The sequence below is a fragment of the Neoarius graeffei genome, chromosome 23 (assembly GCF_027579695.1).
Source record: "Neoarius graeffei isolate fNeoGra1 chromosome 23, fNeoGra1.pri, whole genome shotgun sequence".
In the NCBI taxonomy this organism is placed as follows: domain Eukaryota; kingdom Metazoa; phylum Chordata; class Actinopteri; order Siluriformes; family Ariidae; genus Neoarius; species Neoarius graeffei.
In genome coordinates, this window is record NC_083591.1 from 2,165,724 (window position 1) to 2,237,812 (window position 72,089).

The window sequence follows — 72,089 nt, forward strand, 5'->3', positions numbered from 1 at the left end:
CACCATACCGTTTTATCCATTTATAGTTTTATTTAATGTTTTGTGAAAGTACGTTCCTGTTCTCACTTGCATTATAGTAGCTATAAACAGCCGTTCCCTCACTAACCTCTTTTTAACTCACGCTCTCGAAATAAATAAAGCCCATGACATGATACTACGGAACCGCAGAGCGTAAACTCCTGTCCTGCAGATGTCGGAAGACTTGGGTACAGCTTTAACTTCTTACTGTTATAAAATGCTAACAAACACTGGAGCCTTCTTCCATAAATTTTAAACATCTGTTACAGAAAACTTCACCGTATCAATGGTGATACACTTTTAAGTTTATTATTAGTACAGCATCTGCTCTATACAGATCGTCCCAGTGAATGACGCTGTTACTATAGAAACCTTAATATGGACCCATCAGATGTCAGGAACTTTAACAGCATTGTTTAATCCTTCAAACTTTAAGAAATCCCTGAAATCATATACATATTTTAGGGATTTACATACGTAGCTGTGTTCTAGCACTTGCCTCATTTGAGTCATTTCTGATGTTTGAAAACTAAGGAAATTTGGCACAAGCATCAGACCTGCGCAAAAATCAACAAGTTATGCAGTGCTTGGGCGTGGTCGAGGAGCTCCATAGTGTCTCCAAACGCAGGCAGTAGTCGGGATGAAGTTGCTTGGGTATGCAGAAGATTTGGTATGGTCACTGTTGTCACATCAGAGTTCACTTGGCTATATCTGACTCCGGCCAACTTCCTGTTGGGCGGAGTCAGATATAACCATGTCGAGTGGAATGTTGGATTTTCAAATTTGTTCAGAACAATTTAATTCGCATCCTTAATGAGTTCTGATACTTTAGTTCAACAAAGTCATTAAATAAATCACAAATACACATTTCTAGTTAGAAGCCATAACGTAATTTTAATGCATTATACCTAATTTATTCATCTCATTATCTGTAGCCGCTTTATCCTGTTCTACAGGGTCGCAGGCAAGCTGGAGCCTATCCCAGCTGACTACGGGCGAAAGGCGGGGTTCACCCTGGACAAGTCGCCAGGTCATCACAGGGCTGACACATAGACACAGACAACCCTTCACACTCACATTCACACCTACGCTCAATTTAGAGTCACCAGTTAACCTAACCTGCATGTCTTTGGACTGTGGGGGAAACCGGAGCACCCGGAGGAAACCCACGCGGACACGGGGAGAACATGCAAACTCCACACAGAAAGGCCCTCGCCGGCCACGGGGCTCGAACCCAGGGCCTTCTTGCTGTGAGGCGACAGCGCTAACCACTACACCACCGTGCCGCCGCCTAATTTATTACTTTTTAAAATAAGAAGGGACTCTGCTTTAGGGAATTGTGCTCAATGTGGCTGAACTGTGGTTGTTAGATTAGTGAGTGAGTGCTGCTCTCTGCTGACGGGTTTGGGGAACTACAACTATTCACAGCTCGCAGACAGTGGATTTAGATTCAAAGTTTATATATTAAAAAAAAATTTGTCTGGAATTTACATTTGAGTTCCAAAGTGAAAGTAAAGGAGTTATTCTAAATACAGCATGTAGTTAAAATATATATTTTACTCATAGTGTTAAAGAATGATCTCCTGCATGCAGAGCAGCTGTGTTCTGAGGTTTCTGATTGAAGTATTTTAGTGTTCTTAGTGCAAAAATAACAAACCTATTTTAAGGAAAACCTCAGTAAACTGGTTTAGATTAATATGAAAAATTAAAGGAATAAATATAAAATGTAGAATAACTTCCCGATGTTACATGCAGAACAACAGTCTTGTGTGTGCGCGCGCACGTATGCATCCTCTGGGCAGCAGATCCTTTAAGTTGTGAGGTGGGGTTTCTATGGATTGGACTTGTTTGTCCCACAGATTCACAATCAGATTGAGATCTGGGGAATTTGGAGACCAAGCCAATACCTTGCACTCTTAATGTTCAGGAATGTTCTGAGGAACAGTGTGTGTTTGCATTTTGGCAGGGCGTGTTATCCTGCTGAAAGAGGCTACTGTCATTAGGGAATACGGCTGCACGCAGTGATGCACTGTGTGTTCTGACACACTTCTATCATAGCCAGCATTAACTTTTTCAGCAATCTGTACTATAGTAGCTCTCGTGTGGGATTGGGCCAGACGGGCTAGCCTTGTTCCTGTAGCCATGTCATCAGTTTTGTTCAGCACTAACCACTGTATACTGAGAACACCTCACAAAACCTGGTGTTTTTCGAGATGCTCAGACCAAGTCATCTAGCCATCACTATTTGGCATTTTTCAACCACTCAGATCTTTACACTTGCCCATTTTTCCTGCTTCCACCATGTCAATTTCAAGAATTGACGTTTCACTTGCTGCCTCGTGTATCCCACCCCTTGCCATGTGCCACTGTAACAGGATAATGTTATTCACGTCACCCGTTTTACATTTTTAGGCTGTGTGTGTTAACTTGAACTAAACTTTGTAATGCTTCTCAAGTATTTTGCTTAGTTGAGGACCATTATGGAAAGTGATGAACTTTAGAATTGTTCCCTTTTTTTTGCAATGGCTTTTCTTCCAAGTTTTAAAGAAATGTTCTAAACCTTCTTAAGCAGCAGTGACCTTGTGCATGTTCCTCTGAGGAATTTAATCACCGTGCTCCATTTCTTTGAGCAAAATCGTGAAATGAACACAAACAGCAGTGCTAAGCGGCAGTCCTTTATTGCATAGACACCTTTTATACGAGCGTTCCTCCACACAGCCTTTGTACATGTTTTACAAAACCCAAGAACATATTTACAGCATTATTTGTGCAGACATGACACTTTATGCTGAAATACCTAGAAGGCATGCATAGCAGAGAACTTTGGCCAGGTAAATGAAAGTTTTCTTTTATTGTTTAACACAATTAGTGGCACAAATTTATATAAACTCCTAAGGATATTTTAGTAATATGATATTTAAACATCTCACACGCACATTTTCTCTAGCAGTGGGTTCTAACAGGCTGCAAGTCTTAGTGAACGTCACTTTGGCGTTGTAGGTGAAATACTTAATCTGGCAGTACGCTGAACCAAATTCAAAACACTGATTAAACATGGGTCAGACTTTCTCAGTTTTCTACAATAAAGAAAAAAATTGTACACATGCGTTTATATTCCAACCATATAATTCACACCTCTACAAAATAGAACTCCAGTAGTCAGTCTAATCTAATCCCTCAAATAGAAAACCTATGCAAAAGCACCAGCACTAGTGCATTAAAAACACTGAGCAGAAGACAACAATCCCAAACAGCCCCTCTAAACCCCCCTACACTCTTCCCCTCCTCCCAGCTTATGACTTGTGAAAGAAAAAAAAAAAAGTGTTTAAATTTTGGAGAGATTAAAAACAGTATGTCCTCCTTTGATGATGGTGGTTGCTAGTGGGTACGTCCTACATTAAATTTACTGACAGATGCCTTGGTTTCACTGCTAAGGCCCTTAGAGCATGGTAATTTGTAATGAGTTAGCTATAGGACATGCATCTTCCTACTTGCGTACAGAAAGGCAACGACTCGAGTACAGGAACTGTGTGAAGGAACAAGTTGAACCAATTAGCAAGGGTCAAAATTCACACATGGGGCAAAGAACGAACCAGTCCTTGCTCAAATCACTTTGCTGCTCATTTGCATAAACCGTATTAGATCACTCACCATGTCAACTTCAACATTTGCTGAAAATTGTAAACTCGTTGAAATTAAACACCTTCTGACTTGGTGTAAGCGCAGGGTTTGATTCAACCCAGAGACGAAGAAGAATGGTAGCCAGATCAGCTGCTGCGTTTGAGTATTGAGGGTGACTGGACGTGACGTTTGACCCACTACCAAGCACCACGGATATCAGGAGATGTCCTGGCTAAGGCTTGATGGAGGACTTCTTGGATGATTCACAGGGTTGGGTTCAAATGCAAAGATGATAGTACAAAAAAGGCTGGGTTTTAGAAGCAGGTTAAGCATCTATATGTTCTGTAAGCTGAGATGGTGCTCCTGTTGCCACCTGTGAATAAAAACGCTGCAATGTCGATTAACAAAAGTGTAAATGTGTATAAATACCTAGTTGTAACATGTTAACAAAAAATGTGTGAGTACTGCTGGTTAGATATGTACGGTAGAAACTGCATTCTCTAAAAAGAAAAACAGCAAAAGGAAATTTGGCACTTCACAGGAGTAGAAAGTAAGTTAGCATTTCTCCTAATCAATCATTTGGCACGAGACTAATTCCTCTTCTCTCTATACACATTGATATTAGGTTTGATGCTCTTTGCATGTTAAGCTGTGAGACTGAGATTGTGTAATGCAATTATACACTTTATATGAGCTTTTTTAAAAAAAAAACATTTATTTATTTAGCTGATGCCTTTATCCGAAGCTTGCTTACACTCTAACGGAGCCATCTTGCTCAAAGACCCAACATCTTGGCAGTGCTAGTCTTTGAACCATCAACCTTCTGATGAGTAGCTCAAACCTTAACCACCACTCACAGATTCACATCAGGAATTTGCATCTTTAGCCCACGCAAGTGGACGTCCTGCATACATACAGGTAGCTCTACAGTAAAACTACCTGTCGGAATTGGCTCTGGGAGTCCTGGAGCTTTGGTGGTTTTGGAGGTTTTTCCACACTTTCTGCTTGTTGTCGCGATCTGGGTGAGGCAACTTGAGTTGTAGAAGAGGAACCACTGGTGTTCTGGAAAAAAAAATTGCAAGGGAAACAAATCAGGGATGAGCTGAAGGAGAATGGAAAGAGTTAGAGCTTCAGCTTGAGAGATTTCAGAGACCCAGGAAAGGACAGCCAGCATGCTGAAGTGAACCAACCTCACATCATGCACAATCAAGTGATCAATCACAAAGATCAAAGGAAATCAGCTGGATAGGGAATACCATCACCATGTCAAAAAGTGAAGTGGTAAAGACAAGAAGAGCAACCCATCAAGACTCCACAAATCATAAAATCACACAGGACTGAACAAAGAGGGTTCCCCATTGTGAATCCACCCCACAGGCACCTAGGAAACACATTCACATTGATTAAAAGTCAGTGGTTAGAACGGCAGAACCTCAGTGGCAAACCCAAAGCACCGAGAGGCAGGCGAGAGGAGCTGAATGGAGAGACCTGTTTAGTGCTGCTGGAGCAAAGTAAGTTGGAGGAAGACGGCCGAGGAACACATTGCACTTTGGACTTCTTCCGCAGAGGAGGTTTCTGAGGCTTTGGCCCTAGAGGGGCTGGTTTTTTTGAAGGCCCACTTTCTGCCCGTGCCATTTGATTCTCTGCATTTCTTTTGCCTTTCTGATCTTTACAGTTGGCGTCAGGGGACAGTCCAGGGTCCATGTTTGAGATTGTACTTTCTAGTTGTTTAATGGTCTCCTCCAGGCTGTCCAAGGTTTTGTATGCAGTTTTACAGATCTCATTAGTCCTTCCTGCAGAGGGTTGCTGGTTGATGGTCTGGGATTCAGATGGCTCACTGGCTGAAACAGCAGGACTGGAAGAGTCTATACTGGATTTAATCTCAAATCGCTTGGCTTCTCTTGCTTCCTTCAGCGTGCCGTCTGGTTGCTCCTCATCCTCATAAACCACCACTTGCAACGTCTTCTTGCCCGTTTTTGTACCAGTACGAAGAGCCTGGCCGATAGCTGCCAGTTGCTTCTTGGGGAACTTGAACTTAAACTTCTTTTTGGCTTCTTGCTTGGCATCACTAGGAAGGTCTATTTGGGATGCAGCCTCTGACACCATAGAACACTCGGTGAGGTTCTGCTGTTGACCAGGCACTTGGAGATGATTACCAGTGCTCTCTGATTTACTGCCGGACTTGATCTGATCATCAACCTTGTCCTTGGCTGCCTCTTCTTCATTGAGCTCCTCAGTATCCTCAATGATGCGCTCCTTTGAGAGTGTCCTGTCCAGCTCTTCCTCACACTCGAAAATCGTGGAAAGACGCTTGTAGGCCTGTCGGATATCCATGGGCTCATCAAAGACGATGATGACTGGTTTCCTGCTGAACTCGCCATCCTCTGGGGCAGACACAGTCTCATCCATTCCCAGTTTAACAGTTTCAACGTCTTGTTCCTTGGAGCTCACCAGCTGATGGTATTCCCCAGTGGACAGAGCCTGCACTCTGTTTTCAGTGATCATGAAGGCGATGTTGTCAGATTTAGGAGAAGCCTCCTCTGCAGGAAGGTCAGGGTTCAAGCTGGTCTCCTCAGTGTACTCGGTTCGACCCCGAGATCTCATTACCACCTGCTGCTTGCCTTCCTGATACGTGGTTTCTTCTGGTAGTGCCAAAGTTTCTGGTCGCACCAGTGATTTAGCCACCTGAACCACGGCTCCATTGCTGGATGGTTTCTCAGAGGCATGAACGAGAGTTTCAGAAGAAACCAACACCTGATTCTCTGGGTTATTGGTGACGTTCTCTTTTGGAATCTTTGCTTCATCTCCATCACTGCTGATGTCCTGTGATTCAGAAAGTCTTCCATACATCTTTTGAGTGTCAGCTGACACTTCTAGGGTTTCTGCTACTGATTCAGGGGAATCTAAAGTCAAGTCAGATGGAGTTAGTACGTTTGGCTGTTGGGTAAAATCAGTAGAATTCGGATGTGCCACCTTAGACGAGGAAACGACTTCTTCGCTGGGCTTGTTTTGGACTTCAGCTCCTCCATGCGGATTGTCGTTGGGTGTTTTTCCCATGCCAGTGATGTAATATATGACCTGATGATAAACAGGGGGAGACTTTTAATGCAGTGAACTCAACTTAAAAAACATTGGAAGAAATAAATCACAAATATTTTACCCCAGATCCAGGTGAAGCAGGAGCAGTGTTTTTTCCATCTTCGCAATGGAGAGCTGCATTCTAATATTTTTTAAAGACAGAATGAAATGGGCAAAATCTTACAGATTTTAAAGTTACAGGTTGATAAAACAATGATCAGGAGCTTTATCCACATATTCTGGGTAGAAATCATGCAATAGCCTGAAAATGAAGCGAGTTTGAAGAGGAAGTGAGAGATTAATATATTCAACGAATTTAAAAGTGAAATGTTTTATCACTTCATCAGATCGTGCAGAAGGCCCTCATGGGAAAGAAATGTATGTTAGCATATTTATTTAGCATTCCAGGAAGACCTAAAAAATCCCAAATGTTTAGATTTACTTGTAGATGCCATTCCTATGTAATTTTGTACACAATATCCTCAGAATTCTTCAGATTAAATGTGAAACTGATGTTTTTCAAGTAGCATTTAACATAAGGTGGTGGAAGGTGGGATTGCCAAGGGGTGTCTTCACACTGAAAACATCAGATGAAGTTCACATAAACCATCTAAATAATGCTTAAGGAACTATTTAAAGGCACTAAAATTGTATCTTAAGTTTTATCAGCTCCTGAAAAAGTTCCTGTGGGGGAAACCTGGGAAATTCAGGACTTGGTCATGTAAAGTAAAACTTATACCAGAGTGGGGATTTAAGAGACAAGAGACACAGAGTTAGACAGCACAGAATAGATGCATCTTTGAAGACACTTTAATCCAGCAAACGTTTAATGGCGTTAAATCATTGGTTCATCGAGCAACAGCTGTGTAAATGTGAGTGTGGGGTTAGAGATGCTGCAGCACATGAACATGTCTTTAAGAACTAAGCATGGTTAAAGCCATATCAAGGCTAAGTGTTAGTACCGTTGGTTAAAAGGGTGTTAAGGAGTGTTGATTTGGGGCGTCAGCATTATGGCAGCAAATCGCTAGGGGGCGCTAGTCTGAATCGGTTACCTTTGGGTCATACGAAGAGAACGAGAAGGCCGGATCCAGCTCTCGGCCTGGGAGCACATGGGTGGTCAGGTCAACAATGTATCTGGGCTCTAAGTCTTTAACTGGGCACTTCTCAAACACCTGGAGTGGAGTGTGTGTCAACATTACACACTGTTAGAGCTTTCAGAACTGAACGGTGTTGATTTTTGTATTTAATTTCATATATTTACCCACACACTGTCCAATCAGAAGGCAGCTACATAAGTAGGCAACATGTGTAGCGATTCAGAAGCCAACAGCCCTCTGAGAGCTTCCTGATACTGGCCAAGGAAAACTCTGTGTGTTTGAGCAGCATGGCTCCGATACAAAATGTGTAAAGTTGGCAGGTCTGAGAAACCCCATCTCAACTCTGAGGGAAATTGTGAGAAAGTCAGGCCACCACTAGAGGTCACTAAACACCAAAATATGGCACCTGGTGGAGCTGAATAGTTAAAGATGATGCCTGAGGACAGAGTGGTGGTGTCAGCATGGGCGCGTCGCAAACCAAAAGTGTTTGTTCTAAAGCACCTCCACCTCCCTAGTTGGACAGGGTGTTGTTTTTCACCTTTGCCAATGCTGACTTCAGACCTTCACTCAGGCTGAGGGTTTACCTGCCTGCGTGGGTGCGATTGTGTGTGCAGATTATACAACTACTCACCTGCAGCTCTGCTATGATCTTCTCTTCATCGTGTTCCTCCTCATCCTCATGTGCATTGATCGGAGGAAGTGTGCATGGTTTGGGTTTCAACTCTGGACGAACTCGCTGGGGTTTGGACTGGAGAGCCTCCTCTTCTCGCTCCTGCTGAAGAAACAAACACCACAGTAGTGTTTATACTTGCATGCTCTTATGCTAATTTCACATTTCAAAGCAGAAAGCCGTAGTGGAAATACCAGGAGAGGTGTTTTTTTTTTTTTTTAAATTTTGAGATTACTGCTGTACTAAATGGAGTCAAGCCCTGTGATAGGTTGCCCACCTGCCCAGAATGAACCCCGCCCCTCACCCAGAGTCAGCTGGGATTGGCTCCAGTTTCCCCCATGACCCTGACAGATAGTGACGTGCCAAAGTCACATGATTGAGTCCCAACCGAAGTTTTGTTGTGTGCACACCCACATGACTGTCATCAGTGGTTCAGAAGCAATTAAAACTGGTTTAAACCAACATGTGGCGTTTCCATGAGCATGGTATCGTGTGCTTTAGTTTTACAAAAGTTTTAGATACAAATGAGGGGGGGGACCCCAAAAACCAACAACCACCTCGCCGCCTCTGTTCCATGTAAACATATTTTTCAAAGGCAGGGGAGGTTGTTAATGAGAAAAGGACAGATTGATGGTTGAACAAATACTTTTCTTAAATAGAAATCTTTAAACTACCAATGACCTACTGTCACACAAACATGTTTATCCATGAGTCATAGATATGATGTGAACAGTCACAAAAACAAAAGTGTTGGCCTCTGCTGTAATTTTTTTACCATTAGAGGCCGCTATTGTGCACCGTGTTAAAGCTTTGAACCTTTTTCTGACTCATTTGTGTTCAAAGCCTCATTGGTTCAGAAAGCTTCATTGACTCCTCACTAGTACACAATGCGTAGTGAATATTCTACTAAACACTTTGCTATAACCAGTAAAACTTACAATTAAATGATTAATGAATAAATGACCTTTAAATTTCACTTTTTTTTTTATGAGTTTGTGTAGTGTCCATATCCCCATGAATGAGCTGTTATTATAGTAACGATAACGTATTGGAACATGCTCATTAACATAACCCTGCACTACAGAAAATTAACCAACACCTTCTGACCAATCACAGTCCAGAATTCAACAGCGCTGTGGGATACAATGCTTTAACTGATAGACTCATGGTGTCAGACTTCAACACAGACGGTTTTACTTGTGAGGAAATCCTGCATTAACTACCTTCTTTGCTCTGGTTATGTCCCAGATGGCAAACAGTGAAAGTATATACACAGCATGTGGTTTGAGACGTAGCCTATGAGGGTGTGTGATGTATTTTTAGACAATAGTTTGTTTGTGAAACACTTGTAGGAAACAAATATCCAGGACAAATTTCAGCCTGAGGGACAGCATAAACTTCTTAAACAATGTTCATGCTTGGGTTAATCTGAGAAATGTGTCTGGGAATGTGGCTAAACAAGGTCTCACACACACACACCTACCTGAGGGGGGACGGGGTCCTTGCGAGTGGTGTAGATGACCTCCCCGGAGCGCCCGGTCGTCAGTCCTGTTGCTGCGAGGTGGAGTTTACGAGGAGGTGCAGGAGGTGGAGATTTGTTTGCTGCATCCTGATTGGGTGGTGCTTGGTCCACGCTGGCTCTGTGAGGTTTCTCTATAGGAGGTTTATGAACATACTCTGAACTGGTTTGGACTGGTTTATCTGCTACTGGTTCAGCTGGAGTGGTGGCCTCTGGAAACGCACAAACAGGGGGGAAGCATGTTGAAAACATGGTGTTGGGTGCACATAGGATGTAGGTGCTAATGGCCGAGCTGGTAGTGGAATATTTCATCTGGGAAGGTGCGAGGACTTAAAGCTCATAGGCAACGGTTTTAATTTTATGCACATTTGAAACTTTATATGTTAAAAAACCCTCTGTAATTTTCTTCTGGTCCCAAGAAGTATTGTTAATAAGTAATAATTAAAATAAGTTGGCGCGGATCGTGGCGAATTTCTGTCGACTATTTCCGTGACCACTCGGCGCGTGACGTCATTTAAGCCAAACAAACCGCTTGAGTTGAGTCCACTTCCATTTACTTACATTGCCGTTCAGCTTGAGTGCAGATGTGCGTTCAGGAATTTCCAAAGAAAAACCCCCATGCCTTATCGCTGTGCAGTGAACTGTAACAACGGGACCGGTTCAGGAAGAAGTTTTTACTGTTTTCCAAAAGAGGCGGAGAGGGTGGATTGTGCGTGTGAAGCGAGAGGGTTGGCAGCCGGGTAAATACGCCGCTCTGGGCTCCGATCACTTCGAGGAGGTTCATTTTTGAAGAATCCCCATCTGTTGGAGAGTTTAGGTGTCAGTGTTGGACAGAGAAGCTCAAACCTGACGTTGTTCCAACAAAATTTGAGCACAAAAGCAAGCAGTCAAAGAAGAAACGGATCAGGAATGCTCAAGCAAAAAGGAGAAGATTGGAGGTAAACATTTTTACCTTTGCTTGCAATTTTTCAAGTAAAGAATCCTGAGGGATCCTGTACAATCACTGTGGAAATGAGACAAAAGGGATAGTTTGTCACGGCTACCTGCCAGCATGCTAACATGCTATTGACTAACATGATAAATGTCTGCGTGTGTGTTTAGAGTAGGCTATAAATAGTAGAATGCTTGTGTTAATATTAGCAATAAATTATATTAGCAATATAAACGAATCCACGTTCTATTACAGGGAGTGAGTGTGTGTGTGTGTGTGCGCGTGCCCCTGTGCGCATCAGTGGGGAACCCCATTAAATGTCCTGCTATATGTTATTATTGAGTTGTTGAAAATTAGCCCTGTATGTTTCTCTCCAGCAAAAAAAAAAAAAAGTATATTTAGAAAGTGGTTAAATAAATGAACCTCCTAAACGTGCGCTCGGTTCGCAGGTAAACACAGAGCTGCTCCCGGTCTGTTTGGCTTAAATGACGTCACGACGACGGGCCCCTGGCGGTCAAAGTGCGCAGAAGTGTGATGTAAACAAACCTTCGGAAATTGGGCAAAACAATATATTTTAAGCATTTTATTCAATTTTAGGGTGCAAATTAGACACCAGGAAGACTGAATTCGCTTTTTGGGTCGTTCTTCTAGACAGTAAAGTTGATATTCTCCATTTCACCTCCGACCCTTGCCTATGACCTTTAAATTCACTCAGCGACACATTTTGTTAGAAATTAGAGAAGCAATGTGCATCGAGAAGTGTGATTTTTGACCCGATGTACAACATACTTTTAAAATAGTCAACAATTCCAAATGATGTTTAGATATGATGCAGTGCAACAAAAGCTGGATATTAAAAATACTGCAAGAAATGTTGAAGCAAAGTAACATAAGTCCTATATCTTTGCAATTTTTCACATCAAAGAATCTGTTCTTTTGTCATGGCTTAAACATTTAACCAAAACATACAAATATTTTTATCAAAAGCAGGAATTAATTAATTTCTAAGAAAGTGGACAAGACACACCAACTCTAACGTAAGCTAAAGTAAGCTCCGCCTCCTCTATAATTATGACACTCTGGTTGAGTCCAGAAACCAATCATTTATCCTCCTGTGGCCACGCCTCCTTCAATTAAAACCAGCCGTGGGGCAGAACAGACCTGGACGTAGAGACTGAGGCGTGTCCACTCTGTCAGGCTGGATGTCGGTTGGATCTGAGGCTTTGCTCTTCTCCTGATTGGTCAGCTCCAGGTCAGGGATATTCTTCATCAGGTTGGCTTGAGCCTGCTGTAAAATACGCTCCATGTCTGCTTCCTCCTCGACACGTCTCCTGTCCACCACCTGCAAGGACACACCCACATCCTCAAACCTCAGAATCTCTCATCTGTGGATTACGGAACAGCCCGAAAGAAAGGAGACAAAAACAAAATATAGAAAAGCAAGAAAGGGAGGAAATAAAAGGAAAAAGATAGATCATGAAAAATGATGGAACAATACAAAAAGAAAAGTCAGAAAGCACAAAGAAATGCATAGAATGAAAGAAAGAAAAAATTAAAAGAATTTAGAAAAAAGAAAGACGTCCAAAAGGAAGAACAAAGAATTAAAGATTCAAATATAAACCAGGGCTTCAGGTGAGTGTCAGTAACTCGCTGCTCCTCACCTGGTCTCTCTCAGCGGTCTCACTGAAGCTCAGCAGCTCGTGATGGGCGTCGCCGGACTCCTCGCGGCTCCTGGGGGTCACCGTGACCACGGCGGGGGCGTCTTGGCCGTGACTTGAGATCAGCGCTGAGCTGCAGGATCTCGTCGCCATGATGGGAGAAGAGGAGGAGACGGAGATGAGCTCACAGTGGGTGGGGTTAGAAGAAGAGGTGATAGTAAAGTGGGCGGGGCTTGAGGATAAATGCTGCTGAGGCGTGGCTGGGTCTCGGGTCAGTCTGGAGGAGTCAGGTGACTCGGGCTTCATGGGGGTCACATCAGTGCAGAGGGAGCCTTCTGTAGCACATCTGCTCAAAACACAGGGCATCAGCTTTGGTTACACACACACACAGCGTGCCAGAACATCCTCTCAATCTCAATGGATAAAATAAATAAAAATAACTAGAAATGGTAGAGCAAGCATCACTTTAACACGCTACCACGTGATCATGAAATGTGCTGCGGGTTTTTGCTGTGTGTGTGTGTGTCCTACATTCTGAGGCAGTTAAGAGTCTCAGTCAGAGCTTGGACCCTCTTCAGCATGTTGTCCATCTTCTGAGGTTCCTCCTTCAGGAAGCGCACAGCCTCCACCTCCATCCTCAACACCGTGTGCATCCTCGACTGCAGAGCTGGGAACTCTCCTGATCTCACACACACACACACACGGGCATGACCATTCAAGCCAACTGAACAAACTTGTTCATGCTCTCTGCTCCAGGTCGTGTTGTGAAATCAAACCTGGCAGAAGTGTGAACTGTTGCGTGAAGTGTGTAGTCACAGTAAAGCCGTTACTCACAAACGGAGGTCTTTACACTGTGGGATTACGACAGTCTTTAAGATTATTACTTAGCCTCTTAATTTTTCCCCCCCCAGTCTTTTTTCTCTTTCTGTTGGAAGCTGAACAGAAAATGGTTTCTGACCATTTTCCACCAAAGAACCTTCATACTGCATGTTTGAGTGATGATTCGTGTCAGCAGCTGATGTTAAAATATGGAGCTCATGCACAAAATAATAAAAGTTGGCAGATCTGTCCAGTGGTTCTCTGCTATCTCTGGGATTTAAACTCATATCCTGCTGGTCACTAGGCTCAAACAGTAACCAACACGCCAGCACTGTCCACTTTATTATAAATCACATTTTAATATCTATGTTGTTAATTTTAAGTGCAGACACCTTGCTGCAGCTCCTTTCCTTCATGTTAATCACAACATCAAACCGATCACTTTCTAGATCGCTGGCTGTATCACGTGACGCGGCTCACCTTTCAGCGTGGCGAGCGTCTTTCCGACCTTCCTCAGGTTAACTGCTCCGTCCTCGACATCCTGCAGAGTGACGGGTCTCTGAGCCGAGCTGGACTTCCTCTTCATCTGCTCCACGTGTTTCTCCAGATCCCTGTGAGGATGATGCAGAAGATTTTAGTAACATCTCACAGCATCTACGCTCCTGTCTCAGATTCCTGGTGTACGCTTTATATCATGTGGAGCAAGAGGCAGGAAGTCTGGATTAAATACAGGCGCATAACAGAGCTGCGCACTTTCTGCAGGAAATAAAGCAACAGACTGGGTCTCAATTTGCTTTTTTTGTCATTAAACAGACACTGCAGCATGAAATGATTAGGTTACTGCAGTTTTTACCTCGCCTGGAACGGAGTCCACCAGGGGGCGGGGTATTGTTTTTGGTGGGGTTTCTTAGTTTGTTTGGTTTTTTTTTTGTTGTTCGCAACATTACGGGAAAACGGCTGGACTAATTTTCATGAAACTTTCAGGATAGATGGTCATTGGTCGCAAATAGACCCTCCAACATTTTGAGGGTCATCCGGTCAAGGTCAAAATTGTAGTCATTACAGATTTACTACATAATTATATGTAAGGAAATCTTAACTCCTCTGAAGAGCTCTTTAGTTCCACTTAAAAACAATAAAAAAAAAAAAAAAGTGCTACCGGGTGAAGTTTGTTTTGCCTGGCAACATTTTTTTAGGCCATATGAGCAAACAGCAGGTTTTCTAAAGCTGGTAAACATGTTTTACACTCATTATTCTGCAACCGGAGTTTCACACGTCACGTGATGGCTGTAAAGTGGATGAACATCATCCAAAGAGACATAATTGACCATTATTTACAGGTTCTCCTGCTTTAGAACACAGTTACATCATATTAAGCTAATAATAATAATCACATTACATCACTCATTCTTGTTCTGGTATTTTGATTAAATATTTCTGTTGTGTTTCTTAATCTGGTAGATTTTCCATTCTGGTCCACTAGGTGTCAGTGTTACCAATTTAATAACTTTTTTAGAGACTAAAGCTACATTAATACGTAAAACTACTGCAAAAGTGCTTTATTTAATTTGTGTGATCAATTCTTAAAAGAATTCAAACAAACCTTTAATGATAAACCGTGCGTTAATACTGCACACGACTTCCAGATCAACAAGCCAGACGTCGCCCCCTAGCGGCAGCAGTATTGCATTTACACCAACATTAATTAAAAACTTTACCCTACATAAAAAGATGGGTTTAAAACATGAAACCTTTGCTAATTAAATTCCTGTAGATATTTTTGTCATATACGGTATAAATATATCTGATCTACTGCACTGTATATATGTTTTATTGAATTGATAAAACAGCTAACGCTATCTAGCAAACCACAAATGAATACATTACAATACTAGAAAAGCACTCGGAGAGCGCAGACCTCCATCAAGAATCCTTTAAAAAAATTCGGGATCCAGAAGGTGATCCGGATCACCGCCAAAATTTAATGGATTGTTACTTGTGCCTAGTCACACCGCTGGAAAAAATTTCAGAGCAATCCGTTCATAACTTTTTCCGTAATGTTGCTAACAGACAAACCAACAAACAAACAAACCAACACTACCGAAAACATAACCTCCTTGGCGGAGGTAATAAACAAACTGCATGGTGGTGCGAAAGCTTGCTGAGGCAGGGAGCATGGGTGTGCGTGAGAAAGAAAGAGGAATTGAGGGGTAAGTAAAAAAAAACAAAACAAAAAACTAATAAACTAGCTACATCCCATACCATTCGGCTAATTACACACAATGCCAACATGGTGTTGATAAATATGCTAGCTAGCTAAATTTTCGCAAATTTCGATAGCTTACAAATCTATACATATCTTAATATTTGAATATTAAAAAAAAAAAAAAAAGGAGTCCTTTTTTTTTTAAACGTATACAGCTCCATTTAATAAACTTTATTAGCCACTTTGCTAGCTAGTGCCTCATTAAAACGCTCTGCATTTTGTTTACGCCACCGGCTGCTATTAGCCTGGCAAGCCAGACTAAATGTGAATATTTAGTCTGGCCTCGAGCCGTAGACATTTCTGAAGGGTGTAGGAGGAACAACCCGCTGTCTTTCAAACTGTCTCTGTGCGTATTGAGGTATTTCACTCACGTGACCAAGTCATGTGATGCTGCCATTTTGGACGGCACGGCTCGAATCAGTTTGAATGCGAGGAAGGCGACAAACGAAAAACATAAAAGAAAAAGGAGCGAGATGCAGAAAACACCTTCACTATCCAGCGACGTAGGGCATTTACAGGGCGAGCAGAGGGAGAGGGATTTGCAAAAATTGAGGTTAGCAGGCTTAGAGAACGACATTTACCTGCTTCCACCAGGATTGTTCACTGACGTACGGAAGTACACGAAGCCCTCGTCTTTACCTGACTTCGGCCCACATGATCTGTATACCTATGTCGTTAAAAGCCCATCGCCATACACAGGTATTGATCTGAAAGCGTATAAGAGTTTGGATGCCTACAAATATTTTGTGTCAGGCTGGGTAACATGCCTACATCAGCGGGTCGTCCCTGGAGCCGGTGGTCGCCATCTTATTACAGCTAAGGTTTGTTCACATTTTCATTTACTTTCGGTCCTCAGGATAAACAAAATGTTATTAAATGTCATTGAAATAACTTCTTAGTCTGTTGAGACATGGCCCGTTATAAATTTGCTGTTACCAGGCAATGACCAAGAACTGTATTATTAGGGTCGGTGTAGTTGTAGCAGTGTATTAGCAACTAGCTGTTAGCACTAGCTAACGTCAACAACATCGTAGCTGGTATGTTACTGTAGCAATATTTACGTTCAGTCGTTTGGATGACTGTTAAAACCTTTCAGTCTCAAGTTTTTCCTTTACTGGATTTACTAGTTTACTGAGCTAGCGCGCTCGGGCAAGCCGGGAGCCATCGCGCGCTAGCTCAGTAAACTAGTAAATCCAGTAAAGGAAAAATTTGAGACTGAAAGGTTTTAACAGTCATCCAAATGACTGAACGTAAATATTGCTACAGTAACGTACTAGCTACTGTTGTTGACATTAGCTAGCTTGCCGTCCAAAATGGTGGACACCGGGGTGTCTCGTGACCCTGTGACGTCAGGTGAAATACCTCAATAGGCCAACGCTCTGACCAATCAGCGCAACAGTGACTGTGACGTAGTCAGAGCGACAGAAAGCAGTGGGGGAGGCCTTGAAATAAATAATTTTTCAAAATGCGTATTAATTAATAAACAGGTTCTAGATATTAAGAAGTTTGGAGATAATGACCACAAGTTTGGAGTCTGTACCACATACTTAACATACACTCTTATTTTTTTCCAAGTGTTTTTCAAGGGTTTGCTTAAACTGTTTTTGAGAGTTTTTATTTAGTGGTGTTTGGTGAAATAATTTCCCTTAAATTTAAAATAACGGGAAAATAAGAAACAATCAAAAAGTAATGTTTCAAAGCTGTTTATTAATTCTTCGTACTGCACAAACTAGCCCCATCCTTTTGGCTACGAGCGGAGCCAGCTGGTAGATCAGACTTTTGCCATAGCCGGTCGGCAAAACAGCGAAAACGTCCTTCTTGAAAAGGAATGAGCGGAGAGCCTCTTCCTGCTCATGTTTCAACCAAAACTCCAAGTCTAATTCTTCTAAAACTGATTCCAAAGCGGAGTCAAACGCGCGCTGTTCACTAGCCGTAGCCATCTTTCCTGTTGTGCTTTCTCCAGCGTCGCGCAGCTTTGTCGTCACTCCTGCAAAAGCCCGCCCAAAGAATCCAAATAAAAACCTTGCGTTGTGATTGGCGGGCACGATTTGATGCCCGGGGTGTTTTGTTTATATGGTGCGAGGCTAGACCCACTCGCTAGGCAAAAATATTTTTGGCTGCTAGGCGGGTGGGTCTAGTTTACTAGGCTAGGCTGCTATAGCTGTGGCTGTGATTTCATTTCATCCAGAACTCCATCCCAAACCGGCCACTACTACACTAACCAGCCTGCCTAAATAGCGCACTTCATTGTGTTCCAACACACTACCTAGTGTGCTAGTTTGCGATTTGAGACGTTGTCAGCACAGCAGACTGTTCTATACAATTAGCGCCCCTGCTGGCTGGAATGAATAGTAGGAATATCACTGCGCATGCGCTGTACTGAATCAACCCAAAAAAATGACACACTGCCAAGAATCCTTTAAAAAATTCCAGGATCCAGAAGGTGATCCGGATCACCGCCAATATTTAATGGATTGTAACTTGTGCCCAGTCACACTCATCTCATCTCATTATCTGTAGCCGCTTTATCCTGTTCTACAGGGTCGCAGGCGAGCTGGATCCTATCCCAGCTGACTACGGGTGAAAGGCGGGGTTCACCCTGGACAAGTCGCCAGGTCATCACAGGGCTGACACATAGACACAGACAACCATTCACACTCACATTCACACCTACGCTCAATTTAGAGTCACCAGTTAACCTAACCTGCATGTCTTTGGACTGTGGGGGAAACCGGAGCACCCGGAGGAAACCCACGCGGACACGGGGAGAACATGCAAACTCCACACAGTCACACCTCTGGAAAAAATTTCAGAGCAATCCGTTCATAACTTTTTCCGTAATATTGCTAACAGACAAACAAACAAACGCTACCGAAAACATAACCTCCTTGGCGGAGGTAAAAAAACAACAATTTATGACGAAAATATGAGCGATTTGAAGTAAATGTTGGATTTAAAATGTAGAAATAATAACTCATGCTCTGTATTTCTGACAAAATATATGATTTCCGGTTGCGTTCACACGATTCTCCACTGAACACGAACGACTCGAGTGCGAATAGCTGTGAAAAGGTTTACAAATTCAAACAATGTGCGCATCTGAGTAATGATGATCTGGGACACGTGTTTTTAGTCAGTTGGTGATTTACACGATTATATCTTGGTCTGGGTGGCACGGTGGTGTAGTGGTTAGCGCTGTCGCCTCACAGCAAGAAGGTCCTGGGTTCGAGCCCCGTGGCCGGCGAGGGCCTTTCTGTGTGGAGTTTGCATGTTCTCCCCGTGTCCGCGTGGGTTTCCTCCGGGTGCTCCGGTTTCCCCCACAGTCCAAAGACATGCAGGTTAGGTTAACTGGTGACTCTAAATTGAGCGTAGGTGTGAATGTGAGTGTGAATGGTTGTCTGTGTCTATGTGTCAGCCCTGTGATGACCTGGCGACTTGTCCAGGGTGAACCCCGCCTTTCACCCGTAGTCAGCTGGGATAGGCTCCAGCTCGCCTGCGACCCTGTAGAACAGGATAAAGCAGCTACAGATAATGAGATGAGATGAGATGAGATATCTTGGTCTGAATTGGCCTTATAATCACACACCACAAACATTTCTCTGATTCTGCACATCAGAATGAAATAAAGCTCTTGGGATTCAGTTAAATCCTGATTTCTGCTGAGCTGCAACCCATATTTTTGGACAGTGAACTCCAAACACGGAGGTTTTTTCCACGTCCCCTCCAGTAGCTAAGGGGAGATTTATTACAGTAAGACAGAAAGAGTTGGAACCTGTTCGACACGCTTGTAAAGTGTTTACTGTGGGTGAGAGAGAGGGAGGTTTGGGTGTGTAAGACTGAAGGGTTCACTTCAGGTACAAACAACTGCCAAATATCTTCAACCAAACAGCAGCATGGATCAAATCATCTGAAACCTTTGTTAACCATTTCCTGATGAAGTCACACATCAATGAAGAGAAAATCTCTCAGTCCTACATGTGTGCAAGGCCATATGACTGGCAACGCAATAACCAGCTCGTCCACACACACACACACACACACACACACACACGAGTTTCTCATAGCGTGATGTGAGACAATAGCATGTGTGAGAAAACGCTGCCTGTTTGCCTTCAGCTCAGGATCCTGAGGCTGCGGGGGGAATCTGAGCTCCAGGCCCGAGTGACGGATCCCATTTATTTGATTGATCAAACACACACGCAGCTTATGGTTGCACAAGCATACCGTATGGGGTGTGTGTAGCACATGTACGTGCATGAGTGTGTGTATATGCATGAGTATTGGAAACACAACAAGTGGAGCTCTGAACGCTCCTGAAAAACAGACTAAAAAATTTAATATGGTGAAGTTTTCTGGAAGGAGACGTTCATTTAACATTTATTTTGCGGAAGGAGTCTCCAGTGTCAGTATGTCAGCGGTAAAGCTGTAAGTTTTCAGACGTCTTCAGGACAGACAGACAGGTGCTGATGCTTTTTTTAATTTTTTTTTTTTTACAGGTTTGTTGGTAACATGTTGTGCTTTTTGGGATGTGAACTCACACCCCTCTGGCCATGTTAAAACAGCTGCAAGTTATTTGAGGGGTGATGTTCATGCGAGCTTCTCACCCCAGCTGGAGCAGCACGCTCTCCTCCATGACCTCATATCTGTGTCTCTCCTCGTCCACCTCCGTCCTCTGCTTCTTCAGCGGGTCGTCCAGCAGCTGCAACTTCTCACACATTCTCACGGTCAGTTCCTCCTCCGCCTGCTTCAGCATCGTCCTCATCGCCACCTGGTTCTGCAGCTGGATACGAGACACCGGAGCAGTCACACACACACAGATTCTCAACCAGAATAAACAGAACCGTTTAAACTTTAGTGACGGAGACGCTCTTGCCTGCGTCTGTCGGATCTGATGGAGCTGCTGGCGGAGGCTGGAGATGTTTCTGCGGAAGGTGGACAGGAGGACGCCAAGAGACGGGTCTCTGAATGCAGGAGACACAGGAGGCTCGGACTGAAGATTGGGGCTCTTACACACAGCCACAGGGGAGACTCCTGCACCATACACATACACACATTCAAACGCCTTTATCTCCACCGGCCACATTAGAAAGCGCAAAAACAGTCTACTGAGCAGTGGGTGTGGCCTTGTACACATTCATTAACTTAAAGACACGCCCCATAAATGTTTAAAACAAATATAAACATCACCCTATGCTTCATTTTAGCTAGCTGGCTAAAAGAAACCTGAAAATACACACATGAATGAATGACTGTGTTCCCGTCTTACTACTTGTGGATAACCATATATGGACTCAAATATACATATTCATTTACATATGGCCTGCAGTGCACGCCCACATTCTCATACATGGTCCTCAATCCATGCAGGACACACCTTCATTTCCATTTACAAACTCAAGGACACGCCTATGGTCTTTTTTTTTTTTTACTTCAGAGACACACCCACTCAGGGCACACCTCGATTTCCATGTCTATATTCTCATCTGTCCTTCAAGCCACACCCCTCAGAAAGAATGGTCAAAATTTCCTTTTTTTATTTTAAATCCAAAGTCCGAATGTTGATTTGTGCCATGCGAAAGTTCATTAGAAATGTTTAAAAAAAAAAAATGCTTCTAATTGATTAATAAATATATAGTTGCACATGAAGAGGATTGATACCAACCGCCACTGTTTGTGTCTTGATCGTGAGACTCGGAGATCAATTTCTCACTGAAATCGGAGACGTTTTGTTGGTCAGTTTTACAATAAAACCATTTGTATATATTTTAAGAGCAGTTTACTGTAAAGTCGACGCTAGTATTTTCTTGTCATGATGTTCTTGTGTACCTTGGTGTCTCTTTTCCTCCGCTGGAGTTGGTCCCTTTGAGAAGCGCGTGTTGAACGAGTCCAGTCAGACTGGCTAACTGCTGCTCCATCACCTTCATGCGCTTGCTGAAGAAAAAGTAAACTTCAGCTAAAAATTTAACAACATTTTCCAAAACAAATCCGATGCAATCCTAAAAATCCTACAACATTCAGTAATTTAATAAATCTCATCTCATTATCTGTAGCCGCTTTATCCTGTTCTACAGGGTCGCAGGCGAGCTGGATCCTATCCCAGCTGACTACGGGCGAAAGGCGGGGTTCACCCTGGACAAGTCGCCAGGTCATCACAGGGCTAATTCAATAAATATTTGGGGAAAACTGATTCGTGAACTGTTACATTCCAATACAAAACTGATAAAAACACCAATATAACACACTCCTCATACATGAGAAAATATAATTAAAAAAAACCCCCTAAAACTAAAATTACACATTAGTAGATTTAGCTACAGCTGCTAATGGACTTTTCTTCCACATCGCGCTGTAACTCGTCATTTTGACGTCGACGTTACAAGTTGGACCCGTTCACAGCACGTTTATGTAAATAATATGGTGTTTTTGACAAATATGTTTAAATATACACTTACATTTCAGTTACTTACAATATCTCGGATTTGAATGCATTTGAATATTAATTAGGTATTAAAGATTCTGCCATCAAACAAGATTCATGCTGACGATCCACATTTATTATTTAAATTTATTAGCTGTATGTTTAGGGATTTTTCGTTATTTAGTGGTGCCCACGCTAGCAAATTGCTTGATTGTTGATACTGCCCCCTAGTGACAGGACTTTTTTCATAAATCAAGCTACAACTGGGATTTGACCAAAACATTTGGGGAACATTTGTTTCTTTGGACTTGTTTTAAAACAAATAAAAGTAAACCATAGAATCTTAAATATTCAACTGTAGAAATTCTCCTGTGAATATGGAAATATTATCGAAATTAAACTAGTATTTGAATAGCTAAATTATGTCTGATTATAAATGATCGTCCAAATCGCTTTTGAGGTACAGGTCCTGAGTCTTTAAGCCACGCCCCCTATCCGAGTCAGATGATTGATTGGCATAAAACCATAAACCCGTTTAAACTAAATTCGGGTTAATTCTCGGCTGAACTTTTCTGAAAAACAGCACAGTTGTATTTTCACTGTTGTGTTTTGGTTTGATTTGCGTAAAGAAACTTTTAGCTTTCATTACAAGCCTTGAGAAAACAAACGCAAACCTTCTATCACGACTGCGTGTTCACGTGGATCATCTCCAAACTTACAAAACACCCAAAACCGTGACACAAATAAAAAAAAAATCTTACACAGCACCATCTCTTCCTACAAGGTCTCGAAGGCGTGAAACATGACATGAGCCTCACCTCTGAGGATCTGCTGAAGGTACGAGCCCCTGGAACACTCTCTCTTCGTGCAGATCTGCATACACAGCGGACGCCACGTTCCCTCTGGCCCTCGCCGCAGCCTCCAGCGTCCCGTTGCTCTCCTTCTTGAAAGATCTCCGCAGGGACGATGTCCTCTCCACCATCATGTGCGCGTTCTGTCCTGGATGGATGTCGATCATCCTGACCTCATTACCCCTGTGAGGCGAAGGGGGTGGAGTTTTCTGATTTTTCGGGCTCAGCGGACTGTGTTCGCTGTACTTGCGAGATTTTTGCCTGTAAAGTGAGTGATGGTGGAACATGGCACCGTCAGGGACGTCGGATACGCTCGGGCGTGCCTCAGGAAATCCGTACGGGTCCACATCCTCGTCCGGTTTGACGTCCCGTCGCTCCAGGATGGCACTGGAACATGGCGTGCTGGACAAACGCTCTCGGGGAAGTGTGGCGCCGGCTGGCAAGGTGCGAGAGTTGTAGGAGAACCGCACTGGTGACGAGGGAATGGACCGATTCAGCGGTGGAGACAGAGAACCCTGGGGACCCTGGATGGGACTTTGGGGTGCAGGAAGAGTGCGACACATCAACTGTCCTCCAGCCTGCTGCTGTGTCATGCCGTGCAGCCGATCACGAGGAATCTGAGATGATGAATGAAATGTGTTTAATTTTAGCTCCAGATTGCGAGTATAGATTTTACACCAGCATTTTATTATAAAAAAAATCTGTTTGCATTAAATCCAGATTAGAAACAAAATCAGATGTTCAACTCGGCCTTTTATCTTCATAAGTATATTATTTCATGATTTGTAGAAATGATCACGGATTCATCGTCAGTTCATTATAAATGTTTTAACTTTTAACCCTTTAACGATCTCACAAACAAATAAGTAACACCTTACTCGTACAATTTTACAGTGGTGCTTGAAAGTTTGTGAACCCTTTAGAATTTTCTATCTTTCTGCATAAATATGACCTAAAACATCATCAGATTTTCACACAAGTCCTAAAAGTAGATAAAGAGAACCCAGTTAAACAAATGAGACAAAAATATTATACTTGGTCATTTATTTATAGAGGAAAATGATCCAATATTACATATCTGTGAGTGGCAAAAGTATGTGAACCTTTGCTTTCAGTATCTGGTGTGACCCCCTTGTGCAGCAATAACTGCAACTAAACGTTTGCGGTAACTGTTGATCAGTCCTGCACACCGGCTTGGAGGAATTTTAGCCCGTTCCTCCGTACAGAACAGCTTCAACTCTGGGATGTTGGTGGGTTTCCTCACATGAACTGCTCGCTTCAGGTCCTTCCACAACATTTCCATTGGATTAAGGTCAGGACTTTGACTTGGCCATTCCAAAACATTAACTTTATTCTTCTTTAACCATTCTTTGGTAGAACGACTTGTGTGCTTAGGGTCGTTGTCTTGCTGCATGACCCACCTTCTCTTGAGATTCACTTCATGGACAGATGTCATGACATTTTCCTTTAGAATTCGCTGGTATAATTCAGAATTCATTGTTCCATCAATGATGGCAAGCCGTCCTGGCCCAGATGCAGCAAAACAGGCCCAAACCATGATACTACCACCACCATGTTTCACAGATGGGATAAGGTTCTTATTGCAGTGTTTTCCTTTCTCCAAACATAACGCTTCTCATTGAAACCGAAAAGTTCTATTTTGGTCTCATCCGTCCACAAAACATTTTTCCAATAGCCTTCTGGCTTGTCCACGTGATCTTTAGCAAACTGCAGACGAGCAGCGACTTTCTCCTTGCAACCCTGCCATGCACACAATTGTTGTTCAGTGTTCTCCTGATGGTGGACTCATGAACATTAGCCAATGTGAGAGAGGCCTTCAGTTGCTTAGAAGTTACCCTGGGGTCCTTTGTGACCTCGCCGACTATTACATGCCTTGCTCTTGGAGTGATCTTTGTTGGTCGACCACTCCTGGGGAGGGTAACACTGGTCTTGAATTTCCTCCATTTGTACACAATGTCTGACTGTGGATTGTTGGAGTCCAAACTCTTTAGGAGATGGTTTTGTAACCTTTTCCAGCCTGATGAGCATCAACAACGCTTTTTCTGAGGTCCTCAGAAATCTCCTTTGTTCGTGCCATGATACACTTCCACAAACATGTGTTGTGAAGATCAGACTTTGATAGATCCCTGTTCTTTAAATAAAACAGGGTGCCCACTCACACCTGATTGTCATCCCATTGATTGAAAACACCTGACTCTAATTTCACCTTCAAATTAACTGCTAATCCTAGAGGTTCACATACTTTTGCCACTCACAGATATGTAATATTGGATCATTTTCCTCAATAAATAAATGACCAAGTATCATATTGTTGTCTCATTTGTTTAACTGGGTTCTCTTTATCTACTTTTAGGACTTGTGTGAAAATCTGATGATGTTTTAGGTCATATTTATGCAGAAAGATAGAAAATCCTAAAGGGTTCACAAACTTTCAAGCACCACTGTAAGTGAAAAGAAAAAAAACCTTTTGATTCAAGTCTACAAATACCTACATTTATATTGTAATCAAGAAACTCAAGCTACATGAATATGCAAATGTGAATGCATCCATCACAGAATGTCCCACCCCTTTTTATAGTATATCTGCATTCCAGGGCCCGATATTTGCATACTGAAACATGATTGGCTCTCCCTTGTTATGATGCAATAACACCAGCCTGTTAAACACTAACTCTGTTTTCCCCGATATTTCTTAAAAGAAAAACACCAAACCACTGCTGGGACAGCTTCGACACTTTAAACATCTGTTCACGTGAACTAATTTAATCAAAAAATAAATTTACACACGCCTATTTCATGTTGCTCATTTCAGAGTAAAAGATCCTTGCAGCCATTTCCATCCTGTAAATAAATCTTCATAAAAGTTTCAAGTGCATCACGATGAACTAAATGGAGCATAAAGATTTAAACGTACTTCATTTTTATCATCATTTCCTTTCCAGCCTTAGAGAGGCACCACATCATGACGTTACAGGACTGAAAGGGCATTTACGTTCATTTGCATTTGTTTACCAGAGAGAAATTTACACGAAACAGAAAACACACGCGTGCAGCAGACGATACACACCTCCATACCGGAGGATTAACTTGTCTGTGGGAAACAACAAGCATCAATGAGCCAAGTTTTGTCAGAATTAGAGGAATTTAGTCTGAAAAGCTGCTAGTCCTCATGTCTCATTCGAATGAGGATGAAAAGAATGAAACTGCGTCCTGTCTGAATGACTCCCTATTCATATTAATAACCAGGTTTAGAAACGGAACAGAATCCAGCTCCTGTGTTGTTGTGATTACGGTTGAAAATGGAGATGGAAACAAAGGGCTGAGCGCGGCACAACAGCGGCTCTGCCCAAACCTGTCTGAGCTGAACGAAATGCACAGCGCCTGCAGGACAATCCGAGCTTGGCGTAAGCCCACTCGTCACCTTCACCATTACACAGATCACAATGTGTCTGTTCATGCACACCACCTCAGTCAACCTCACACCAGTCAGCCAGCCGTGTCGGCGAACACGTGGGAAACGTTACAGCGGTTAGTGACGCAGCACAAACGCTGCGTTTAGGACCTCGGGGTCTCCTCAGGTTAATCTCCCCGACGGCAATAACCGAGCTGAGAGACATCATGGAGCACAAACCCTGCAAATAAAAACCCCGGTACTGAGGAGACGTCATCCAAAACTTTACAAACAGCTTCACAATAAATTTAAGTACATTTTTCCCCTCAACTCCAACTTTTATCCATCTTATTACCATTTTATCCTGACCACTTGGTCTTAAATTTTTTTTATTCACTTTATTATTAGATTCAGAATTATTTTACATTTTCTTTCTGTCTGCATCTTTTCTTACGTCATTTTTTTCCTTAAACTTGTTAAACATTTAGAGCTGCATATTAATGTATAAAAATATACCATTATTGTTGTTAACAATAATAACCACCACCACAGTGGTTTTACTGATTTGACATGCACCTAAAACAAACAAACAAACAAACAAACAAACAAACAAACAAACAAACAAACAAACAAACAAACAAACAAACAAACAAACAAACAAACAAACAAACAAACAAACAAACAAACCCCTATCTCATTAGAAAAAAATTTTCTTCATGGTTTATTTAGTTTTATTTCAAGGTATAAAATAAATAAATGGAGATCCATTCCATAATGATACAACAATACAACAGAAAATCTGATAAGAATGGCACAATACACCAAACCCCACTCCCACCTATCCACCCCCACCCCATTCTATCACCCTACTCTACCCGCCCACCCACCACCCATTAACCCACCCTGTCCAGGCTGTATGAAAATCAGAAGGGAAAGAACAAAAACCGAAAAATAAAATCAAAAACAAAAAGGGAGCCAAGGTAAATAGTAGGCCATCAACACATCCAGACATATTGGACATTCGTGGCAAATGCTGTCAGGGCAGCTCATGGCGAATCTGGAGGCTGCAGGACAAGGGAATCCACATACAGGAGGAAAGGCTGCCAGAGTTTATCAAATTTAGAGACAGCACCTCGCACTAGGTGCCTAATCTTTTCTAGTTTTGAAAACATCTCTTATCCAGAGCGTGTGAGGGTGGGTGCTGGACTTTCCAGTGTATTAATTTTAAACGCCTGGCAAAAAGTAAAAGAAATGCAACAAAATCAGATTTAGAGCTGGATAGTTTAATTGTATCTGGTAGGACTCCAAATAGGGCTGCAACTGGGCATGGTTCGAGCTGTGCTCATTAGAAAATTAGCTAGAATTTTTTATTGCTATAAATAAAAATTAAAAAATAAAAAAAAAGTGGAAATCCATTTTTAAAAAGCCATTCCTGTGGCTTTAACAGCATTTTATCACCATGAATCTACTTCTGCTAATTAAATTTTTTTTTTAAAGATTCCAGATGTTCCAGACGGAAGCTCATCAGGACTGTCGCTTGTTAGCTGTATGCAAATTCATTTACGCTTCACCGGATGTCCCAAACAGCATTTCTTCTTTAATAAGCTGTATGCGAGACACATAAAACAAAAGCAGGGGCAAGTTAGTGCAGCACTTCTAATGCCAAAGAATTACCCATAATCCTCAGGGGAAGGCGTGTTGCGACAGGTGCTTAAACTCTGCTGCATGTAAAGCACTCGACTAACGGTTCAAGTTTCTCATGAACAGTAAACACATAAAACACGCTTATAAAACAGTGAGATCATGAACACATCAGCGTGCAGGAGAAGCAGAAACGCCCTGATTCGGTGTTGCAGTTCATATCGGACACCCACTCGGAACCTGACTTTGTGCCTTAAATGCCTTATTCAAGCCCCTGAAGAGATTTAATCCACAGCTGAACTGCTGAAAGACGCCCATGAAATGCTAGAACAAGACAATGAGTTGTTTAATCGCCTTGACGAACAGGTGTGTGTGTGTGTGTGTGTGTGTGAGAGAGAGAGAGAGAGATGTTAACAAGTGTACTGAAGCACGTACACGTTTGTCTTTTCACACTGAAAACGTAGTGCGGTCTTGTTCTGTGGTGGTGATGGGCATGGCAGGAATGACACAAGGATAAGTGATGACAACAAGCTGTTTATTCTTCTGTAACGCCTTTAACACGGAGGAGAAATTCGGCTCTTTTCAGAGAATCAGATCATTTGACTCGGCCCCAACAAAGAGTCGAATCTTTTGACTCCCAAATGACTCACTGCCATTTTGTTTTTGTTAAACAAGACATATTGTCATGATCATCATCATCCTGGTTAAAGACAAAGCTGATGTTCTGCTTAAGGAAGAATTCAGTCCTATATACACAGTACGTACATATAAACCACGGCTAATCACGATAAAGTAAAGCTGTTACATGAGACTAATCACAATCTCTGCATGTCTGCTGAAAGACAACATTTCAAACAAACCTACGAGTTTGTCTTTTTTTTATTTTAAGTATTAAAATTGAGCAAAGCTTTGTTTGTCCAATGCTAATCATAATGCTGCTAGCATGACTAAGCACGTTTTCAGACGCAGCACACTCTAGGAGAATTATTCTAAATCACAAATTAACGACCAGCATGCTAACTCATTATAAATGTATTTGGGTTGAATTATGTTAGTTTTAGGCTAGTTAACATTATTTATTAGCTAGCTAGCTTGTTCTCATCTCATCATCTGTAGCCGCTTTATCCTGTTCTACAGGGTCGCAGGCGAGCTGGAGCCTATCCCAGCTGACTACGGGCGAAAGGCGGGGTTCACCCTGGACAAGTCGCCAGGTCATCACAGGGCTGACACATAGACACAGACAACCATTCACACTCACATTCACACCTACGCTCAATTTAGAGTCACCAGTTAACCTAACCTGCATGTCTTTGGACTGTGGGGGAAACCGGAGCACCCGGAGGAAACCCACACGGACACGGGGAGAATATGCAAACTCCACACAGAAAGGCCCTCGCCGGCCACGGGGCTCGAACCCGGACCTTCTTGCTGTGAGGCGACAGCGCTAACCATGACACCACCGTGCCGCCAGCTAGCTTGTTATAATAATATTTTCCTTGCTAGCTTGCAAAACATCCTTTCTCAGGACATCACCTGGTTTTTTTCTTAGTACAGGACGGTACATATTAAAAAAAAAAGCGCTTAATGACGGTCATGTCTTTATTACCCTCGAGGATGCAGCAGCTTGCTAGCCAACATAACGTTCACTTCTTTTCTTTGCTAGCTTAAAAGATCTACTGTATGCTGAAGGAAAATATGATTTTTTTTTAAAGAACAGAATGTAAAAACTGCTAAATACTGCTGTCTTGTCTTCAATATTTGAACATGACATTAATTTTCACACGACTAAAATTTCGAGTTCATAAATCATGATTTTTTTTTTTTTGTCCGTGTTGTAAGATCTTTAATGCTAAGTTCACACCTAAATAAAGTTAAAGTCTAGCTGTAACACTCCAGATGTAAACATGATAAACAGCCAAATTACTATAAATCGAATGCAGCATTTATGACATACAGCACGAGTTGGGTTCTAAAAGTTTGCTCGTCTGTAAGACACAGAGACGCTGCATTAAGAGCATTTCCTGTTGTTCCTGATGAAAGACTGCTTTAAGAGCAGGTTTAATAACATCAGAATGCAGCAAGCGTGAGTCACACATCACACTCATTAGTCAGAGGTCAGAGGGCGTGACCTCAGGGTGAATCTGACTCTCAGACACACTTTTGCAGGAATTCCAGTTAAGACTTGGGAATAATGGAAGGGGGGAAAAAAGTCTGATGTGGAACATCATCCCTGTGATATAAAAACATTTTCAGAGACATGATGGAAAATTTTCTTCGCCCTTTTGGTTAATGATTTAAAACTGGTCATTACAGAGTGTTTTTGGCGAATCAGCGTCTGGCGTTGCGTCATTGCTCTGTGTGTGTGTTGGTTTCAGATGGAGAGCCAGACACACGCTCACTGTTATTAACTACAATTTGTGGTGACGCTGCGTCCCTAATCGACATCACTGGCGTCTTTTAACTGCCCGAGTATCAGACATGAGAAAAACAGCAGGGGGGGAAAAAAAAACCCTGCTTTCATTTCATCACGACTTCACCATTTCATCTTTTATCTCACACTGTTAATGAATGCTGGATTCTGATTGGTCAGGTTTCGATTCTAATTGTTTCTATAGTAACAGCTCATTCACAGGGACTCGTATGACATGACAGATGCTGCATTTGTTGTGATCAAATGACAAGCTGTTTTTTTTTTAAAATTTTGACTTCAAGAAAGAGAATGAAGAGACGCTGGTGAGGGAGCGACTGTTTACAGCTGCAAGTGACAACAGGAGCTAATTTGTTTCCTGATGTTCTACAGCATTAAATATAACTATAAATGGATAAAAGTACGACTTGTCGTTCATGACGACGTGCTGTTGTATGAAAATAATCAGCTTCATGGTAGGAACAGTCACTCCGCTTCACCAAATCACCCCCCGCCCCCAGTCAGTGCGTTTACATGCACATCCAAATCGAGCTGCTGTCGGTAATCGAGCTAAGGGTCCCAGCAGGGGTGCCAGAGAAATCCAATCCTACATGCACACAAGGAAATCGAGCTATTGTGTGAGGTACACTGTGCACCCGAGCCACAGGTGGCGCTACACGCCCCATCGTGTTGGTACACTTCCGGTTGTCATGAAGAAGAGGAGTGATTTCCACTTTACATTCACACCACATGTCATTGCCACCTGTTGGCTACAAACTGTCCTGCGCAGACCACTGTTTTGTAAGACAACTTATTTTGCACAATTGTATATTTTTCTAAAGTCCATTTTTTGCTTACAGTTTAACTTATGTCTTAATAAACACACAAAAAGTTCAATTGTTTTTTTGTCTCCTTGTTCCTCCTGACCTCTTCTGCTGCTCGCTACTACTACTGTTGTCATGCCGACCGAGGCTGTTGCATTTCCTGCTTGTGGTCTCGTCACTTCCGGAAGGGGCAGTGCTGAAGTAAGTAGCTCGACTACGTAGCTCGATAGGGTTTACATGCACTAAGTAGCTCTGCTACAATCGCATAATCTAGGTCGCGTAGCTCGATTACGAGAAATCCAGTTCGTTTCGATTTCAGCCGAGCTAAGGTGTTTCCATGGCATTTAGAACTTCGATTTCAGTCGAGCTACGGCAGAAATTCGATTTTCTCTATGTGCATGTAAACGCACTGAGTGAAACAGACTCCAAAATGGCTGAACCTTTCTTAAAAGGGTAAACAAGTCATTTGAATATAAGGGCAGAGCCGACGGAGGATGATTTCCAGAGGTTTCTTGTGGACGGATCTTAAAACCTGAATGATTAGTGACCTTCCAAAAGGTGTAGGTTTAATGGGCGGGGCTAGAATTGGACGAAATTATCATAAGCTTCAGCCTTATAAATCACAACCTTCATCGGATTAAACCATATTCCCTGGTACTTTACGCGACGACATTAATGCATTACCATTCGAGTAAAAAACAAACAAACAATCTATGCTAACGCCACTCATTTTTCATAAATGACAAAACACTACTCAGAAAAGGACAAAAAAAAAAAGTTACGAATTTATGGGCAGTTGTGCCGAGTGATACAATGATACGAGACGATAAAACGCTCCTGTAAAGACTTTACACATGGCTTTCATTAGACCACAAATCACAGCAGGTCTGGTTCCAATTACAGCAGCTAATCCGCTCCACATGCTAACAGGAATGCTAATGCCACTGTCTGGACTCCTGTGTCGCATTTACTGCGCTTAAAGGAAAGGAACAGTGCAGCAAGAAATAAGATCAAGATTTATACGTGCTTCCTTTGTACGTTTTTAAAAACGCAGCTTGAGGACATTATAAAAAAACTCCACAATACGATCGTGATTCTGGTCCCATCGCCCACCTCGTGTAGAGAGATCACTAGCGCGCTGATATAAACACACCAGTCCATTAGAATTTGTCCAGGTTTATGATTGTGTGAGTGGGGTGTGAACAGGTCACTCACTCGGGCGTCTCCGTTGTTGTTTCTCAAGTTGTGATTAAAGACCTGATTGGGGTCTTTGTGATAAACCTTCAGGTAGGAGTGTGGCGTGATGTTCCTGCAAACACAAAAACACAGAAGGCGGTCAGCGCCCGTGATTGGATTCGGAATCAGGATCGTTTTCAGCACTGAACGAATCCAACAACAAACTCACTGATTCAAATCGGTATTTTCGATGGTGTGTGATCTAATGTAATATCATCTGATCTCAGGTATGTACAGCGTCATCGCATCAGGCCACGCCCACAGGATACACCATCATCAAAACATTCAAATAAAGAAATCAAAACCAGTGGATGACTCAGCTGCATCATGAACAGTCAGAGATTTGCAGCAGCAACTTTTAAGCTCAGGTCAAAGCTCGGTGTAGTTCAAGATGACGGGTGAGAATTATCGAACGAGTCTCTTTGGTGTTCATTTGTGGGAAAAAAAAACGCCGTTACGGATTTCTGTATAGCAGTTTGTGTGCTTTAGCTGAACACGATACTAAACTCAACACTTTTGTTGTTTGAGAGAAAAATCAGAGAGACCGGTGACGGAGCAACTGTTTTTAAAGTGATAACAGGAACGTTCCACATTAAATGTAACTATAAATGGATAAAGTGGTGTGTGTGTGTGTGTGTGTGTGTGTGTGGCTGCGTGCAGACAGTTGGGTGGCTCTCAGGTTCACACCCTCTTCTACACCGTCCCCTGCGGCTCACACACCAGTCGAACAGGAAAGAGAGGGTGATCCAGAGCGCGCGCGTGTTTGTGCGCTGATTATTATTATATGGAAAGCTGGGCGTGGCCGTTTATAACGTTTGAAAGTCATGGGTGCAAACGTGTCAACGCACATACCTTAGCTGTCTGTCAAAACATGTCGCTGTTATTTTAAACACGCACAACACAAACATGGGCAAATTGGCAATTTAAAAAATTATTACGCTGAGATCTGTAGGAACGTTTATGCTTAATAATCTCCAGATAATCAGCTGTAGAAATCATTTATCATTATATTCTCTACAATGTGTGATAAATGATATTGATTCCAGCGTCACAAACAGCTCAATTATAGCAGCTATAAATAGTTGTTCCCTCGCCTGCCTCTTTATTCTCTTCAAGTTAATAAGACAAAACAAAACAAAAAAAAAAAAAACGCTTGATCCCCAAAATCCCCTCCCTGTGCTCAGGGTGTCCTCCTGACAGTGTGTGTGTGTGTGTGTATAACCGTTTATACAATATATAACCTAGACAACATTGTTAAACGAGGACGTTATTAAAGTGAGGTGTAAACACCCACCTGACATCAGTGAGCTCGTAGTAGACGTTTCTCACGTGGTCCTTCATGCAGATGGCCATGTTGGGCGACTCGAGCATCGCGAGCGTGAGCTGCTGGGGGAAAGCGCTGACGAACAGAGCGCGCACCGTGTCAGCACTCGACACCTCGTTAGGCATGAGGATCTGCTTCATCTCCTCACCGTACTGCAGGTACAGAACACCTGGAGAACACCGAGAGAACCCACAGCTGTCTCACTCATCCATGTGTTACTGTACAGCGTCCTTATTAACGGTACGCACAGCTGTAGAGTTCAGAGACGCCGGTGTCAACTCTGCTAACGTCGCTAAAAATACAATCTGAGCATTAATCACATTTTATCAGATGGGCAGCTCGATGCTGATGGATTTACCGAAAAAACCCCAACAGAAAAGCTTATCCATCAATCAGGTGGCTCTTATATCATCATAGCAACAGGTCAAAAATGTTAACCGCTATGGCGAAACTAAATATTGGCACCTTTGTGTTAAACAATAAATTTCTCATCATTTATACACATCACTGTTTTTGATTTCCGAGTAGAAATGAGTCCCCCGCCAGTAAATGTAAACTTCATTTCCAGGTCATTAGGGTCAGTAATATTTACAGTATTCTGGCAGCTATACTGCATTTTATTGAGTGCAATTTTATAGTTTTTTTTTAACATTACTGGAAAAATACCTGCTGTAATTTTACAGACATATTAAATATATTCTGTATATCTTAAATAAAAAAATACTGTTGAAAATTATCAAAACGGTCCCAATAAAGGAAAGTAAATATTCAAATATTCAGACCAGATGGTTAATCTCAGTGTTCTTATTTCACTCAAAGCTAAATCCAGCCTCTAATCATCCAATTAAAGCCACGTTTTATTTACTGAAGCGTAAAGAGTATAAACTTGAGTGTGTGTGAGAGAGAGCGCGAATGAGAGATGGAAATCTTAAACCCCTGCTATTTTAAATCAAAATAAATCCCAGCAGTGCCTCTGTGGCTCCGATTCAGCTCAACACCACTGGAACAAACACCCCACACACACGGCACGATCCAGAACATCAGCTTCTCTTAAACACCAGTTTATTTGTTGGTGCACGTTCAGCCCAACCCTCGAGGGCGTCTCCTCACCTCACGTTGCGTTTAAAGAGAGACCTAATGGGATACAACTCCAAACAGAGGAATCGAACCAAGCTAAACTGTTTCAACAAGCAGTGGCAGATTTTTAACGGGGGGGAGAAGAACCCACACACTGCCGCAAAACCCCCCGTACACAGAAGTCAGAAAGCAGTTTGGAGAAAATTCAGTGATACTAAAGTGTACTCAATGAATTTATATCTTGGATGAATAAAGATTTTCTGCCTGATGAGAACGATCAGATTAACAGAAGCGTTTCTGTCTAACGTAAACAAGCAATCTGAGAATGAACACAGTGGGAGGAAAAGAGAAAGTGGAAAGGAAAAGGTAAGCCACAAGTGCTTGGTGATGCATGGATGTGATCCAGACACACAGTACTGTGTAAAAGTCTTCATCACCCTGTTTATTTTCTTCATACAAACTTTATCGATTTCTATTTTATGATTTCTATATTATCGAATCAAAACATTACAAAAACATTTTAGAGTCCAAACGTTCATTTTGTTTTTTCAGCACAAAATTAAATGTTACAGGAAAAAAAAAAGTTTGTATCTGAGCAGCGTATTCCATCAGAGAGCACTTTTCAGATGAAAAAAGAAAGCGTAATGAAGGCTGCTGGGTTTTGGTGTAAAATGAAGAAGTGAGTGTGAAAGTCAAAGTGTCCAGAAGAACTGGGGCTGGTTCTGGAAGATGCTCAGGAAAACCTACAGATCATTTCCACATCAAACTGACCTCACTGGACCTCAGACGGAGATTGTTTTTTTAAAACAAAGGAAATTTCGTCTCACACCAAATATTAGTTATTATGGCTCACTGATTACTGTTTATAGTTTTTGGTTTTTTTTAATGTTGGAACATTTCATTTCATCAAGTTGTTTTTGGTCGACAACATTTCTTTACATGTGTCTGAGACTTTTGCACAGAACTGTATTTCGAGACGCTCGCAAAGAAAGTGAAAGTGAGATTCGGGCTGGGTGAGATCACAGAATGACCACATGACCAAATGATCAGAATATTTGAAGAATTTTCAATTACACTTTTTTAAAAATTGAAAACAGTCTCATTCATTCTCATTATCTGTAGCCGCTTTATCCTTCTACAGGGTCGCAGGCGAGCTGGAGCCTATCCCAGCTGACTACGGGCGAAAGGCGGGGTTCACCCTGGACAAGTCGCCAGGTCATCACAGGGCTGACACATAGACACAGACAACCATTCACACTCACATTCACACCTACGCTCAATTTAGAGTCACCAGTTAACCTAACCTGCATGTCTTTGGACTGTGGGGGAAACCGGAGCACCCGGAGGAAACCCACGCGGACACGGGGAGAACATGCAAACTCCACACAGAAAGGCCCTCACCGGCCCCAGGGCTCGAACCCAGGACCTTCTTGCTGTGAGGCGACAGCGCTAACCACTACACCACCGTGCTGCCCTTGAAAACAGTCAATGGTACCAAATATTTTGAATATTGAAAAAAAGTCAAAAGTAAGCTTTAAAAGGGTTCATACTTAGAAAAAAAAAAAAGAAAATATGTGACCGGAATTAAACATTAAAACGCTTCCAGTAGATGCATAAAAAAAAAAAATCAAGTGGCATCAATATAGTAAGACAAACAAAACGAAAAACATTTCAACTTCATCATCTGTGACTGCAAAGTGGAATCATTCTGGCTTCTGAATTCCAGAACATTTCTCACGATGAAGCTGAAGAATGTTTAAATCTCAGAGAGAGTAAGTGCTGATACCCAGAGAGCGCTCCTTGGTGTGGTTGCTGGACTTGACGACGGGGAGGCTGGCGCGAGTGCGGCTGCCCCGCTTGAAGGACGTGAGTGCTTCTCCTTCAGACATGACCTCTCTCACACACTCCTGCTCCCCTAAAACACCGTGAGTCCTGATCTGGAACAGAGAAACACACACACACACAGTCAGAACATTAGATCTGCACATTAGGTTCTGTAAAAGTTCCCACGATGGAGTTTCATTCTCAGCTCATTTATTGTTTCCATAGTAACAGCTGATTCACAGGGGCGTGTCCAGCAGACTGATGATAAAATCGATATGGTGAAGTTTTCTCGAAGTAAGGAGACAGTGGCGTGCACAGATAGACACGAGGTGGTGCTCAAGCACCTGCCCCTCCGCCCTCTGTCCAAAAAAGTGCCCTTTTGAATTTTTTTTTTTTTTTACAGTTTACTGAGGCCAATGTCGACATGATCTTTTAGAAAAGCTGCGGCATTAAAGGCATGTGTGAAAATAATGTCCCAATGTGTGCCCCCTCCGCACACACACCGGACCTCTGTCTCTCTTGCTCTGTCACGTGAACAAGCGTGCAGTGCATTCAATGTGAGGTTGCAGCAGCATAGCGTCCTGGAAGCCACGGCCTTGTCGTAGCGCAGACAACACATCGGGCAGTCAGTCAGCTCTTCCCCTGCCCCACCAGCCAGCTAACACATGAATCGAGTGAAAATGTATTGTTTGCCCTCTAAGCCCAAGCTGTAATTATGTTGTCGTGAAGTAGCCCGTCGCATACAGAAACAACTGCACATAAGTATTATATTTTTTGCTAGACCATTTTCAGATTTAGGAAAACAAAAATTTATTTTCCTATTTTGTTCAACTAGAGATTCCTGGCAAAGTCAAAAAGCCTTGATGTAATAAATTAACATTAAGTGGTTGTTTTACACCTTTAAAAACTAAAACGGGTCAGTGGCGACCCGAACACAAGAGGAGGGTTAAATCTCAGACTTTTATAATAAGGTGTTCCACATGTGCAAAAAAGTGCCCTTTTTCCCCCCAGAGCACTTGCCCCCCCCAAAATGTCTGTGCATGCCACTGTAAGGAGACGTTTATTTAAAACGTTAATTCATGGAAGGAGTCTCTGGTGTCAGAGGTAAAAAGTGAAACACACTGTGACGAGCGAACTCATGAAGCTAACGAACAATGACAGAATTAGAAATCTTTCCACAACATTCATTAATTTTCATGATAAATGTCAAATTGTGTTTTTGATTTTTCACAAAACCTTTTCTTTACTCTTTAAAAGTACGGATCCTAGGAGGTTATGGAGTTAAACTCGATGGGAAATTTGAGAACGGTGTTAAATGCAGCTGTAAAGGAAACGAGGAGAACAGACCGAGACATGAGGAAAGACAGAAATGGCACAGGACATGTTCCTGTGTTCCTGATCTTCCACACATGAGGAAATGCAAAGTGTGTGTGTTTCTGAAACCACAGCAATCATGTGGGGAGTTCATCATAAATTATTAAAATGTTTAAAGTCCAGTTCGGGGAGCCAGAAGCTCAGAGAACCACACATTTTCCACCTCCGTGTGGGGAAAGAGCGAGACGCAGGACGGGCAACATTCTTCTGGCAGCTCGTCATAACGACTCTGTATGCAAAGAACCAAAATTACTATTGTGTGAGACTCCTGGGATTTTTACCACCACCACCACCACCATCATTACTACAGTAAGTCAAGGGTCTGTGAACGAGACTAACGCACCGAAACATACGATTATAATAAATTAAAAAAAAAATCATAAAACAATTCCACATTTTTATCAAATACAGGATCATAATATTCTACATCTGAAACGTCACTGTATAAAAATGTAGAAAGCATTTTAGAAGGTTTACTGTCTCACACACACACACACACACACACACACACACACACACACACACACACACACACACCTCCCCCTTTATTACAAACTGAAATATAAACTGTCAAAACAATTACAGCTCAGTTTTTTCATCTTCTGCACAACAAAAATGTGATTTATGTGCAGTTTCGGAGCTGTGATAAACACACACACACACACACACACACACACACACACACACACACACACACACACACACACACGTGTGTATTTATACTCCATCACTTTGCAAGTCTGTGACAATCAGAATTTAGAGAGATTTACTGACAGCTCAAGTAAAATGTTTATGATGTAGTAATTCCTTGGTTAAAGTGCATATTCTGGACCAATTTCGTGGGGTTTTTTTTATATGAATGTCCCTTTACACGCTCATCCAGAAGGGTAATTTTGCACAAGGCCATCTGTCTACAGCAGAAAAAAATAAAGTAAAACGCGTCTGGAAAAATCCCAAGCGAGTCTGGAGCCAGATTCGTGACGTCACCTGCGGAAGCGCCAGCAGGCTGCGCGAGCTTCGCACGGTTTCAGTGCAAAGCCTGTGTAGACCAAGCGCTCCCATTTCTCTCTCATTGTCCGGTCTTTTGGGAAACGATGAGTACTAATCCCATCAAGATTGGTGTTGCTACACCCTCCTACGATACATCTGTTAACCATTTTAATAATTACGTGATAACGTTGAAGAAATTTGCAGAAAACCACCAGGTCGTTTTCTCATAAACAAACCAGCGCTGACGTAGGATTCAGAGGGAGGCGTCCCGCACGCAACGTCACGAAAATCAATGTTTCCCAGGAAATCCAAATGCCAAGTTTTTTCAGAGGCGGACCAATTCGCCTCAAATGGCTTGAGTTCAGCTGGATTTTTCTGGTACTGCGCAAGGTAAAACAATTGCACAAAATGCAGAATGTGACAGATATTTGACCAAAGTTTAATATAAAATAGGAGAATTATCTTGCTCTTGCTCCTGAATTTACCCGTGATATGCACTTTAAGGCACTGGGTTTCTCATCAGAAGGTTGTGATTTCAAATCCCAGCACCAACAGCTCCGTTTTATTCCGAGTTCTTCCTTTGGATAAAACTGACACACAAATGAGCTACTGAGCATGAATAAAAATCTCCAGACAACAAAAGTACACTGCACTGGATTAAACCCTAACACAGACCCACATCTGCCCCAGATCCGGTCCGGGTCCATTTAACGGAGCTGCGCCAAAACGGATTCAGAAGCAGCTCAGGTTAATAAAGGTCAAAATATTCTTTTTAATCTCCCACCCGACTTGGAAGTGGTGCGAAGTCACGTGTGACATCACAGCCACTTCCTGTATCAGTAGTCACCAAAACCCAATTGTCAAAAATTATGTTTACATCTTTATTTTTACATCTTATTTTTCGCAAAAAGTCATTTTTCAGATGAAAACACAAAACCACTCACTTAAAAAAAAAAATCTAAGTTGTGGAATTATGGCTCTATTTACATCTGCATGGGTTTCTTCTGGGTTCTCCAGTTTTCTCCCATCTCCCAAAAATTCCCCATTGGTGTGAAGGAGTGTCCTGTGATCCTGGGTGTATTCCTGCTTCATACTCCACGTTCCTGGAACAGATTCCAGATTCACTGTAACCGCGATCAGGATGAGGTGCTTCTGGAAGATGAACGAGTGATTCTTTGAGTGAAGTATTCATGAGGAAAAACACTCCTCCTCCTCATCACTGCTGTGGTCTTTAGCTGACGGGTAAACGTTAGTTCAGGTTAAAGCTAAAATACTGTGAAGTATTCGTTAAGGATTTTGTTTGTAGCTTGGAAGGGAAGCTCATCTCCACAGACCTAGTCAGAATGTTTGTAAATCCAGATCTTCAATTTAATATCAAAATTACACTCCGCGGTCTTCAGAACCTCAGACGTAATTACAGACTCGAACGTCATATACAAGCTGAACAAGACTTACACACGAGTGTGGGGCGGAGTTTAAATAAAACAGAGCCGTGTCTCAGTTACGCACGATTCTGACCTTGAGTGTCCAATGCCACAGTCTGATACGTCTGATAGAACCACAGTCTGTCACACTGGAATTCATGGGTTGGCTGTAAACGTTCAAGGCCAATATTAAAACACATCAATCTGATTCTTTGTTTATTAATAATACTATCTCTCTAAAGTCCATGAAAACTTTTTTTTTTTATCTCACATGGAGGACATCAGCGGAGATGCATCTGAATAGGAGATGATTCAAGAAGTGAATTATTTATCAATAAGATTACAAAAGAACTTAAAGTTTCTCTGTAAGTGTAGCACTGGGTCAGCTTATCCTTCAAACCATAAACTGTGGGCAGGTTTTCTTTACTGAAGAGCGCATGGATCAAAACAGTGAACTAAAACATGAGTTTAAAAAAAAAAAAAAAAAAATCACCGTCTTGCTCAGACGTTATTTAGTACTTCTTTTGCACAAGAAAAATCCTGCAACTTTGAAGGAATTATCCGAATGTACACTACCGTTCAAAAGTTTGGGGTCACCCAGACAATTTTGTGTTTTCCATGAAAAGTCACACTTTTATTTAGCACCATAAGTTATAAAATGAATAGAAAATATAGTCAAGACATTTTTCTGGCCATTTTGAGCATTTAATCGACCCCACAAATGTGATGCTCCAGAAACTCAATCTGCTCAAAGGAAGGTCAGTTTTATAGCTTCTCTAAAGAGCTCAACTGTTTTCAGCTGTGCTAACATGATTGTACAAGGGTTTTCTAATCATCCATTAGCCTTCTGAGGCAATGAGCAAACACATTGTACCATTAGAACACTGGAGTGAGAGTTGCTGGAAATGGGCCTCTATACACCTATGGAGATATTGCACCAAAAACCAGACATTTGCAGCTAGAATAGTCATTTACCACATTAGCAATGTATAGAGTGGATTTCTGATTAGTTTAAAGTGAGCTTCATTGAAAAGAACAGTGCTTTTCTTTCAAAAATAAGGACAAAGTGACCCCAAACTTTTGAACGGTAGTGTAGATCCCAGAAAATCCACTGAAGCACCGCGTAGTCCGACTCAGAACACACAGAACTTTCCTCACAAACACTGGATCATCGAAAGCACATTACAAAACAAAAAACTGCTCAAACAGAAGCCACTTGAACTTCAAGTTTATTTTCTAAACGCTTCCTGTGAATGACTCACAATTAAACAATTATTTCCTGTTTGTATTTTGCCTTTTAATATCTTCAGTGTGGATATAAAAGACTTTTATATTTTTGCATTGTAGGCAGTTCATTATGTTAAGACATGAAGTGTATTTTAATTAATACAAGTAAAGAAAAAAACCCGGAATTAGAAGGCGTGTCCAAACTTTTATCTGGTCCTGGATGTAGTTAAAATATAAAACTGATCCGTTTGCGTCGATGAATATGAATATTATCTACAGATTATATAAATAAAGGACTTGAACAAAACTCATGTCATTCTCTGAGAGCTGAAGGGAAACGCTGGTTTTCAGAACTCTGTATGCAAACCTACAGCGTTATTATTCACGCTAAAGTTCTTCAGCAGTGTCAGAAAGTTCTAGAAATAAAAAAGCGCAGTGTGGTTTAATGGGTTTTGAGCTTGACTGCTCATACTCGCTGTTATGAGCTGCAGGAATGTGTGAGAGAAAAGCAGCACATTCTTCACAACCACAATCAAAACACGAGCCGCTAAACTGGTACAGAGTCTGAAACACTAACAGCGAGTCTCCTGTTCACTCAGACCCGTTTCCCAACCTCCAACACCGACCACAAAACCTCCCGGCGCCCACAAACACACAACTAACACACTGCCCTTCAAACTACAATTACAGCAACAACACAACAGACACTGGGACTCGGAGCCGGGGTGCCAGGTTTGTGTTTCATCACTGTATAGACTTGCAGCCAAGTTGTTGTTTAGGGTTTAATTATATTAATTAATTAGCCTAGAGGGATTGCGTTAACGTGAACAGTAATTACATGGTCAATTATGTGGTTAAAATGTCGGCAGTCAAAATTATTTCTTATTCTTTCCCATCATGAGCTTATTACAGCAGGTTTTTAGCATCCCCCTTTTTTTTCTTTAAATGGGTGATCTTGTTTTCCTGGCAGAAAGTTTTTACTTCTTTCTAGAAATAAATGTGCAAAATAAAATAAAAACAAAACAAATCCATTTGAAATAAGTAAAATATCTAAATGAAATAAAATTATTATTAGTTTTAGATTTACTGTATAATAAACTCCAAACAGCTGAACTGGTTTCTTAGTAGAAATAAGAAAACATTAATTAATAGTAAATACTCATTAAAATGTTTATTATATAAATAAAAAAATGAATAAAATGGACTTTTTGGCTTATAAATTGCTTATTAAGCATCAGTGATATGGTTTAGCCATTCAGAGTGTGTGTCCTGTTCAACAACAAGACTATTTTATCATCCAAAACATTATCTTACTGTATATTCTGTGCTGATGGTCACAGTTGTGTTTTTAACGTTTACCGCAGTCTGATTTCTGCAAACCGCTGTTGGAAACTGATTTATTTCATCTTGAAGTTTTCCCCTCATTCAGACCTGGCAACCCTAAATCTCCATATTCATATCTAACATCTCAATAATGTATGTATTTCCTGGCACAAGCCCAAATCCACATGAAATACTTCAAACTCAGGCCAGAAGTGTGTGCTGACTGATGTTCTGCTACAGTGCCAAAAGTTTTTCCACCGTCTGAAAGGAGAGACGATTCCAGTCATTAACATTTCAGCAAAAAGCCCTGGACATAAAGGCGCTAATGAACACTGCTTGTGCAGGAAGTTCACAGAGAGAGCAGGTTTACACTGTCTGAGCTTTACAGATGAATAGGAAAAAATGGTGTGTGTGTGTGCACGCGCATGCATACCATAAGCATCTGAGGTGGAGGTGTGACAATAAATTACAACTTTATGTAATCTGTATTTCATTTATAATGTTTATCAAATAAGGGTGGTGTAAACACATGGAGAACAAAATGACATCATACAGTCATGTGGTGTTCCTCAAGGTTCCATTCTGGGTCCACTGGAGTGCTGCTGGTCCAGACGACAAGAGAACATCAATATCGTGATAAACTGTGGCTCAATACACTGTTCTGAGACCCAGCAGGTATCCTGAGATCTTAAAACATTTTAAATCAACAACTGCAACCTTGAGGAAAATTTTCTTCCTAATTTTAATCACTTGCTATCTGCCCTCTTCCGCATACACTATATAAGCACTGTGATTGACAGGAAAGAGAATATGCCCCTCCCACCCAGAGAGCACAGAGACATCGTTGGGACTCGCTCTCAGTTTTCCAAAAGTTTTCCAGTTTTGGTAGACATGAAGTACAAAACATCAATCTCAACGTTTCATGGTTTTGTGTTGAAACCATTTTGCTTCCGCAGTCATGCATACAGTCACACTGTGTAGAAATCAGAGAAATGTCTACATATCGTAGACATGAACCCGAGTATCATGATGAGCATCATATCACACATCCTTAGCTCATGATTTTAGTTCACCAAACAAAAGTGTTTTAAAAAAAAATCCAAATCAGCAACTTTTTAAAATATAAAATGTACTTCAACTAGCCGACAAGACTTTAATAAAAGTGTCAAAAAAAAAGGAGGATGAACAAAAATATTCTTGTGTCCTGTGATTATCTGAACTATGATGTTATAAAAATAATTATGAAGTGTGTCAAATTATTATAATACAACAAAGAGTGAATATCATCAGCACATGCCTGAAGCCAGTAAAGCCTGCGCTTCTCAGAAACATCGCTGTCAACATTTCAAAAGCAGTGACTCGATGCCTACGGCTAGATGAAGGGCGTCACTCCGGCGTATCGCCGTATTGGGACACTGAAATGGAGCGGAGTTGTGACATGCAAGAACTGTTACAGAATTGAAATAATTCAGTTCTTGTGCCAGAGGAATGGAATGAACATGGTCTGTGGTGGAGTTTCATTCTAAAACCAAAACGTTTCATTCCCGTCAGGTGGATAAAGTTTTATTACTGATTTTCCATCAAGTCAATCACTTTGTTCTAATTAAGGACTGGATACAATGGGATGAGTTTCAACACAACAAAACATTTCAGTCACGTCTCTGAGCCAGGAATTCCGTCACGGACCACTTCACAAAAACAAGCAAAAAAAAAAAAAAAATCAAAATCTAACCCATCTTTACTTTTCTATTGTTTATAAGAACGTTCAACCTTCATCACGGAGGTTTAGATCAGATCTCAAGGCTGCACTCATGTGGTGTACCTCAAGGCTCCATTCTTGGTCCACTGGTTTTTTTTTCTTACTATTCTATTGATTTTTAACTGTAATTTTAATGAAACTACAACATTATCATTTTATTTCTAATAAATTCTCTGCAAAGTAGTTGTAGTAGTGGTGTCCATGGCCAACAGTTTATATTACACTTTAAAATCACATACAGTTTACTAAACACTGACTGAACAGTGCGCCATCGTTACTCATACTGTTCTTTTTAAATTTAAAAGTGTTTTTGCATTGTTTAAAATATTTAATAATATCTGTAGAATGAATAGAAACATCAGTAGAGTACGGTTTAATAACTGCCTCTGAGCGTCGATAAAACTGATTATTTAAGCTGATGATTAACAGGTCGTGAGCTGCGGGGTGTGGACTCCACAGTAACGAGCTTTTTCCATCAGCGTGAATAAACAGAGGAGAATATTTTCTGCCTCTACGTCACATCACACCATGAATTCAGTTAAAATAAACTTTTAAATCATCAACATAATGAATTAAATCAACATTTTAGTTATTCAGTTTTTATTTATTTATTTATTTACAGTTTTGGCTCCAGAGATTGTAACTGTTATAAAGATATTCTAATAGATCTCAGTTAAATGATGCCACAATATCTCAGAAAAGTCGGTCATGAGGTTGTATCAATACCATGATACATTCTGTCAGATCTTCATACCAGTCCAGCCTGAGATGTTATTATATGATACAGACGAGTGTTTTAGTGGGAAATACGCCACTCGTGTTTTTCATCCGAGCTCCATCTGGGACATGGAGAACCAAAACCGGGACATAAACCTGTCACTCGTGAGGAAATCGATGAATTGTTTTGATAAATTTGGGGACTTTGTTTGTGAATGTGTCGAAATAATAAAAAGAAAAATCACATGTTGGCTTGAAGATATGAAGTTTATCTTCTCATATTGAAAAACTCGCATTTTTCATACGAAACATCACGGATCTAAGTGAGATATTTCCCGATAATCCACTCCGATGACGTCATTCCCAGTGTTTTCCCGCTGACTAGATGCGCGTTGTCAAAGTAAAATAGTGAACCCGTTCAAAATTAAAATAACTTGTGTATTTTTTGTGGATGTGTCCATATAATATAAAGAACATTACACATTGGTGCAGAGATATGAAGTTTATCTTCTCATGCTGAAAATATTTCACTTATTTGCTTCGCTCACTGGTGATATATACATTCCCCACTTGAAGATGAACTTCATATCTTCTTCATGCCTCTGTGTAATATCCTCTCTCTCTTATCTCATCTCATCATCTTCCGCTTATCCGGGGCCGGGTCGCGGAGGCAGCAGTCTAAGCATGGAAGCCCAAACTTCCCTTTCCCCAGACACCTCGGCCAGGTCCTCGGGAAGAACAACAAGGTGTCCCCAGGCCAGCCGAGAGACATAGTCCCTCCAGCGTATCCTGGGTCTTCCCTGGGGCCTCTTCCTGGGGGGACATGCCTGGAACACCTCCCCAGGGAGGCGTCCAGGAGGCATCCGAAAGAGATGCCCGAGCCACCTCAGCTGATTCCTATCGATGTGGAGGAGCAGCGGCTCTACTCTGAGCTCCTCCCGAGTACCTGTGCTTCTCACCCTAAGGGAGCGCCCAGCCACCCTGTGAAGGAAACTCATTTCGGCCGCTTGTATCCGCGATCTTGTTCTTTCGGTCATTACCCAAAGCTCATGACCATAGGTGAGAGTTGGAACATAGATCAACCGGTAAATTGAGAGCTTTGCCTTTTGGCTCAGCTCCTTCTTCACCACGATGAACCGGTAAAGCGACCACATCGCTGCAGAGGCTTCACCGATGCGCCTGTCGATCTCACGCTCCATCCTTCCCTCACTCGTGAACAAGATCCCGAGATACTTAAACTCCTCCACTTGAGGCAGGACTTCTCCACCAACCTGAAGAGGGCAAGCCACCCTTTTCCGGTCGAGAACCATGGCCTCTGACTTGGAGGTGCTGATTCTCATCCCAGCTGCTTCACACTTGACTGCAAACTGCCCCAGTGCATGCTGAAGGTCCTGGTTTGAAGAAGCCAACAGGACATCATCATCCGCAAAAAGCAGAGATGAAATCCTGTGGTTCCCAAACAGGGAACCTCCAGCCCCTGGCTGCGCCTAGAAATTGTCCATAAAAATTATGAACAGAACTGGTGACAAAGGGCAGCCCTGCCAGAGTCCAACATGCACTGGGAACAGGTCTGACTTACTGCCGGCAATGCGAACCAGACTCCTGCTCCGTTCGTACAGGGACCGGACAGCCCTTAGCAAAGAGCCCCGAACCCCATACTCCCGAAGCACCCCCCACAGAATACCACGAGGGACACGGTCGAATGCCTTCTCCAGATCCACAAAGCACATGTGGACTGGTTGGGCAAACTCCCATGAACCCTCAAGCACCCTATGAAGGGTACAGAGCTGGTCCAGTGTTCCACGACCAGGAGGAAAACTGCATTGTTCCTCCTGGATCCAAGGTTCAACTATTGGCTGAATTCTCCTCTCCAGTACCCTGGAGTAAACCTTCCCGGGGAGGCTGAGAAGTGTGATTCCCCTATAATTGGAGCACACTCTCCGGTCCCCTTTCTTAAAAACAGGGACCACCACCCTGGTCTGCCACTCCAGAGGCACGGTCCCCAACCACCACGCGATGTTGCAGAGGCGTGTCAGCCAAGACAGCCCCACAACATCCAGAGACTTGAGATACTCGGGGCGGATCTCATCCACCCCCAGTGCCTTACCACCGAGGAGCTTGCAAACCACCTCAGTGACTTCGACATGTGTAATGGACGAGTCCACCTCTGAGTCATCAGCCCCCGCTTCCTCAATGGAAGACGTGATGGTGGGATTGAGGAGATCCTCGAAGTATTCCTTCCACAGCCCAACATTATCCCCAGTCGAGGTCAACAGCTCCCCCACCCGCACTGTAAACAGTGTTGGCAGAGTACTGCTTCCCCCTCCTGAGGCGCCAGATGGTTTGCCAGAATTTCCTCGAGGCCGACTAATAGTCCTCCTCCATGGCCTCACCGAATTCCTCCCAGTTCCAAGTTTTTGCCTCCGCAACTGCCTGAGCTGCGGCACGCCTGGCCTGCCGATACCCGTCAGCTGCCTCAGGAGACCCGGAGGCCAACATGGCCCGATAGGACTCCTTCAGCTTGACGGCATCCCTTACTTCTGGTGTCCACCAACGGGTTCGGGGATTGCTGCCACGACAGGCACCGGAGACCTTGCGGCCACAGCTCTGAACAGCCGCATCGACAATGGAGGCAGAGAACATGGTCCACTCAATGTCCCCTGCCTCCCTCAGAAGCTGGGAGTTAAAGACTTCCCTGACAGAGTGCTCGGCCAGACGTTCCCAGCAGACCCTCACCATTTGTTTGGGCCTGCCAGGTCTGTCTGGCTTCCTCCTCCGCCAGCAGATCCAACACACCACCAGGTGGTGATCAGTTGACAGCTCAGCCCCTCTCTTCACCCGAGTGTCCGAGACATAGGGCCGGAGATCAAATGAAACGACAACAAAGTTGATCATCGACCTCCGACCAAAGGTGTCCTGGTGCCACGTGCACTTATGGACACCCCTATGCTCAAACATGGTGTTCGTCATGGACAAACTGTGTCTAGCACAGAAGTCCAATAACAAAGCACCACTCGGGTTCAGATCGGGGAGGCCGTTCCTCCCAATCACGCCCCTCCAGGTGTCACTGTCGTCGCCCACGTGAGCGTTAAAATCCCCCAGTAGAACCAGGGCTCGAAATTCGTATATTTTTTCACCAGCCAGCCGGACTAGTTACCTTCCAAAGTAACTCGCCAAACAGAAACTCAACTCGCCAAAATTTGTTCATGTATGAATTTTACTCAGGGGTGAAAGTAACTTATTTCTTGCCGTTACTATTATTTTGAGTTATAGTGCGCGCACGCAGCGAGCACCGAAAAATACACCTAATTATTTATTATTGTCTATTTATCAAGCATTCACTAGGACTTCTTATCACTCAGTAGTACTAGTATAGGACTTTATCACACCATCACTCTTTCATCCACCTGTATCAGTTTTTGATTATAAATAAATTGCAAACCCATCATTTCAACAACACAATCGTTTTAATAACTTTTTTTAGCTGAACAGTTGAAAACTTTTCATTTTGGACATTCTATCTACTAAAACCCTTTGGATAGCAGCTGCGCACGTTGGCGCAGGATGGTGAAGCAGTGGCTCCACGCGCGCGCTCTCCCGCACGCTGTCTGTCGAGTGAAACACGGAAGGAATTCACTTCAGACAGAATTCAGAGACAGGTCAGAACCAGGTATATGCAATGGATATTGAGGAAAACGTGTTGCTTTTGGTAAACTGACGTTAGCAGGTGTGTTGTTATGCTGAAAGTGCATGTTTTTTCAGAGACAGTATATTTTTCTTTCCGGTAAGGCCAAATCTTTTCATGGTACACCGGACCAGCCAGGACCGGCTTACTTTCATCCCTGATTTTACTTCTGTCAAAAATAACGCAAAAGAGAGTAGTTACCATTGTTCATGACTAATGTGCATTTATTTCAAGAACCGGAGTATTTTGATACTGTTGTTAAATACATAAATGAGAACAACACAGAGCACCATAATATCATATCAACAAATAATAATATATTGGACTTTTTTCCCCCGGTCTGCAGGTTGGGATGTCTGTAAACCAATCAGGATGCTCTTTGTCTAGCACGCGCTTCATGAACTGGCATACACGCAGTCTCTCTCGCGCTCCCTCGCGCATTCCGTCATATGCGCGATGCAGACATTAATGTTTCGCGTGCGCGCTCTTGCTCGCTTGCTCTAGATTCCGGGAGACATTATCCAATTTGCGGGCATCAGGGAGCCACTATCAATATGCGGGAGACTCCTGGAACTTCCGGGAGACTTGGGATGTCTGTTATATGCATGCGCAGTACTGAAAAAACCGACAGCCTGACCGTCCTGCCGATAAACACGTCGATTAACCCAGACACGGCACGTGCTTAATATGTGGCGGCTTTAGTTGATGGTGTGTCTGAATCTTCGCTTCATATATATTTTTTATTTTCAACTAGCCAGCCGGGCTGGCTAGTGACAGGAATTACTCGCCAAATGACAAATTAAGTCGCCTTGGGCGACCGGACCACCACGAATTTCGAGCCCTGAGAACAATGGAGTCCCCAGTCTGAGCACCTCTCAGTACCTCTCCCAGGGACTCCAAGAAGACCGGATACTCTATACTGCTATTCGGCCCGTAGGCACAAACAACAGCAAGAGCCCTCTCCCCGACCCGAAGGCGCAGAGAGGCGACCCTCTCATTCACTGGGGTAAACTCCAACACATGGCGGCTGAGCTGGGGAGCTATAAGCAAGCCCACACCAGCCCGCCGCCGCTCACCGTGGGCGACTCCAGAGAAGTGGAGAGTCCAGCCCCTCTCAAGGAGCTGGGTTCTGGAGCACAAGCTGTGTGTGGAGGTGAGCCCGACTATCTCTAGCCGGTACCTCTCAACCTCTCGCACAAGCTCAGGCTCTTTCCCCCCCAGGAAAGTGACATTCCATGTCCCAACAGCTAGCCGCTGTGTTCGGGGATCAGGTCGTCGAGGCCCCTGCCTTCGACTGCCGCTCAATCCACACTGCACCGGCCCCCTACAGCTACCTCTGTGGATGGTGAACCCATAGGAGGTCGTGCCCACGTCACCACTTCGGGCTGAGCCCGGCCGGGCCCCTCTTATTTTTTATATCAGATAAAAGATGTTTCAGACAAATATAGCTTGTTACACTCTTTATAAAATGACATGGAGGATCATTAAGTGCTCTCTGACGGTCCCTTTGGAGGAACGCTTGAAGGTTTTACGGAGAACATGAGACCAGGGGATAAGAAGAGATTCCACACAGAACCCTTGGAGAGTGAAAGACAGTTTCATACCATCGATGATAATAATAATAATAATAATAAAAAATCACTTCCGAATAATAAGAGACTCATTAAGGGTGTGTCTTGGAACACAGTGAAACCCAAAGGAGCACAGAATGAAAATGACTTTGCCAAGTCCCCCCCCACCACCCACACGGTGCTGTGGTAGATGGTATCTCTGCACAGGTGCTGGTGCAGTACAAGTTCCCTGGCCAGTCACGCGTAACAACACGCTGCAGGAGAGAATAAAAGCCTCGATTGTCCTCGGTGCCAAATTTCACATCCACTCCGTCCTGAGGTTTATGGAGCGTGGCAGGTGGCTCGCTGCACCGTGTGGAGTGACTCAGCCTGCAGAGCCGTCATTAAACACTAGCATTAAGCAACAGGCTCTGAAAGACTAAACCGGTTTCAATGTGTAGGAGAAACAGTGCAGATGGAGAACGCGGCATTTTTTGAATTTCAAATCGACACAAAAAGGCGGTGGGTGTGAATGACGTCACTCAAAGGCATTCCAGCTGCAAGCAGATCAGGAACTCGTTTTGCACCACAAACCGTAGCAACACATGTTAGCATTCAGACACCATCATTACGGGTTACTTAGTCTGTAGGAGACAAAACAACAGAGAGAGAGAGAGAGAGAGAGACTCATTTAGGGGAACAGTTCTAATAATCCCAGGAGAAGGCAGAAGACCGTTTCCATACACCACCTCATTTGGTTTCTTGTGGGTTCAGGGATTGCTACTAAATCACAATAAGCAATGCTAACAGTCAGTGTTTAGACGGCGCATGTAGCATGCTAAAGGGATCTCCATCTGAACACACACCTGATTTATCAGCTTTGCTTTTCCATCCAAACAACACTCATCCTTTTTTCAAACACGCACTCTAAAGTAGACAAGGGGAAAAAAGGAACATTTTTGAAAACACCAATATATGAACATCATGTAATCTCCACAAAGATCTCCAACATGACAGAACGCTGTTTTTCACCGCAGAGGTCTATGGGTTTCTCAGTGGGTTCCTCCATCATGGAACAGTCAAAAATACATTTGTCTAGAAATTCTCAAAATAATTAAATTACTGTACCAGGAAGGGAAGGAGCTGTTTGGATAAAATGTACTGAATTTTTTGAAATTGTCATTTTTTTTTCCTGTGCAAGCATTTAAAAAAAAAAAAAAAAATGGTGGAAAGGTCGAGGGTGTGAATAAAAACAATTACAAACTCTTTAAAGAATGAAATCGTCTAAATAAAAACAAAATGACAAATTTAAATGGCAATTCAGAACAAAATTTTTATCCAGTCAGCTGCATCTAGTCTGTATTTAACAATCATTTTGTAGACGATTTTTACACAAATGTACCAGCAAACTCCCTTAGTTTTTTTTTTAATGCAACACACAATCCCACTCACTCCACTCGCTGCTGGAGTTGCAATATTTTCTAACAAATTTTTACTACCAACTGTTTTAGCAAGCATACATACAGCCATCTTGTGATCAATCAAGCCGTACTTGTGCATTAACAACAGGTAACATTTCTGTTCCTCTAAAGTAAAGTTGTGCACTCCGAAGGCACTCGTCTGCTCCACTGCACTCTCTAATCACAGCTGGAAAAGGCTACGGTTCATCTGCGCTGGTCTTGTGCCAGACCTTTGAAAATCTTGCAAAGGCCAGAATAAATCAAACCTCCTCATGCACGCTCTCTGGCTCCGGAGGATATTGCAGGAGGGGAAATAAGGGCATCGCTCCCACGGCTCTGATATCACTCAGCGCCAAGGGCATGGGGATTTCAGCCAATGAGAAAACACGCTGAAAACGCACTGGCACCGGCGGGTCTGAGCCAGCCAGCGAGCGAGCGGTGGGGGCGTGATGGTGCAGTTACTCTCACCTTCCAGAAACACGACTCCTCGCCTCGCCGTCATCACAAATATGAAGATCAGAGAAAAGCGAGACGTCTGATCAGACCTCGCATCTCTACGTGTCTCTATCAGGACTGTAAATCTGACGAGGTTTTGTTCCATCTCCACAGCGCTCATGTTGTGATTAATCATCAATTCACACACTTTCACACTGGAGTTACGATTACACCATCAACCTGACGTTCCTACACCATGCAATACGTCACACTACAGTCTCACTCTTCCCAGAATCTAGCGTGGTCTTTTTGTTTTGTTTAAGTTACTCCGTTAGCTCTCTGTGCAACAAAACCTCTGCAAACTCACTGTTAACGATTCCTTCAAAATGTGAAATCTCAAACGTTTTCTTCCCTTCATGAAGACAGACGAGGCCGGTTCTGGTCCATTATAAGAGAATAACCATGGGTTATGTTGAAAGAATTTAATATGGAACAACTTCGACAGATTTCATGTTACATTTTACGGTCTACGGCTGAGGACGCCATCGCATTGTTGTGGATTGTTTTTAAAACAGTGGAATTTTCAGATGCTAACATGGTGACTCGCGACTTGGCGCAGAGGTTTCTGGGAAACGGGAGACGCCCCTTTAACGTCTCAAGAAATACATCATTTAACACTGTAAAAAATTTTTTTAAACATTTTACAAATGACTCAAAACAACACTAACTCGGGTAATTACGATTCAATAACTGTTGCAAAGAAAGTTAGAAGAGAGTGTAATTCTCACGATATTTAAAAAAAGTGGATTTCGCAATGATCATAATATCGACAACATAGCGCAGTGCATCATCATATTGCCCAGCCCTACACACTGACGTCCTGAGGGGCGGGGCTAAACAGGGCTAAAACTCAACATTTTTACGAGAAGTTACGACTCAGGAAAAACGTACGCAAAGTCCTCATGTGTAAAGCCAGAATGCAAGATGTACCACTAATGGCCCTTTTCCACTACCCTTTTTCAGCTCACTTCAGCCCAACACGGCTCGCGTTTCGACTACCTTAGAACAGCACGACTCAGCTCGCTTCAGCCCTGCTCAGCACCCAAGACTTGCACGGTTTTGGAGTGGGGCTGAAGCGAGCCAAACCGAACCGAGTGAGGCTGGGGGCGTGAGCAGACACTCCCCTGTGCACTGATTGGTGAGGAGGAGTGTCCTCACATGCCCACACACGCCCCGCGAGCACGCTGGGATCTGTAAACACCGTAAACCCGGAAGAATAATAATTACGAATTATGAGAATTTCTGAAGCCTTATGCGCCTCGCCTCATCTATACGCTCTTGCCAGTATCTGTTGGCGTTGTCGGTGACAACAAGCCACAGCACCAAGACCAGCAACACTAACGACTCCATGTCCTCCATGTTTATTGTTTACTATCCGGGTCGTGAGACTACCGCTTAAAAGCTCACTGATGCCACTGTTTGCGCCACCTAACGACATCATGTGACGTCCACCCACTTTCGCTAACTCCACCCAATGTGTCCACCCACTTCCAGCCAGCACGGTTCAGCGCGGTTGTAGTCGAAATGCAACTCCAACAGCCCCACTCAGCTCGACTCAGCCCGACTCAGCACGGCACGGCTCAGCCCGACTCAGCCGCGTTGGTAGTGGAAAAGCGGCATATGTGAACTGATGTTACCTGATAAAAGTTAAAGGACTGGGTTTTTTAAATCCCACTCCTTCAGTTCTTAACATTGTTTGTTGCCAGGTTTAATATTTTTTCCTCCTGAACAAACTTATTTCGTTCCATTTCCCAAAATATGAATAAATCATTTCATCTATTACATGAGGTGGGATTTCAGCCACAAGAACAAATCAAAACAGATGTTTGAACTGAGATTTTCTCAAATGCTGTAAAGCGACAAATCCACACACTCCTCTCGAACGATTCCTCTCGCCCTCCTTCGGCACATGTGGTCCGATGTTTCATCAGTTCCCCGCTCACACCTTTAGTTCCTACCTGTAATTAGTTCCCAATTAAGAAGAAACCTTTATTTTGTCACATGCACACTTCAAGCACAGTGAAATTCATCCTCTGCATTTAACCCATCTGAAGCAGTGAACACACACACACACACCCAGAGCAGTGGGCAGCCACACCAGAGCGCCTGGGGAGCAGTCAGGGGTTCGGTACCTCACTCAAGGGCACCTCAGCCCAAGGCCGCCCCACGTTAACCTAACTGCATGTCTTTGGACTGTGGGGGAAACCGGAGCACCCGGAGGAAACCCACGCGGACACGGGAAGAACATGCGAACTCCGCACAGAAAGGCCCTCGCCAGCCACAGGGCTCGAACCCGGACCTTCTTGCTGTGAGGCGACAGCGCTAACCACTACACCACCGTGCCGCCCAAAAAAAAAATTTAACTGTTAAACACAACAATGGAAGAAAAAAAAACCTTTAAGCATGGTTTCATCTTATCCTGTTACATAAGACCTCACATTAAACATGTATAAAGATTTTATGAAGCAAAATAAACCTCAGAAGAAAGGATCAGGGACCGCTGGAGACTCTGAGCGTACGCAGCTAGTACAGGTAGCTTGCTTTGTTAATCCAATCAGAGAACAGAGCTGAGCGTGTAACATGTAAACAAATTATTTAGATATACCCCTGGACAGGCCACACCCACAAGAGACAATAGTAGCATTAATTACACACCCAGTAGAAATTAATAACAAGTGACACGAAGGACTTTTCACACTCGGTGTGAACACAAAGTGATAAACTGACTTCTCAAAGATGAGATTCAGGTTTCACAATTTCTGTTTAGCGTCAACGCGACACTGCAGTAAATTACCAAAGAGAATATCATCGTGGTGTTGTGTGTAAAAATGACTGCACTGATGAAACATTTCGTACCAGTTTAACTGGCATGCTTAGTTTCTTTAACCCCTTCAGATACAAGCAAAAACGCTACGGAACTTCATGCGAACAGTTGTACACATCATGTCCGAAGGGGTTAAAAAGTGTCCAAAGTGATGCCTTTTAAACCCAGCCGTCCTCCTCGTCCTCCTCGTCCTCCTGCTGCTGTCCTGGTGATGTTTTGACAACAGTGTTGTGTGACGGAGCGAATCTGTTTACAGAACATGCGTGCTAAAGAGCGTACACTTCACTAAGCCCATCATTTAGAGACGGAGGAGTAAAAACACACAACATACACACATCATTTCTGGTTTAAAAAAAAAAGCAATTAAATACAAGAATGAAGGAAACTGGAATTCAGCCAAAACAAAGAAACCTCAATCATTCAGTCTGGACTTGAATTTGTGCCACATTTATGCAAATTCACACATCTGTTATGAAAGAAACATCAGAAAGCTCAGGTTTATAAATCACACAGCGAGCATTAGAGCTACTGAGGTTTTATGAACAGCAGAACAGAACCGATACCCAGTCAATTCTAAAGTGCAAATGTTTCTGGGTGCAAAAATAGCCAGTAAAGATAAAAAAATAATAATTTAAAAGGAAAACATGTTGGAAACTAAATCACCTGTGGGTGCCAGAGCAGTCAGACAGTCAGGGGTGTTAAAGTGCTTCAAAACTTGACAAAATTCCAGAAGTGTGTTTTGGTTGTAATTTTTGATATCAATCTCTCTCTCTCTCTCTCTCTCTCTCTCACACTCACACACACACACACACACCACTGCAATTTTTGGTCATTTTCATCCAAACCACAAACACACCGACACTGGTTTATTTTGCAAATGCTTTTGAATCTCATTCCAATTATCCAGCTGTTAAACAACAACAACAACAACAACAACAGTGTAAAAACATCAGGTTACACCAATCTTTCTTTTTTAAAAGCTGCTTTTAATATCAGTAAAATCCCCAGTCACTGGTTCTGCAGTGTTTCCTGCTCAAACACCACAATTAATTACAGGCGCATTAATTAATTAGAGGCGCGCGTGCGGAGTGAGAAGCAAAGAAGAAAAACAGAACTTTTCTGTTTTTATAATAAATAATTTTTTTCTGAATTTTATAATAAATAAACAAATAAGCAAACAAACAGACAGACAGACAGACAGACAGATAGATAGATAGATAGATAGATAGATAGATAGATAGATAGATAGATAGATGCTGAAAGCTGGGCGCGGTACCTGAGGGACAGAGAGACCCGGGAGAGTCCTAAACTTCAGCGCGCGGAGAGACGCGTCCACACCGGGAGTCGGCACGCGCAGGGCGGCATGAGCCAACCGAGTCGCGCGCCAGAGTCAGGCTCCGGAACTTCCGGTTCGATTCTCCTGAGCCGGGCCAGAGTCACTGGAGCTCGCGCTCTCTCTCTCGCTCTCTCTCACGCGCACGCGCGTAACAAACGAATCCCTGTTCGGTTCTACCTGTTAAACCTGTCCGACTCAGAACTGATTCACTAAAGGAACCGAATCAGCTGCGGGGAATCGATTCCTTTTGTATATTAAAGAAATAAAACATAAATGTTCTGAACTGTAGATAACATTGCGTTATAATGTGTATTCGATGCAAGAGTGTTTGATTACCTACATATGTTTTCATGTTTATTATTATTATTGATTCATTTGACCGGTTCTCTTTAATCGACTCAATAATGAATCAAATCAGCTCGCAAGCCATTTTGACAAATAAACTTTTTTTTTTTTTACTTTGGTGCAGAACTAAAACTGTAGACATACATTTATTTAGACATACATTTCTTCATCCTCTTTGTGGTAAATACAGAATAAACATCAAAACGATTCGTTCCATGCCAGCGGTTTTGTTCGCATGACTCGGTTCAGTGCAGTAAGAGTCGTCACGCTGTAAAAGCGCTCCGTCTTGTGGCCAAAGTGCGTCATTACAATAAATTTTGTCGTAAAAATCTGTTCTGCAGCATTGAGGACAATGTCAAAGAAATGATAACCAGCAATTAAAATAAACCTAAAAAAACAAAGTAAGATCTTGATGAAAGATTTCAGGCACATCTGGGTTAATCAGGCAGAAAGGATTTACTGGAAATGTCAAGTGGAAATAAATAGCCAGCTATAGAAATGTCATCTCCACTAAGTTCATTAAGGGGAAAATGCGATTAAAGAGAGAGACATTACATGGCACAGAATCATCACAAGAACAAATGAAGGAATTATGTGATTTAGAAAAGTTTCAAAACAAACTGTAGCTCAGAGATTTATCCTGTCAGTAAACTGAATGTGTGACAGTGATGCTCATCACAATTCAGGAAAAATCACCAAACTGTACTGAACACTGCAACAGAGAAGAATCAGCTCATTTAACTTAATGTAATATCCTTCCATCCATTATCTGTAGCCGCTTATCCTGTTCTACAGGGTCGCGGGCTGGATCCTATCCCAGCTGACTATGGGTGAGAGGCGGGGTTCACACTGGACAAGTCGCCAGGATTCAAACTCGGACCTACAGTAAATTTAGAGCCACCAATTATCCTAACCTGCATGTCTTTGGACTGTAGGAGAAACCAGAGCACCCGGAGGAAACCCATGCAGACACGGGGAGAACATGCAAACTCTACACAGAAAGGTCATCGCCAGCCGCTGGGCTCGAACCCAGGACCTTCTTGCTGTGAGGCGACAGTGCAAACCATTACACCACCGTGCCGCCCCTTAATGTAATATACTGTAGCATATTAAAAGGGAATGTAATATTCAGCTAAATATACAACCCCAATTCCAAAAAAGTTGGGACAAAGTACAAATTGTAAATAAAAACGGAATGCAATGATGTGGAAGTTTCAAAATTCCATATTTTATTCAGAATAGAACATAGATGACATATCAAATGTTTAAACTGAGAAAATGTATCATTTAAAGAGAAAAATTAGGTGATTTTAAATTTCATGACAACAACACATCTCAAAAAAGTTGGGACAAGGCCATGTTTCCCACTGTGAGACATCCCCTTTTCTCTTTACAACAGTCTGTAAACGTCTGGGGACTGAGGAGACAAGTTGCTCAAGTTTAGGGATAGGAATGTTAACCCATTCTTGTCTAATGTAGGATTCTAGTTGCTCAACTGTCTTAGGTCTTTTTTGTCGTATCTTCCATTTTATGATGCGCCAAATGTTTTCTATGGGTGAAAGATCTGGACTGCAGGCTGGCCAGTTCAGTACCCGGACCCTTCTTCTACGCAGCCATGATGCTGTAATTGATGCAGTATGTGGTTTGGCATTGTCATGTTGGAAAATGCAAGGTCTTCCCTGAAAGAGACGTCGTCTGGATGGGAGCATATGTTGCTCTAGAACCTGGATATACCTTTCAGCATTGATGGTGTCTTTCCAGATGTGTAAGCTGCACATGCCACACGCACTAATGCAACCCCATACCATCAGAGATGCAGGCTTCTGAACTGAGCGCTGATAACAACTCGGGTCGTCCTTCTCCTCTTTAGTCCGAATGACACGGTGTCCCTGATTTCCATAAAGAACTTCAAATTTTGATTCGTCTGACCACAGAACAGTTTTCCACTTTGCCACAGTCCATTTTAAATGAGCCTTGGCCCAGAGAAGACGTCTGCGCTTCTGGATCGTGTTTAGATACGGCTTCTTCTTTGAACTATAGAGTTTTAGCTGCCAACGGCGGATGGCACGGTGAATTGTGTTCACAGATAATGTTCTCTGGAAATATTCCTGAGCCCATTTTGTGATTTCCAATACAGAAGCATGCCTGTATGTGATGCAGTGCCGTCTAAGGGCCCGAAGATCACGGGCACCCAGTATGGTTTTCCGGCCTTGACCCTTACGCACAGAGATTCTTCCAGATTCTCTGAATCTTTTGATGATATTATGCACTGTAGATGATGATATGTTCAAACTCTTTGCAATTTTACACTGTCGAACTCCTTTCTGATATTGCTCCGCTATTTGTCGGCGCAGAATTAGGGGGATTGGTGATCCTCTTCCCATCTTTACTTCTGAGAGCCGCTGCCACTCCAGGATGCTCTTTTTATACCCAGTCATGTTAATGACCTATTGCCAATTGACCTAATGAGTTTCAATTTGGTCCTCCAGCTGTTCCTTTTTTGTACCTTTAACTTTTCCAGCCTCTTATTGCCCCTGTCCCAACTTTTTTAGGATGTGATGCTGTCATGAAATTTCAAATGAGCCAATATTTGGTATGAAATTTCAAAATGTCTCACTTTCGACATTTGATATGTTGTCTGTGTTCTATTGTGAATACAATATCAGTTTTTGAAAATTATTGCATTCCGTTTTTATTTACAATTTGTACTTTGTCCCAACTTTTTGGAATCGGGGTTGTACATTAAACCATGAGATGAGCTGTGACTTCTGAAGAGCCACAGAGCTGCAAATCACAGATTCGTTCAGAAATAAAACACTCCATGTTGTGCTGTTACAGTAAAATAATCAGTGACAGCAGAGTGGTGTGATGAAGCTGAGTTCCTGTTAGTGCCCTGAATTAATTAGTTTCCTAAAACAGTATGTGCCTTTTACAAATCTTGCATTCTGCTTAGACTATAAAGATTTTTTTCATCAAATTCCACACCCGTCCCTGTGCATGAGCTGTTACTATGGAAACCACCAACCTGCTGCACTGCTGTCAGAGCTGCTGTTCTGGAAAATTAATCAACACCTTTTAACCAATCAGAATCCAGAACTCAACAACACTCATGAGTAGCTTACGTGATCCCGGAGTCTCTCCTGATGTCCGGCGATGGCTGATGCGTGATGAGGGTATTTCTGCTTCAGGAGCTCCAGAAAGGCTTCTCTCCGCTGCTCGGCATTCTGAGTCTGCATGGTGAGTGTGTGCTTTCGAGGAAGCATGAGAGGGGACCAGGGGTTCGATCGGTCACACACGTCCCTGTTGCTCGACTTCCTGTCCAGATTGTCCACATCCTCTGCTGAGCACAGCCTCCGCTCGCTCTTTACTGGCTCTGATGAGGAGATGGAAAAACAGACATGTTGGAAAAGTCGATAACTCTGGATGGGACTTTGTAAACAATACAAATCCCCCGTACTACAGGTTTTATCATCATGTGCACGCATAATCTTTATGTTCCATCATGTTTGGCAAAATTATACAGGAAATTACACTTTATATGTACTGTTGTTGTTTTTTTTAAACGTGCACTTTTGTAATTTAAAAATATGTTCAAGGTTAAAGTGCCATTCCACCATTGGATGTATTCTTTGGCATAAAATACAATATATTTTGACAACATATATAAATGGTATCACTAGACAGAGAAATCTTTTAGCTTCAAAATGATATCAAACATAATTTTTTGACAACGACAAGTATATTAATTTTGCGACCAAAGTCACCTACCCTTTTAATTTCCGCACGTGATGTCATCGGCAGGTTCCCCTTCTTGTGTACCACGTGACGTGTGACGTGGCACATATTATCAGCAATGGCAGATAGAACGCGATAAAAATAATACCAATAAATCTAGCTAATACCAATAAATCTAGCTAACTGAAAGATTAACTCAAAATTTTTCGCAATTTTTTTGGCCCCCATATACGAGGAGAAATGACTCTCTCACTTTGGGGGTTTCCTGGCCTAAAAATAGACAGACACGTGGTACACAAGAAGGGGAACCTGCCGATGACATCACGTTTCACTACCGCGCGGAAATTAAAAGGGTAGGGGACTTTGGTCGCAAAATTAATATACTTGTCGTTGTCAAAAAATTATGTTTGATATATCATTTTGAAGCTAAAAGATTTCTCTCTCTAGTCATGTTGTCATAAAATATATTGTATTTTATGCCAAAGAATACATCCAATGGTGGAATGGCACTTTAACATCGATCAGGGTTACCAGGTTTGTGTGGTTTTTTTTTTTAACAAATTGGGACAAATTTGGAACAAGTTTTGTGGGAGAAATAGATCTTATTTTAAAGCAAATAATCTGAATTAAAAATGGAATCAATTTCCACAAACATAGGCTATGGCAAATAAAGGGAAAGTGTAAGTACAGCCAGTGTATCTACGAACTACAGAACCTTTTACTATGTCAAAGGAAACAAGGATAATGTCCAGGCACACCACAGTGTCCTTATTTCCCATACAAACACTGAGAAAAAAAAGAAAAATGTCTCCTCTTTCCAACTTCCAAAACTTTTTGTGCTAGCTTCAGATCTTTTTGAGATGTAGCTGGTGATGTTCCTGCTTCCTGTCACATTGGTGTAAACCCACAACACGTTCATGTAGATCTCACATCAGTCATTTATCATCATTTACTTTGAAGAATAATTTAAAATGTAAATCAGGACTGGGATGATAAGCCACAAAGTTATGCTCATTTACATCCAAAAAGCAGACGAGTTGTTCGCAGAGTCCGTGTGATGGTTTGATATTCATACATCACACTGATGGTCACAGTGAAGAATCCAACTGTTGTATTATCTTCTGGTCTTTCACGGGTTTCTGCTGAGACCTCGTCTCATCGCCAGTCCCAGAGGAACACTTACAATGCCCAGACATTTGTTTGTGCTGCTAATAAGCCGTTTCTGAAGAACAACCACAGAATCCATGCTGATGTTCCAGCCCTGGTTCCAGAATAAACAACCTGTGAAAGAAAAATTCTGAAAGGAATTGTAACTCAAGCTTTTTATTGGACATTGATTAGGAAATCAGAGGAAACAATGCTAATATTATTAGCACTGTACTTGTATTATTTATATATTGATATTATTATTGAGGCAAACATAAATTTTTGAGCTAAGAATTTTAATGAAATGAATTTTCTACTTTAAAAAATCCTGAAGGAATGTTGTTTAGGTTTCAGTACATATGGACCCACTTGCTAACCAGCTAAAAATCAAGCTACACGGTTGAGCTAGCTATGATCTGTAAGTGAAGCTTAACTCATGCTTATTTAACACCTCACTGTATGAAATAATTAATTTTATAGCATGATGGTAGCTAACTACCACCCTAGCTATTTAGCTATTTATATTTAACTACACCAGTGACGACCTCTGTGGAATGCTAGCCTGCTAGCTATAGTTAATATCTTTCTTAATTGATTTAGTTAAGATCAAGATCTAGCCTAGGTCAATTAAGAACGATATTAACTCTAGCTAGTAGGCTAGCATTCCACAGAGGTTATCATCGGTGTAGTTAAATATAAATAGCTAAATCTGAGGTAAATGTTTAGCTAATGGCATCCTATGACGGCTTGTCGTGGCATGTAGCTAGCTAGCTAATTTATTATTATTAAACACAACCCAACTATTTTTTGTAATTGTTTTTTACACTGGTATATGAGTACACTGATGATATAGACATCATGTTAGAATGTATTCTATAACTTATAGTATTTAAAATGGCTTTTAAAGTCAGTTTACATCTTATCTAATGAGAACATGTTTGAGACAGAGGCACGGTTTAAGGCTAGCTTTCTAATAAAAGCTGAATGACATCATGGTGATCTGACTTGACCTGTAATTACATTCCCACATGCTCTGAGCCATTGTTCTGTACAGAAAATACTTCATAAATCCAAACGCAGAACTTTCCACTTTCCAACTTTACTCCACACGATGTTCAAATCACTTCCTGTTATGTTAGCAATGAGCTAATATAGCATATGAAATATATGTATAACAGGTTACAGCATAGTTACAGAGTAAAACATGACAAAAATAACATTCCTGGTCCGTACCAACACGGCCGTCTTTTCACCATGTTAATGAGATTGATTAGCGGTTGATGCTAAGGTAGTTACAGTGTAATTTTAGTCATATGGGGCATTTTATTAGTAATTGGCCAACACTTCTGAGGTAAATGTTGATATTTTTGATTATTCTGTATTGTTTTCACCGTTACAGTGTCTGTGTAAAACAGTGAACAGCTACATGCTAGCTAAATAAATCCTTAGCCTCAGTCGTTAGCTAGATAATGCTCTGTGTTTGTATTTTCCAGTTGCCGAGTAACAGAGTTCTCAAGATTTGAACCACTTGAACCTGAATCAATGTTTTTCCATGATGGAAATGACATGATGACTAAATTATAATTTATGCTTACGCTAAAAAAAATAAACTTTTTTTTTCCACTTTCCACAATAAAGCAACAACATTTTCTAAATGATCTGCACTTGTTTGATGACATTAACAGCATTTTTGTGACAAAACTGCGATAAAGCATTTTTATTAGGCTAATATAACACTAGCTAGCTAGAATCAACATTCCTAATGATAACTTAGTAAAGCCGTTGAAATGAATGAACTTTTATGACGTCTATGCAGCAGCAGTGAATACGCCGATTAGCATAACGTTATTAAGTGCACAGTGCACACACTTGATTATGAAGGAGCTGCTTCATGTTCAAGACTCTGTTGTATCTCAGTCTTTAGTCACCAAAATATCTCAAATTCCACAGCTCATAAACTGTAGCTTTTTTACCCCAAAAAAGAAAAGATTTCCGTCCTGTTCGCAGGACATCATGAGCTTCTGTCGTAAACTTCCCCTCCAGTTTTTAATGAGGTCTAAATTCCACCCGGAGCCCATTTTGGATGACAAAATGAGCTGCATGTTTAGACTCATCCTGATCAGACAGATCTGCTCAGAGAGACAGGCTGCTGTGGGACAGCGTCAGTGTTTATGGTCTTTATTTAGCTCCACAGCAGTCACAGAGTAATACAGATGTGGGCTGCAGTTCTTGGTGTGGATCTCAGACAGGTTCAGATTATATTCAAATCAGGAAAATTACAGCCTGAAGCTGTAACTTTACGTTTTCTGACATCTTCAGGACAGAGGAGTTTACACTTTGCACACTTTGTTTCTCTGTAACATGATAATCTAACATTTCCAACACTTCTTGCTTCACTTACATTTATCAGATTTACTCTGATTTCACAGGAATTAAAATGAGATCAATAAAACAACAATGCTAAAATACTCTATAAGAGGTTCTGAAATGTTTGGACTGGTGCTGTATATCTCATCTCTCATGCCAGACAGATTTATTACAGTCTCGCTGCACTAGAAGGCTGTTCATTGTTCTTCCACCAGATGTTGAATATCTGTTGTTATGTATGCTGTGTAAAATATGGTGTTAAAAGTTCTGGTTAAACATCTGGAAGGTTCTATGAGCGGAGCAGCATCATTAACGCTTGTTGAGAGGTCGCAGATGACTGACGAAGGAGCAGCTGTTCACACGCTAGTGCTCAGGGAATATGTGATTGTGTTTACTAATGCGCTGTCTAGTATTCTCTCTCTCTCTCTCTCTCTCTCTCTCTCTCTGTGAGATAGATAGATAGATAGATAGATAGATAGATAGATAGATAGATAGATAGATAGATAGATAGATATAAGAGACACAAAGAAAGATGGAGAAACAGATACAGAGAGAGTGTGAGAGAGATAGAGAGAGAAAGAGAATAAAAGAGACAGAGACTACGAGAAACAAACAGAGAGACAGACAGACTAAGAGACAGAATAAGAGAGAGAGAATGAGACAGAAAGAGAGAGAGAGAGAGAGAGAGCGATGGCAGTCTGAGAGAATGAGAAACAGACAGAGAGACAGATAGAGAGACAGACAGAGAGATAAGCAGTGTTAGCATTTTTAACAAGATAGCCATCATTAATCTAGCCTTAAGTATTTTCCCACGCAGACACCACACACACTGATTCACGATGTAGTGCACTAATTAGTGCACTTTACTCTGTGAATCATGTGACTGAGCAGTGTAGAATATACGGCTCACTCCTGATATCCCAGAATGCATTGCAGTTGTCATGGTGATCCAGACCGCCAATAATTTTTAATTTTTTATTCAGTATTCAGGTTAGTGGGTTGGCTAGGGCTGTTTTCTTGCAGCTGGTTGAAGTTAAATTAATAATTTAATTTATTATGAATAATATTTAGGCGGCACGGTGGTGTAGTGGTTAGCGCTGTCGCCTCACAGCAAGAAGGTCCTGGGTTCGAGCCCCGGGGCCGGCGAGGGCCTTTCTGTGTGGAGTTTGCATGTTCTCCCCGTGTCCGCATGGGTTTCCTCCGGGTGCTCCGGTTTCCCCCACAGTCCAAAGACATGCAGGTTAGGTTAACTGGTGACTCTAAATTGAGCGTAGGTGTGAATGTGAGTGTGAATGGTTGTCTGTGTCTATGTGTCAGCCCTGTGATGACCTGGCGACTTGTCCAGGGTGAACCCCGCCTTTCGCCCGTAGTCAGCTGGGATAGGCTCCAGCTTGCCTGCGACCCTGTAGAACAGGATAAAGCGGCTACAGATAATGAGATGAGATGAATAATATTTTCTATGAACAATTCTTCCTTCACACAATGTAGTTTGGTTGTTCACTGGAAGCTTTGGTTGCTTAGGAACATAAAAGGTAAAGACTGGAATATTCTGTAGACAGAAGAATGGATTCAGTGATTAACAGCTATATTAATTTAAACCTGAATTCAGTTATCGTGATGTGTGTGTCTCAGCCAATCAGAGTCTAGAACCCAAACGATCCACTTTATAATGTAATAATTAGCATTTAATGTTATGTCTTAATTAGAAGATTGTTTTTTAATGAGCTCTCATTTCCACAGGTAACGAGCTAATATGTAATGAACAGGCTATAATTTGGTGATGATCTTGACTTGTTCTTTAAGCACCAGTGTTTGGGACACGCCCATAACAAAGGTCACAGTAAAGGAACTGAGATGGAGGTGTGTGTGTGTGTGTGTTTTGCTAAAAAAAAAAATCCCTCCAGTTCTTTCCCTGGAAAATCCAGAAGCGTAGTGGAGAAAATCCAGGCATTGTCCTCCTCCAAGCTCATTTTCCAAGTGTGTGAGGTCAAGTGTAAGGGACAATTTCCGCTAAACACACACACGGATGTCTTTAATGAGTTCTCGGATATCAGAGCCAAACACAGAGCCCTCCAACGAAACCCAAACGCTCAGGAATGGACTGAAATCTCTTTAATGTTTATACAAAACACACTTATATATTTCTATAAGAGACTTATTTCTACTTATTAATAGAAAAAAGTAATGTTTCATATCTCTACATACTGACGGATGTCTAGGAATCTGACTCCAATTAAAGTTAAACCACAAAAAGACTGGACAGTTATCAGATTATATACATATAACTCAGTTAAAGTACAGTACATACACCCATTACAGAGAGAGAGAGAGAGAGAGAGAGAGAGAGACTTTCAGTGAGTTAGCCAGAGAAAACCATATATATATTTTTCTCCACACACAAAAATCTTGCTGTCCTGTATTCTACACAAAATAATCTGGGTGAACTCTTAAAGGTTCTGTGTAGAGAGAGTTCCCAGTAGACACCCCCCCCCCCCCCCCAGCTAAGAATGAACATGAAAAGAACCTTTAAAGAACCGTACTGACATTAATAAATAAAGAAAACAAAAAATAAAGAATTTAAATAACGTTGAACTATGTATTCAAGATAATAATGAAATGATGATTAACTACTATTGAAAGTAATGATTACATTAAAAAAATTATTTTCTTCTTGCCAGCCATTGCTAGGTTTTTAAGCATTGATGGATTTCGTGAGCAATGCAGTAACAGGCTAATCCACAAACTAGCATTAAACCAGCTAACTCATGAACTAGCATTATGATAAAGAGGCTAATCCACAAACTAGCGTTAAACCAGCTAACTCATGAACTAGCATTATGATAAAGAGGCTAATCCACAAACTAGCGTTAAACCAGCTAACTCATTAACTATCATTATGATAAAGAGGCTAATCCACAAACTAACATTAAACAGGCTAACTCATGAACTATCATTATGATAAAGAGGCTAATCTACAAACTAGCATTAAATTAAACAGGCTAACTCATGAACTAGCATTATGATAAAAAGGCTAATCTACAAACTAGCATTAAATTAAACCGGCTAACTCATGAACTATCATTATGATAAAGAGGCTAATCCACAAACTAACATTAAACCGGCTAACTCATGAACTATCATTATGATAAAGAGGCTAATCTACAAACTAGCATTAAATTAAACCGGCTAACTCATGAACTAGCATTATGATAAAGAGGCTAATCCACAAACTAACATTAAACCGTCTAACTCATGAACTAGCATTATGATAAAGAGGCTAATCTACAAACTAACATTAAACAGGCTAACTCATGAACTAGCATTATGATAAAGAGGCTAATCCACAAACTAACATTAAACAGGCTAACTCATGAACTAGCATTACGATAAAGAGGCTAATCCACAAACTAACATTAAACAGGCTAACTCATGAACTAGCATTACGATAAAGAGGCTAATCCACAAACTAACATTAAACAGGCTAACTCATGAACTAGCATTACGATAAAGAGGCTAATCTACAAACTAACATTAAATTAAACCGGCTAACTCATGAACTAGCATTATGATAAAGAGGCTAATCCACAAACTAACATTAAACCATCTAACTCATGAACTAGCATTAGGATAAAGAGGCTAATCTACAAACTAGCATTAAATTAAACCGGCTAACTCATGAACTAGCATTATGATAAAGAGGCTAATCCACAAACTAACATTAAACCGGCTAACTCAAACTATCGTTATGATAAAGAGGCTAATCCACAAACTAGCATTAAATTAAACAGGCTAACTCATGAACTAGCATTACGATAAAGAGGCTAATCTACAAACTAGCATTAAATTAAACCCGCTAACTCATGAACTATCATTATGATAAAGAGGCTAATCCACAAACTAACATTAAACCGGCTAACTCATGAACTAGCATTATGATAAAGAGGCTAATCCACTAGCATTAAATTAAACAGGCTAACTCGTGAACTAGTATTAAATTAAACAGGCTAACTCGTGAACTAGCATTAAATTAAACAGGCTAACTCGTGAACTAGCATTAAATTAAACAGGCTAACTCGTGAACTAGCATTATAATAAAGAGGCTAATCCACTAGCATTAAATTAAATAGGCTAAGTCATGAACTAGCATTACAGTGATAACTAGACTGCATTTCCGCAGAGAAAATGCAAAGTGTGCTTGCTGAGCTGTAGCAGAACAGCTATCATGCTAGCATGCTGAAAGCTAGCATGCCAACATGCTAATGCCAACATGCTAACAACTAGCATGCTAACAGTTAGCATGCTAACAGTTAACATACTAACATGCTAAAAGCTAGCATGTTAACATGTTAATGCTAACATGCTAATAGATAACATCCTAATAGATAGCATTCTAACATGCTAATGATTAACATGCTATTTGTTACAATTCTAACACTTTAAGGCTAATATGCTGACAGCTATCATGCTAACAGCTAACAGGCTAACATGCTAATGGATAGTATGTTAACTTTTAGCATGTTAACACGCTGAGGGTGACATGGTAACAGCTAACATGCTAACAGTTAGCATGCTAACATGCTCAGGCGAACTTGCTAACAACAAACATGCGAACTCTGCATCCTACCATGCTAATCCTAACATGTTAACAGCTCTCATGATAACATGCTAATGGTGAACATGCTAACAACTCGCGAGCTAACAGCAGGCATGATATCGTAATGGGTAACATGCTAACAGCTAGCATGGTAACATGTGAATGCTTATATGCTAATTGCTATCGTGTGTGCATGTAAGTATTCCTAATAAAGTGGCCATTGAGTTGAAGTTGATTTGCTGTCAAAGTCTCAGATGAGCAGGTCCTTGCCAAATGCATCATCACCTATGGGGGAAGGGAGGAACGACTCAGTCAAGCTTCCACTGATTAGCGGCAAAATGGAGAAAAACTGGACGGATGAAAGGCGAGAGAAAGGCGAGTGCGGGTCAGAACCGATATCATGTGTGTGATGGTGATTTGGCCTGAGGTGCCGTATGAAGTTTGGTGGATGTGTGCTGAAGTGTTACTGAGCAAAACTCCATTCATTTGAATGGGGCCAAAAGTCAATGGAAGCCTATGGAGGTAAAAAGAGATGCATGAAAACCAAGGAAAAGACGAGTGCAGGTCTCAGATGAGGGGATGGATCTGTGCGGGGACTTGGTCTGAGGCATCAAGTGAAGTTTCTTGAAGTTTGGTCACTTGGTTAAAAAAATTGATGGAGAGTGAAAGTTTTTCTCCTGAAACACCATTCATTTTCAATGGGGCCAAAAATCAATGGAAGCCTATGGAGTAAAAAAGGGATGAGCAAAAAGAAAGGAAAAATATGAGTGCGGGTCAGAACCGATTGCATGTATGTGTCGGGGGAGTTGGCCTGAAGTATCACATGAGGTTTGGTGCATCTGCGATGGAGCGTGTCCGAGTAGGACGATTCGATTCATGAGCCCTATTCATTCTCTATGGGAAAAAAACAAAAGAAAAACGACAAGAGCAAGAGAACGGGCGCGTTGATCCAAAAGCTGTATACAAGCAAACTACACTACTTTGGGCCAGACGTCTCAGAGTTGGAACGGTGTCTCTATCTCGAACGCCCTAGGAGGAGTAGTGGATCCAAAAAACGTGTCGGAATAAGGCAGAATAAGTAAACTTAAGAAGAACTTGAGCAAGCACACTAATAAAGTGTTTATAATATTTTATTCTGTCGTGCTTGTATTTGCTGTTTGAGTTCGCTTTGTTTCAGGTCGTAATGAGTTTAAACTCATGTTTGATTGATTCATTTATGAGTTTTTAAAAAGATGACAGGAAAAAATCTGCACACTTTACAAGAAACAAACAAAATGGAAACAAACAGCGGTGATTTCCTCCTGGGCGTTCCACACGTGCTAATCACGCCCACCGTTTACTGATGACGTCACCAGCTAATCACAATGCAGAAATAACTCAGATCAGTACAGTCTCTAACTTTTTACATAAAGTTTATTCAGTAAAAACATCAAATGTTTTTATTATTTAAAAATGTATTATGATTTTCATTTATTTTTTATATTTACATTTCAATTTATTTATGTGGACATTTAAAACTATTTTAAATTATATTTATCATGTAACACTAATATTTAATAGAGTTCAGCTTCGTTCCTGTCACAAACACATTTTAAACATGTTTTTAAAAATCAATTTTGACATATATACGATCATTATTAGATTTATTTACAGAGTTTTTGCTACAGAACATAGTTCATAACTCATCAGTGTATTTCAGTGACGTTTTATTCATTTATTCAGTAATTAATTAATCCATTCATTCTGTGTATTTCTTTTACATCTTCAGTGGTGATCGATGGTTGTGTTTGCATTGTTTACAGAATTGAATCATCAATATCACCGAAAAATAACAACTATAATTCATAATCAAATCAAACAGAAGTTCTTCACTTTCAAACAATTTTTTAATCAAAATTTCTGTCTTTGTGATTAAAATGAAAAGGTGAAATAAAACTCACCAAGCCGAACGTTCACTTCTCTTCAACTCACACACGAGAAACTCTCTCTCCTCCTGAAGTGAACTTCCTCACACACTCTAACACACTGAGTGTTTTTTTTAATCTGACAGTGTGTGTGTGTGTGTGTGTGTTCTGCATTCAGAGGAAGTGCAATAGTGTAGCTAATGGTGTTCCATCTCCTCAAGTGACCTCACCTCCGTTAGAAGATAAAAGGTGTGAAAATCACAGACTGTGTGTGCGTGTTTAGGGTCAGAGTTCAGGATCAGGATCTGTTACACAAAGTCATCCTCATGTAGGGAGTCACCCGCATACCAACGGATTTCCCACACACACACACACACACACACACACACACACACACACACACACAGTCAGATTTAAACAACACAGAGGAGCCTTAGATATTTTGTGTGTGTGTGTGTGCGCGCTCTAACTTTTCCAGCACCTTTCCATTGTTTAGAGAAAATGGAAACGTTTACTGAGTGCTGAGAGGAGGAAGTTCAATCATTCTCTCTCTCTCTCTCTCTCTGATGAAAAGAACAAGACTCAGCTTTTATTCCAGAAGTGTAAGAAAGATCTAAACACAAACAGAGAAATCCTTAAAGTTAAGTTTCTGCAAAAATTTGCAATATTCCTGATAACAATAAATAACATCCAACAGATCGATAGATCGAGCTGTTTCTTTTATTTCTTTTGTTGTTTTTTTTAGAATTGTTTTATACTTTTTATCATTGTTTATTGGGGGCCAAGCAGTGATGTTGGGGAAACACACATTGTGTTTCAACCTTTTCTTCATCATCATCATCATCATCATCATCATCATCTTTTTCTTCTTCATGTGTCTCTGGCAGCCCACAGAACCATCTGGTAAAAAGGCTTGGATTTTGGCACACTGATTGGGGACAGTCCCCTGATTCTTTTCACCAAGTTTCACGTTTGCACCACAAGTGCTCTAGTGCCACCAATGGGTCACACTTGGAGTTGCGTTTATGCATGTAGCTAACGCTTGAACCATATGCCCGATTTTCAAGGAGGTCTCATCGGATTCCCCAGCTAAAGCCAACTTCAATGCAGCTCAATTTTTTCCACATTAGATTTTCTGCCGGG

At 41.8% G+C, this 72,089-nt stretch overlaps 1 protein-coding gene across 3 annotated transcripts; it reads right to left on the reverse strand.

Moving 5' to 3' along the window:
* Nucleotides 1-2,680: 2,680 nt before the first annotated feature.
* Nucleotides 2,681-60,478, reverse strand: si:ch211-207d6.2 (sickle tail protein homolog). Of its 3 annotated transcripts, none has more exons than XM_060905598.1 (19): nt 60,323-60,478; nt 36,654-36,804; nt 33,761-33,959; nt 32,446-32,539; nt 22,914-23,563; nt 21,504-21,608; nt 21,340-21,386; nt 20,551-20,708; nt 20,282-20,457; nt 13,892-14,022; nt 13,124-13,271; nt 12,596-12,938; nt 12,096-12,276; nt 9,968-10,215; nt 8,446-8,589; nt 6,800-6,859; nt 5,128-6,717; nt 4,579-4,701; nt 2,681-4,012 (listed from the first exon to the last, which is right to left on the reverse strand). In XM_060905598.1, the coding sequence occupies exons 1-19, from the start codon at nt 60,461-60,463 to the stop codon at nt 3,965-3,967; spliced, it is 4,737 nt and encodes a 1,578-aa protein (XP_060761581.1). In that variant the 5' UTR covers nt 60,464-60,478; the 3' UTR covers nt 2,681-3,964. The 3 variants fall into 3 exon arrangements, with proteins under 3 accessions (XP_060761581.1, XP_060761579.1, XP_060761580.1); XM_060905596.1 differs by having other exon boundaries at nt 8,446-8,586; nt 60,323-60,451; XM_060905597.1 differs by lacking the exon at nt 60,323-60,478 and adding an exon at nt 56,796-57,016.
* Nucleotides 60,479-72,089: the final 11,611 nt, after the last annotated feature.

Excerpts from the sequence above, each read along its gene's own strand:
- si:ch211-207d6.2 (XM_060905598.1), bottom strand. The coding sequence starts at position 60,463 with ATGCTTCCTCGAAAGCACACACTCACCATGCAGACTCAGAATGCCGAG. Across the intron at positions 12,277-12,595 it reads AGACCGCTGAGAGAGACCAG|GTGGTGGACAGGAGACGTGT; the intron begins GTGAGGAGCAGC and ends GTGTCCTTGCAG. Across the intron at positions 6,718-6,799 it reads CTGCTTCACCTGGATCTGGG|GTCATATATTACATCACTGG; the intron begins GTAAAATATTTG and ends GTTTATCATCAG.